Genomic DNA, 72,089 nt, shown 5'->3' with positions numbered 1-72,089 from the left:
TTTGATGGGACGGCCGCTGGGTGCAAGGGGTTCTTGCTCCAATTGGAACTATACCTGGCGACCGTCCGCCCCCCCCCCCCCCCCCTCCGACGAAGAGAGGGTGAGCGTCCTCATCTCGTGTCTCACGGGTCGAGCCCTGGAATGGGGCCAATGCGGTCTGGGATGGCCCAGACTCGGCTCGGGGCGACTACCCTGAGTTCACCCGCCGCTTCCGGGCGGTTTTCGATCATCCCCCGGAGGGCAGGGCGGCGGGTGAGCGGCTATTCCATTTGAGACAGGAGACGAGGAGCGCTCAGGATTTCGCCCTGGAATTCCAGACTCTCGCCGCTGGATCGGGGTGGAACGAGCGGGCCTTGATAGACCACTATAGGTGTAGCCTTCGCGAGGACGTCCGCCGGGAGCTGGCCTGTAGGGACAACGCCTCCACCCTAGACCAACTGGTGGATTTCTCCATTAGACTGGACAACCTGCTGGCTTCCCGGGGACGTTCCAGTCGGGGCCTGTTCGTTCCGCCTCCCAGTCCTCCCGCTCCACAGCCCATGGAGATAGGGGGGGCTGCGTCGAGGAGGACCGGAGGGGGGGGTCTCTCCTGCACCCGCTGTGGGCGCAGAGGACACACTGTGGACCGGTGCTGGAGAGGTCCCCCCGGGAGTTCGGAGGGCAGGCAGAGCACTACTTCGACCCCCCAGGTGAGTCCGCACCAGCCACACCCAGAGCCCCCTGTCGACCACATGTACACCTCCGTTTGTTTTCCTGATTTTTCCCCTCACTTCCAGTATAAGGCACTAGTCGATTCAGGTGCAGCTGGGAGTTTTATGGACCGTGGATTAGCGAAGAGGTTAGGGATTCCCCTGGTTCAGCTGGACCACCCCTTCCCCGTGCACGCCCTAGATAGTCGACCGCTAGGGTCAGGCCAAGTAGGGGAGGTCACAGTGCCACTGGTTATGCAGACGTGGGGGGGTCATGAGGAGCGTATCAGCCTGTTCCTCATTGACTCCCCAGCGTTTCCGGTGGTACTGGGAATCCCCTGGCTAGCCACGCACAACCCTCAGATTTCGTGGAGGCAGAGGGCTCTTACGGGGTGGTCGAGGGAGTGCTCAGGTAGGTGCATAGGAGTTTCCATCGGTGCGACTACGGTGGAGAGTCCAGACCAAGTCTCCACCGTGCACATTCCCTCAGAGTATGCCGATTTGGCTATCGCCTTCAGTAAGACGAAGGCGACTCTATTACCCCCCCATCGACGAGGGGATTGTGCGATAAACCTCCAGGCCGACGCGGTTCTTCCTAGGAGTCACGTGTATCCTCTGTCTCAGGAGGAGACAGTGGCTATGGATACATACGTCACTGAGTCCTTGAGACAGGGATACATTCGGCCATCTAAGTCCCCCGTCTCCTCAAGCTTTTTTTTGTGAAGAAGAAGGAGGGAGGTCTGCGCCCGTGCATTGACTATAGAGGTCTAAATGCTATCACAGTGGGTTTCAGTTACCCGCTACCTCTCATTGCTACGGCAGTGGAGTCATTTCACGGGGCGCGCTTCTTCACAAAATTTGATCTCAGGAGCGCGTATAACATGGTGCGTATCCGAGATGGAGACGAGTGGAAAACCGCATCTTGTACCACATCGGGCCATTATGAGTACCTCGTCATGCCGTATGGGTTAAAGAACGCTCCCGCTGTCTTCCAATCCTTTGTGGACGAGGTCCTTCGGGACATGCTCGGGCAGGGTGTGGTGGTGTACATCGATGACATCCTGATTTGCTCCGCCACAAGCGCCGAGCATGTGTCCCTGGTGCGGAAAGTGCTTGGGCGGCTGCTGGAGCATAACCTATACGTCAAGGCTGAGAAATGTGAGTTCTCCAAACGAGCCGTCTCATTTCTAGGATATCGCATTTCCACCTCGGGGGTGGAGGTGGAGTGTGACCGCGTGACGGCTGTGCGTAATTGGCCAACCCCAACCACTGTGAAGGAGGTGCAGCGGTTCTTGGGGTTCGCTAATTATTATCGGAGGTTTATCTGGGGTTTTGGCCAGGTGGCGGCTCCCATTACCTCACTGATGAAGGGGGGTCGGTGCGGCTACGATGGTCAGCAGAGGCGGACAGAGCCTGCCATCGTCTGAAGGTTCTGTTTACCAACGCACCCGTCCTGGCGCATCCGGACCCCTCTTTGCCATTCATAGTGGAGGTGGACGCGTCCGAGGCTGGGGTAGGAGCTGTGCTATCGCAGCGCTCGGGCGCTCCTCCGAAGCTCCGCCCATGTGCCTTCTTTTCTAAGAAGCTGAGCCCGGCGGAGCGCAACTATGATGTGGGGGACCGGGAGCTGTTAGCCGTGGTCAGGGCTTTGACGGTGTGGAGACATTGGCTTGAGGGGGCACGTCACCCTTTTCTCATCTGGACCGACCACCGTAACCTGGAGTATATTCGGGCAGCGAGGAGGCTTAATCCCCGTCAGGCAAGGTGGGCCATGTTTTTTACGAGGTTTCACTTTACCCTCTCGTACATTCCAGGTTCCCGGAACCGGAAGGCTGACGCACTGTCGCGTCTCTACGACACCGAGGAGCGGACCATCGATCCCACTCCCATACTCCCCGCCTCCTGTCTGGTGGCACCGGTGGAATGGGAGGTGGATGCGGACATCGAGCGGGCGGGTCGGTCAGAACCCACTCCACCGCAGTGTCCCGTGGGCCTGAAATACGTTCCGCTTGGTGTTCGCGATCGCCTGATCCGATGGTCCCACACTCTACCCTCCTCGGGTCATCCTGGGGTGGAACGGACAGTGCGGGGCCTGAAGGGAAGGTACTGGTGGCCCACCTTGGCTGAGGATGTTCGGCGTTATGTCTCTTCCTGTTCGGTATGCGCCCAGTGCAAGGCTCCTAGGCACCTGCCTCGAGGGAAATTACAGCCCCTCCCCGTTCCACAGCGGCCTTGGTCTCACCTCTCGGTGGATTTCCTCACGGATCTTCCGCCGTCCCAGGGGAATACGGCGATCCTGGTCGTTGTGGACAGGTTCTCTAAGTCCTGCCGTCTGCTCCCTTTGCCCGGTCTTCCTACGGCCCTGCAAACCGCGGAGGCCCTGTTCACCCATGTCTTCCGGCACTATGGGGTGCCCGAGGACATCGTATCTGATCGGGGTCCCCAGTTCACGTCCAGGGTGTGGAGATCGTTTATGGACAGGCTGGGGGTCTCGGTCAGCTTGACCTCGGGGTTCCACCCCGAGAGTAATGGGCAGGTAGAGCGCATTAACCAGGATGTGGGCAGGTTCCTGCGGTCGTATTGCCGTGACCGGCCAGGGGAGTGGGCGCAGTTCGTGCCATGGGCCGAGATGGCCCAGAACTCTCAGCGCCACTCCTCTACCAACCTGTCACCCTTCCAGGTGGTATTGGGGTATCAGCCGGTCCTGGTGCCATGGCAACAGAGCCAGACGGAGGCTCCTGCGGTGGAGGCATGGGTGAAGCGCTCTCAGGAGACCTGGAATGGTGTCCAGGAGTGCCTAAGGAGGGCTGGTGAACGACACAAGGAGAGCGCTGACCACCACCGCAGTGACGCCCCCGTGTATAATCCGGGGGACAGAGTCTGGCTCTCGACCCGGAACCTGCTTCTCCGCCTGCCCTGCCGGAAGCTGGGTCCGCGGTTTGTGGGGCCGTTCAAAGTCCTGAGGAGGATAAACGAGGTGTGTTACAGGTTACAACTCCCTTCATATTACCGCATTAACCCCTCGTTTCATGTGTCTCTCCTCAGGCCGGTGGTAGCTGGTCCACTGCAGGACGATGAGGTGCTGGAGGTCCCCCCGCCCCCCCTGGACATCGGGGGGGCCCCCCGCGTACACAGTCCGAGCCATCCTGGACTCCCGACGTCGGGTAGGGGGCCTGCAGTACCTCGTGGACTGGGAGGGGTACGGTCCGGAGGAGAGGTGCTGGGTTCCGGCGGCGGACATTCTAGATCCACCTATGCTACAAGAATTCCACCATCGCCCTCCGGGCAGTCCCCGAGGCCGTCAGGGGAGGGGTACTGTCACAGTATCTAACGAAGGTGGCGCCCCTCCTCGGTCGGGCGGCGCTCGGCGGTCATTGTCGCCGGCCTATTAGCTGCCACCGATCGTTGTTTCTGTGTCTTTTGGTTTTGTCTGTCTATCCCGCACCTGTTTTGTGTTTGTCATTAGTGGGGGGTTATTTAGTGTGTATTTTCAGTTGGGGTTCTCGTGCGGGATTGTTTATTGTCCACTCAGGACAGTTGCGAGTGTAAGCTGTTCTTTCGCTGTTATTGTCCATTATATTGCCGGGCTGCGCCCCGTGCGCTTTTTTTCAGTGCGCTTATTTTGGGAATGTGTTTTCCCCTGGCGGACTTCGCCACGCGCCCTGTGCCCTACGGCTATTGCGATTGCAATTATTATTATTAAAACACAGTTGCTCCGGCCCTCTGTCTCCTGCTCCTGATTTCACATCTCCACTGGTCCTAGACAGCCGTGACATTTAGTAACAAATAGCTATTAATTCATGAACAATTCTGAGCACTGACCAAAACAAAAAAAGTTACCTCATTTAAAAAGTTACCTCACATGAAGCGTTCAGTGCTTAGGTTTAAATGGAATGGTTTGCTGATCACTCCATTCCCTGCATTTGGTGGTTCCAACAACAAACCCCTCCCCTTTTATTGTGTCTGCTAGCCTCTGGGCTTCATAGCTTGACCAATGAGAGGAGACAAAGGGAAAGATACACTGGGGATTATGAGGAAGGGTGTGTCCGCATGGACACAAGGTGAAAACCTGAGGGACATGGTAATAAAGCTCGAGGATACCATACAACACAGGACGTTCTTTCCTTTTGCCTTGTGTCTCTATGATATGATGCTTCTGGATATCACAACAGCAATTACTCACCTCGAACTGGACAAAGATTTTTTATTTAATGAGTCTGACGTGAAGCATATACTGCTTCTCCGAGACCAGGCCCAAATCCATATCTTTCGTGTGAAGAAAAGACGGAGATACAGGGGTGCAGATCCAGGTGCCTTGTGAGAGTTCGTCGGCGAGTGGGTAACCCGTCTCTACCATCCGTTCTATTGGCCAACTTGCAATCACTGGAGAATAAACTGGACGAGCTCCATTTGAGAGTATCCTACCAACGGGACATTAAAAACTGTTTCACCGAGTCGTGGCTGAACGACGACACGGATAATATACAGTTGGCTGTTTTTTTCTATATGGCTGCCACAAACACAGACACACCACAGAGTTAGTAATACATTTTATGTATTTATTTAACCTTTATTTATCTGGGCATCACCCTATATCATCATACATCATACCCTATATGAGATGGAGGCAGGACCTGTACGCTCAGGCGTCAGGACGACCACACCACGCTGGCACCACCTCAAAGTGGAAGGGTCCAAACCACAACCTCAGAGGGAGGGATGAATGTCTCAAACGAGCCTCTATGACCAGTGACCACCTTGATGCAACATCCTACCAACCTTTAGGAAACCAAAGATTATGGATATACTGCCAAGATACATGTCTCTCCGCCCTACCAGTGGAAGTCGTTGTCCACAAAGCGGGCTGTCTAGCTCCAGTTCTGCTCACTTTTACAACTCCTATCAGAGGGCATTATAGGTAGGATATCCACCTTCTACCTTGACACTGGTTGGGTGTGGCTTGAAGTTGGACGTTTGAACCCCCTGGGCTGATACGCTGTGGCCTGGTCAGTGAAACCAACACCACCTCCTCTATAGGTACACTACACACACCTCTGAGGCTGTATAGGTGCCTCATGACAGGGTCATACTCATAGAGATACACCATATATATAGGTTCTATATCTAGGGTCCTACTCATAGAGATACACCATATATATATGTTCTATATCTAGGGTCCTACTCATAGAGATACACCACATATATAGGTTCTATATCTAGGGTCCTACTCATAGAGATACAACATATATATATGTTCTATATCTAAGGTCCTAATTAAGGCTCCGATAAAAGCCTCATATAAACTAAACCGTAAGCCTACCTGTTTGTCCCGTGTATAAACTAACGATCAATGCAAACACAGAATTCTCCTTTTTCTCTGTTTTTCATGGGATAGTCACCTGGGGAAGTGGACTGGGGTAAGGAAACTTTGGACCAGCTTTGGATACAGGTAGGCCCACATTTACTACAGTGTCTGAATGTCCACTAACCATGAGCTACATACAGCCTGTGGGTAGGCCCAAACATGTATTGCCTGTTGTCTAAAGACCTTATTATTGCAAGTGAGAACGTCTGATGAATATGTGACCACTGTGTGGCGTAAAATTGTAGTGAATTATCTGTTCCCAATAATTTCCTGCTTGTGAAGTGAAAACCTGCCTACATACGGACCCCCAGGAATTGAGTTTGACACACCAATATGTCAATGAGAGTTTCCTAATAATGTTGTCCCTTATTACACACACGCACAAGCACGGACACACACACACACAAATTCCCTTTATTTTATTTTGATAAAACTTACTATGAACATAATATCCAATTAACAGTGAAAGTGGAAAAGGTAAACAGCACAGGCAGTGCTGGTGCACAAATAGGAGACAACATAATCAGTTGGTCAGCAGCCAGAAACAGTTGAGTCTAAACCTGGAATGAGATGGTTGAGAAGATGTGATGACTAATATAACTGTTTTCTTAGACGTAAGTCACAAAGTCCCATCTATATTTTCTTGCACCCTTTTTGTTTTTATGCTGCGGTTTTATTTTTACACAAATTGAGTTTAGACACTCTTATTAAAAAACATGGCAAGAGTAGAAACCTTGAAAGGAAACAGACTGCAGTGTAGTTAATTAAACAAAACACCTTGAAGATATAATTTACTCAAAATACAAATGGTCGGGAAAGTGAGGATGGGGTTTATTTACACCCATTTGGGTCTTTGTGTGCTGTCATTCTGAATACAACATGCACCAATAACACAAAGAGAAAAATCTGCTTCGGTCAAATAATTACCTCAGTGGAAAAGTATGTATGTGAAGGTCTTTGTCTCGACAAGCACAGTGAAGTAAAAAAAACTGTCCCAGATAACATTTATCTGGCATGAAATCTGTATTTCTTTTCACAAAATGCTGAACATAAAAAAAAGACATGGAGGATCATGTTACCTGTAACTGCCTACGAATTCCTGAAAACCATGTGACTTCTTGTAAATCCCCATATCATTTGGTGAAACAAAACAGAGGTACTGTATGTAGAAGACAAGACTGTCAGACTGTTTTCTTTTTAATGTTTCATTAAATGAAATTCATAGTCACTAACTTCAGTTGAGTGTTCAACATGCAATGCAACATGGAAACATGGAAATCCCCTAAACATAGTATAATCTAAGGAATAGTCTACTACAGAGATACGAGGGGGAAATTAATGAAGCACCAAGTGTTCATTGATTACATTGATAATTGGCATTAGCATACTCTATTTTGTTTGCTAGTAATGATATGGATGCTCTTGTACTCTGATAAGAACACCTGGATAGTTGAAATGGAAGTATTTGACACAGATTGTATTCATCTCATGCTTTTTTTTCAGTCAGTCACCCTTTAAGTGGTTTATATGTTAATCCCAGTATTTATTTAATTAACCTTTATTGAACTAGGCAAGTCAGTTAAGAAAAAATCCTTATTTACAATGACGGCCTGCCGGGGAACAGTGGGTTAACTGCCTTGTTCAGGGGCAGATCAACCGATTTTTACCTTGTCGGCTCAGGGATTTGATCCAGCAATGTTTCGGTTACTTGCCCAATGCTCTAACCGCTAGGCGACCTGCTACCCAAAAACAGTAAACACATTACATTAGCATCTTGTTTACTTTAAGACATAATCGTTATAGAAATCTACTGAGACGATTTTCAAGTGGATGAAACAACTGTATTGGATAGGTTTTTGTCCCAAACAAGAATGTTATGCTGACATTTTTTTTAAAAGCCCTGACTTGCTTAGATGGAACAATTTGCCACAGTCTCAATTTATAAACAAACTTTAAAATTAGCATTATAATCAAACTTTAAAATTAGCATTGCGTTGGGACAAAATAAAGTATCACTGATTAGTTTATTACACTTTTATTAAATTAAAAAGTTAAGCTAGAATGTAAAGATGTAATGAAATATAAAATACTAAGAAATACTAAAAGATATTCACATGTAATTGAAATGACATCTGAACATTTCTTTGTTGTGACTGAATATGGTTAGGCGTTTGGCTGTGACCAGGAGCCCCATGGGGCGTCGCACAATTGGCCCAGTTTCGTCTGGGTTAGAGGGTTTGGCCGGGGGGATTTCCTTGGCTAATCATGCTCTAGCGACCCCTTGTGGCGGGCCGGTCGCCTCCAACACATTGCCACAGCTGGCTTCCGGGTTAAGCGATCAGTGTGTTAAGAAGCAGCGCTTGGCGGGTCATATTTCGGAGGATGAATGGCTCTCAACCGCCGCCTCTCCAGAGTCCATTGGGGAGTTGCAGCGATGAGACAAAAAAAGTTGCAACTCACTGCCTTCCTAAATACAAATAATGTATACAAAACACTCCATTATGAGTGAAAAACAATTACTTCTCAGCTTGCAGGCACTGGGCCAATTGTTCGCTTCCCCATGGGGCTCCTGGTCACGGTTGTGACAGAACCTTAGATCGAACCCAAGGCTGTAGTGGCGCTGCAGTGCCTTAGATTGTTGCCCCCCCCACTCGAGAGGCTATAGGTCCTGCTGAAGTGAAGGCGATCCTCTCTCTGGGAATGCTGTTTTTTTAATAATCTGCATCATTCTGACGTTTGCACATAATCTTTGTCGCCTGCACAGAGTCAGACAAGGGTTCTGCCTTGAGTTTCACCCGATTTAGCGAAAATGTAGTCCTACGTCACACATACCTTGTTAGTGTGATGTAGGCAATGCAATACCAAAATATATATTGTGTAGTGTAATAAAATACAGTCTTCATATAATTAAATAAGTAATTTATCTGAAAGTGGTAAAATTACAGGATTAGCCTTGGCTAGTGCTCGTTGATTGTTCAGTAGAACCGATGTTGGACTCAAACAAGAAGAAGCTTTTATAGAAACCTGTTGTCATGACTGTACGTGTGTTCATGATTGGCCTGTGACTGGGACTTTCCCATTTCCAAAGAATTAGACAAAAAAATGTAATGCAAACAAAGCCTTATTTCAACAAATAGACCTACCACTGGTCGGACCTGATTTTCTGTGTTCTAAGAAATTGTCACGATTGTCGTATGAAGGACTGGACCAAGGCGCAGCGTGTGTATCGTTCCAATAACAGCTAGAATATTTAAACTAGACAAAACCCCCTGTCACGCCCTGACCTACTCTACCATAGAAAATAAAAGCTTTCTATGGTCAGGACGTGACAGTATTCCCCCCCCCCCCCCCCCCCCCAAAGGTGCGGACTCCGAACGCAAAACTGAAAAACAAAAAAAAGTGAGGGTTAGGGTGAGGGTCTAATGTCGATGGCGGCTCTGGTGCAGGACGAAGAACCTTCTCATCCCGCGGATCCTCCTGCATCAAAGGCGGTCTCAGGAGGTTCTGGACTGTAGGCCGTCTCAGGAGGTTCCGGACTGTAGGCCGTCTCAGGAGGTTCCTGACTGTAAAACGTCGCCGGAAGCTTCGGACTGGGAACTGTCGCTGGAAGCTCCGGACTGGGAACTGTCGCCGGAAGCTCCGGACTGGGAACTGTCGCCGGAAGCTCCGGACTGGGAACTGTCGCCGGAAGCTCCGGACTGGGAACTGTCACCGGATGCTCTGGACTGGGAATGCCCTGAAGGCCAGATGCGTGAAACTGGTGCATATGACACCGGACTGGTGTCACGCTCCTCAGCACGCCCGCTCTGCAGCGCTCTCAATGCCAACACCTCTCTCCGGAATCTTGCATCGAGTTCCTCACTCGTCTCCCTGACTGGCTCTGGTTCACCCCTCGGCTCTCCACGGTAAGCACGAGCAGTTGGCTCAGGTCCCAAACCTGACTCCACCAAACTCCCCTTGTGCCCCCCCCCCCCCCCTCAATTTTGGGGGGGAGCTGCCTCTCGGGCTTCCGTCGTTGCCTTGCTAGTTCCTCGTATTGTCGCCGTTCCTCTCTCGCTGTCTCTGCCTGCTTCCATGGCAGGGTCTTGTCCCCTGCCAGTACCTCCTCCCAGGTCCAGGATATCCTCCATTCTCTTCTCTCCCGGGCCCAGGATCCCTGCTCCTCCTGGGCACGCTGCTTGGTCCTTTGGTGGTGGGAGATTCTGTCATGAGTGTCGTATGACGGAGGGACCAAGGCGCAGCGTGTGTATCTTTCCACATTTTACTATAACTGTGAAACTATGCAAGACATACAAATAGACTACTAAACAAAATAACAAACCGAGACAAAGAGGTGAAACATACACTACCTCAAAATAATCTCCCACAAAACCTAGTGTGAAACACAACATCTAAAATATGATACCCAATTAGAGACAATGATGACCAGCTGCCTCTAATTGGAGATCATCCTCCCCCCCAAAAAACATAGAAATACAGAGACTAGAACCACAAAACATAGAAAATGTCAACTAGACAAAAACCCCTGTCACGCCCTCACCTACTCTACCATAGAAAATAAAAGCATTCTATTGTCAGGACGTGACAGAAATGAAACCAAGAGAAAGTGACTTTTTCTCTGTGGTTGTTCAATGCTTCAAGCACTATTGAATAATTTCTGATTGCATGGGGAAATCCCAGGAAATATCCTAGTTGGAATATTAGCTGTTGGAATGTCTATTACTCTACTGGCTAATATATAATCTCATTATTTCAACAATGTTTGCATTCTCCTATGAATCAAGACCTTTTCTCCCCATTGTTAGTAATCAAGTTCGCAATACTGACGACATAATTAACTGGAGCTGCAAATGCATGGGAGTCAACCAAATGTATCAAAACATATCAAACACCATATTAAGGAAAGAAATGCTAAGTAGTATGCCTTTATGCTTAGCTATTTTTACGCCTTTTTCTGTAGTAAATCTCATTAACAAAATACTGTATATCTCGCTCCATCCAAATCCAAGAAAGTGACATTGTAGAGTTTGGGGAGGTCATGAACTACACCTGATCACCACCTCCTCTGTTCTCCTTCCTTAACCCATTGAAAGTCCCACCACGTTGAAAAATGTAAATTGGTAATAGGCCTCAATTGTGCTGCCCATGCTAATACATGTTTAGTGGCAAGTGTGCCCTCAATCCATCTCTACGTGTCAAACTTCCTTCAGGACATGGTCGTTCAAAATATCTACTGAGTTCATTGAAGGGGATGAAACTGTAATATACTGGATAATTTCTCACAACATTCCAAGAATGTTGTGTTGATGCAGGAAACTTCCCAGCTAGCACATTTGGTTTCTTGGAAGTTGTGGGAATGTATGTTTTTGTTTCCCATTGGTTCAGGAAAGACGCCATACATTTCCTGACCAGTAAAACTGTTTTATTTTTTTGTTGTTCTGATAACAGAAGAGAACATTTAGCCTTTTCTGGGAACATACATTTTTAGGTTGCAGGGAGGTTCCGATAACATTTTACTATGGTTCCCTGAAAGTTTTCCTCTGAGGTTTTATACTTTATTTTGAGGTTTTTGAATAACTTCCTTAAAACCTTCATTGAATGCCTCATTGAAAATCTTACTTACACTGCTAGTGTTACCGGCCTCAGTCTGTAGCTGAGGTGGCCTGTAGTAGTAGAAAGAACGGACACAAGTTAACATCTGTAAAGTTCTGGCGCTTTCTTTGATCTGAGGAATGCTTTTTTTTTCTCTTGTTCAGTTGTCTATTTTCTTGTTCGTACTTTTAAAACATTCACATCAAAAAAGTGCACACTTCAAATGACAAAACATAAATGCGCTTTACCTAAAGCAGAATTCAAAACTGTTCCACAAATAACCCTGTCCTGCTATATGATTTCACATGAAAACCAAAATGTATTTGACATTCATTTTACATTCATACAATGGAAACACATAACAAAAATTACTGAATGTTTTTCTGTATACCGCTACCAAAATAGAAAACGAACAACAATACATTCAGCTTTAAGATAGTGGCACCTCCGCAAAATTGTCTCTCTCTCATGCACCAGCACTGTGTGCACTAAAAGTCCATGCTCTAGACTGAGCGTGCTCGGCCAGTTTACTAGCTCGTGAGCACAATTTTATACAAAACCAATAACATGTAAAACAAACTAAAAAATCCCTAACAAATGGATTCTTTATAAAATCTCCTAGACAAAATCCAGTACAAGTAATCTACTCAGTAAACATAGTCTCTGTGACTTGTAAATTGTTTTACCTCAGCTAGAACCAAGCTAACATATACTCTCACTCACTGTAAATCACGTTCTTCTCTCACTCAGTTCAACACAAAACCTTTCCTAATGTGATAATACCTTAACAAAGTTGTTAAATAGCCTGTTATTACGTGTTCTTTCGATATTAGAAAGTTTGGAAGTTCTGTTACATGCCTGTAAAAGTATAAACAACGGACACAAGTTTACGTCTGCAAAGTTCTGCCGCTTTCTTTATTCTGAAGAATGGCTCGTGCGCTTGGCCAGACATTGCTGTTTCTGGGGTGGCAGGTAGCCTAGTGGTTAGAGCATTGGCCTTCTAACCGAAAGGTTGCAATATCGAGTCCCGGAGCTGACAAGGTAAAAATCTGTCATTCTGCCCCCGAACAAAGCAGTTAACCCACTTTTCCTAGGCCATCATTGAAAATAAGAATTTGTTCTTAACTGACTTGCCTAGTTAAATAAAGGTACAAAAATAATTTAAAATTCTGTCACGCCCTGATCTGTTTCACATGTTCCTGTGATTGTCTCCAGGTGTTGCTTATTTTCCCCAGTGTATTTATCTCTGTGTTTTCTGTCTCTCTCTGCCAGTTCATCTTGTATGTTTAGTCAAGTCAACCAGCGTGTTTTTCCCGTACTCCTTTTGCTATTCTCCTTTTTCTTGTCCTCCTGGTTTTGACCCTTGACTGTTTCTGAACTCTGTACACGCCTGCCTGACCATTCTGCCTGCCTTGACCACGAGCCTGTCTGCTACTCTGTACCTCCTGGACTCTGATCTGGTTTTGACCTTTTTGCCTGTCCACAACCATTCTCTTGCCTACCCCTTTGGATTATTAAACATTGTAAGACTCCAATCCTCTGCCTCCTGTGTCTGCATCTGGGTCTCGCCTTGTGCCTTTATAGTACGAACTGGCCATGACAGATCCAGCAGACTTGGACCAACTCCGCCACGCTGTCTCCCTGCAGGGAGCCACCATTACGAGACATGAGGAGTTGGTAGGCTAAAGGCTATTATGGAGCAAATCAGGGAGTTAGCTCAGAGGCTACCTGCCACCTCTGAAAAGCTCCAATCACCCAGTAATTTTTCCCCTATCTGTGGTGAGATTGTACAACCTATCCCGGTTATCGAGAACCCCGCTTACCTCCTCCGGAGCGATATTCGGGGAATTCTGGTACCTGCCAGGGTTTTCTTTCTCAGTTCTTGTTTATTTTTGAGCTACAGCCATCTTCGTTTCCTTCAGACAGATCGAAGATAGTGTATATTATTTTGCTAATGTTGGGAAGGGCACTCTCCTGGGCAACGGCAGTTTGGGAGCAACAATAACTGTTGTCTGTACTGTGGAGGGGCAGGACATTTTATAGCTACCTGCCCTATTAGGAAACCCTTGTCTCTAGTGGGTACCAGTACTATGGTGAGTCAGACTGGGAGTTCCCTAATTCCCATCACCCGCACACCCCTTTTTGCTCTTGTGCTGTGGGGAGACCAATCTAATTCTCTCCGAGTGCTCATTGACTCTGGGGCTGATGAATGTCTAATGGATGCCACGATAGCTTTGGAGCTTGGTATTCCCACTCAGCCTCTCTTTGTGCCCATGGATGCTAGGGCACTGGACGGCCGCTCTATAGGGGAAGTCACCCAGAATACTGTGCCCGTTCAATTACGGTCTTCTGGTAACCACAGTGAGACAATACAGTTCCTCCTCATTGCATCTCCCCATGTTCCGGTTGTTTTGGGATTTTCCTGGGTTGGAGCGCATTTTGCCAATCCCACTGCCTTCAAGCAGCGGCGTCCCATGTTTCCTCCGTGTGCCGGAACCAGTCGTCCACCACAGGAGTCTCGGTCTGACTCTGATGCCAAGGAGCCTGAACCGGCTGATACCCCAGTACGCACTGGAAGGGGGAGAGGTTAGTGGAGGACTGGCAGAGCGAGTTCTGGGCCATCTCTGCCCAGGGCACGAACGCTGCCCACTCCCCCGGCCGGTCCTGGCAATAAGACCTCAGAAACCTACCCACATCCTGGTTCTCTCTCCACCTGCCCGTTGATCTCGGAGTGAAAACCCGAGGTGAGGCTGATTGAGACCCCCAGACGTTCCATAGGGAGACCGGGCAGCGGGAGGAGACGGCAGGACTTAGAGAAACGATCCACAACGACCAGGATCATGGTGTTTCCCTGTGATGTTGGGAGATCGGTCAGGAAATCGATCGACAGGTGTGACCATGGACGCTGTGGAACGGTGTAAGGGGTGTAGCTTGCCTCTGGGCAGGTGCCTAGGAGCCTTACACTGGGCGCACACTGAGCAGGAGGAAACAAACCCTCACGTCCTTAGCCAAAGTGGGCCACCAGTACTTCCCACTCAGACAGCGCACCGTCCGACCGATGCCTGGATGACCAGAGGAGGGTGACGTGTGGGCCCAATAGATCAGCCGGTCATGGACAGCAGACGGAATGTACAGACGCCCAGCGGGACACTGGAGGGGAGCGGGCTCTGCACGCAACGCCTGCTCAATGTCCGCGTCCAGTTCCCACACTACCGGTGCCACCAGGCAGGAGGCCAGGAGTATGGGGTTTGGATCCATGGGCCGCTCCTCTGTGTCATACAGCTGGGACAGTGCGTCTACCTTCGCGTTCTGGGAACCTGGTCTGTAAGAAAGGGTGAAAACAAAATGGGTGAAAAACAAGGCCCACCTTGCCTGGCGAGGGTTCAGTCGCCGCCCGGATGTACTCCAGATTGCGGTGGTCAGTCCAGATGAGAAAAGGGTGTTTAGCCCCCTCAAGCCAATGTCTCCACGCCTTCAAAGCCTTGACGAGAGCCCACAGCTCCCGGTCCCCCACGTCATAGTTTCGCTCCGCCGGGCTGAGCTTCCTCGAGAAGAAGGCACAGGGGCGGAGCTTCGGTGGCGTTCCCGAGTGCTGAGAGAGCATGGCTCCTATCCCAGCCTCGGACGTGTCCACCTCCACTATGAATGCCAAAGAGGGATCCGGATGGGCCAGCACGGGAGCCGAGATAAACAGAGTCCTCAGGTGACCAAAGGCCCTGTCCGCCTCAACCGAGCACTGCAAACGTACCGGTCCCCCCTTCAGCAGTGAGGTAATGGGAGCCGCTACCTGACCAAAACCCTGGATAAACCTCCGGTAGTAATTGGAAAACCCTAGAAACCGCTGGACCTCCTTTCCCGTGGTTGGAGTCGTCCAATTATGCATGGCTGAGATGCGGTCATTCTCCATCTCCACCCCTGAGGTGGAAATGCGGTACCCTAGGAAGGAGACGGACTGTTGGAAGAACAGACATTTCTCAGCCTTGGCTGAGGTCATGCTCCAACAGTCGAACAAGCACCTTGCGCACCAGGGACACATGCTCGGCGAGTGTAGTGGAGTATATCAGAATGTCATCAATATACACCACTACACCCTGCCCGTGCAGGTCCCTGAAAATCTTGTCTACAAAGGCTTGGAAGACTGATGGAGCATTCATCAACCAGTACGGCATGACGAGGTACTCATAATGCCCTGAGGTCATACTGAACGCCGTCTTCCACTCGTCTCCCTCCCGGATACGCACCTGGTTGTAAGCACTCCTGAGATCAAGTTTGGTGAAGAAGCGTGCCCCGTACATTGACTCAATCGCCATGGCGATAAGAGGTAGCGGGTAACTGTACCTCACAGTTATCTGATTAAGGCCTCAATAGTCAATACACGGGCGCAGACCTCCCTCCTTTTTCTTCACAAAAAATAAACTTGAGGAGGCGGGGGAAGTGGAGGACCGAATGTACCCCTAACGCAGGGATTCAGAGACATATGTTTCCATAGCCACCGTCTCCGCCTGTGACAGAGGATACACGTGACTCCTGGGAAGTGCAGCGTCTACCAGGAGAGCCAAATCGGCATATTCAGGGGGAATGCGCACGGTGGAGACCTGGTCTGGACTTTCCACCGTAGTAGCACCTACGGAAACCCCTAAACACCTCCCCGAGCACTCTCGCGACCACCCCGTGAGAACCCTCCATTGCCATGAAACAGTGGGGTCATGACAAGCTAATCAGGGTAGGCCTAGCACCACGGGAAACGCAGGAGAGTCAATGAGAAAGAGACTGATTCTCTCCATGTGACCCCCCTGCGTCACCATGCCCAGAGGAGCGGTGGCCTCCCTAATCAACCCTGACCCTAATGGTCGACTATCTAAGGCGTGAACTGGGAAGGGCATAGCCACAGGAACGATGGGGATCCCTAAACTATGGGCAAATGATCAGTCAATAAAATTCCCAGCCGCGCCAGAATTGACGAGCGCTTTATGCTGGGAATGCGGACAAAAACATGTGTGCAACAGAGGGCTCTGGGTGAGAATGGTGCCTTCTCACCTGGGGTGACGCCAGAGTGCCCTGCCTGCTGCCTCGACCCCCAGAGGAACCAACCCGGCACTGACCGGCAGTGTGACCTCTGCGGCCACAGATGGTGCACGAGACGGAACCTCCTCCCGTCTCCCTGAGCGCAGCACCTCCCAACTCCATGGGCATCGGAGTGGCGTTGCTGGGGGATGGAACCAATAGACCCCGATCTGGACATCCGCGGGTAGCCAGCAGGTTATCCAGCCGAATGGACAGGTCCACCAGCTGGTCGAAGGTGAGGGTGGTGTCCCTGCAGGCCAACTCTCGACGAACGTCCTCGCGCAAACTGCAGCGATAGTGGTCGATCAGGGCCCTGTCATTCCATCCCGCTCCGGAGGCCAGGGTCCGAAAGTCCAAGTCTTTTCCCCTGCCGCAGGTGGAAAAGACGTTCACCTGCCGCTCTGCCCTCGGGCGGGTGGTCGAAGACCGCCCGGAAACGACGGGTGAACTCCTCAAAGAGGTCCAGCACCACATCTCCTTCCACCCACACGGCATTGGCCCACTCCAGGGCTTTCCCCGAGAGGCAGGAGACGAGGGCGGACACCCTCTCATGGCCCGAAGGAGCCGGGTGGACGGTTGCCAGGTATAACTCCAACTGCAGCAGGAAACCCTGGCAGCAGGCAGCCGTCCCATCGTACTCCCCAGGGAGGGTGAGGCGAATCCCACTGGAACCGGGTGCAGGGAGAGTGAGTAGTGGAGGCCCCTGTTGTGCTGGGGGAGGCGCTGGAGGAACTCCCTGCCTCTCCCAGCAGTCCATGGTTTGGACAACGCGGTCCTTGGCGGCGCCAAGATGGTGGATCATCGCCTCTTGCTCCAGGCCTCGCTCCTCGACCCCTATACCAGGAGCACCTGCTCCTGCTGACTCCATATGGGTGGTGTGGAATTCTGTAAGGGTTGCGGAACTGGAAGTGAAGTCAGACGCAGGAGAGCAGAAATAGGTAATAGCCGGAGCAGTTTAATTTCAAAACCAACAGCAAATAAAAATGTACCTACATGGGTACAAAACCCGACGCGCACCAGTAGCATAGTGCACAAGCACTTACAAACAAACAATTCCACACAAGGACATGGGGGGAACAGAGGGTTAAATACACAATACTTAATGAGAGAAACGGAAACCAGGTGTGTAGGAAAACAAGACAAAACAAATGGAAAATTAAAAGTGGATCGATGACGGCTAGAAGACCGGTGACGCCGACCGCCGAACACCGCCCGAACAAGGAGAGGAAACGACTTCGGTGGAAGTCGTGACAACTCCAGAAATTGTTGGCTTTGTTACCGGAAAAATAGGAGGTGGTTTGTTTGTGTAGCACCTGGTATGGTTATGCATCGTAAGGGACCAAAATTGTTTGGCACTCCAGTGAGTGTGAATCATTGCGGAAATAGGTACTAGTAAAGGTAGCTATCAATGATGTCTACGTGGATGCCCCGTCTAAGGAATAGATGATAAACTATTGTCCCTCCTCTGCAGGGTGAACCTGGCATTGGTCTACACTGCGTTGACAGAGGAGCTGGGTCGTGTGAGAGGTCTGGCTGTGAAACACACTGCGATCCTGAGGAAGGCATTCCACAAGCAGACGGGTCAGGATGTCCCAACACGTGATCCAAAAATTAAAGATTATATATGTATGTTTTCACTTCCTTATCCCATACATCCTGTATGCCAGCCTGCCTTCATTTTTGATTCATGACTCTCATCCTGTATGCCGGCCTGGGGAACTACACCCTGGACTACACCTCGTGCTTCATGTCTGCCAGTGCTGCCCGCCTGAGAAGGGCCCTGGGGGGAGAGGGGCCCCATGACTGTATGTTGTGTGTGATGTGCTTGTCGTTATATTGTGTCTTCATGGTGTGTACTCCTAAATATCTCCTCATATCCCCATCCCTCATACCTTCGCTATTACCCTCCATCTCACTGTCTTCTTTCAGGTGTACCTGGCAGAAAGCGGGATGTTGGACTCATGGGACCTCATGGACTGGATGGAATGGCTGGAGCAACTGGACTGGAAGGAGATAAAGGTAAGCTTGCCAATTGTCATATACAACTCTTAATAACCTCTAGGGGCTAGGGGGCAGTATTTTCATGGCCGGATGAAAAACGTACCCAATTTAAACAGGTTACTACTCTGGCCCAGAAAATAGAATATGCATATTATTAGTAGATTTGGATAGAAAACACTCTGAAGTTTCTAAAACTGTTTGAATGGTGTCTCTAAGTATAACAGAACTCATATGGCAGGCAAAAACCTGAGAAAAAATACAAGCAGGAAATGAAAATCTTGTGGCTGTACTATTTTCAAGTCATTGCCAATAAAACACACAGTGACAAAGGATTCATTTTGCACTTCCTATGGCTTCCACTAGATGTCAACAGTCTTTATAAAGTTGTTTGAAGCGTCTATGATGAACAGAGACCGGATGAGAAGGAAGGGATGTTGATGTCCCTGGGATGTCGTCACTTCATTATTGCACGTTCATGCGCGTTCATGTGAGATGAGACCTTTTTCAAAACGTTTTTCAAGACACAGGAAAGGTCCGGTTGAAATATTACTGATGTTTCACGTTAAAAATGGCCCTAAAGATTGATGCTAAACAACGTTTGACATGTTTGAACTAACATAAATATATATATTTTTTTACTTTTCGTCGTGACTTTTCCCTCCCGCGCCCTACATTTTGAGTAGCCTACCGAACGCGCTAACAACACGGAACAACATGGAGTTATTTGGACATAAATTATGAACTTCATCGAAAAAAAACTACATTTGTTGTGGACCTGGGATTTCTGGAAGTGCCTTCTGATGAAGATTATTAAAGGTAAGGGAATATTTCTAATGTTATTTATGATTTTAGATGATTCCAACATGGCGGTTATCTGTATTGCGTAGTGTATTTTTCTGAGCAGAGTACTCAGATTATTGCAAAGTGTGCTTTCCCAGTAAAGTTATTTTGAAATCTGTCAATGCGGTTGCATTCAGGAGATGTTAATCTATAATTCTTTGAATGACAGTTTAATACTTTAACCACGTTTTATAATGAGTATTTTTTGTAAATTCACTGGCAGTTTTGGGGGAGACACATTTTCTCAACAACACGCGCCGATGTAAAATGCTGTTTTTGGATATAAATATGAACTTGATAGAACAAAAAATGCATGTATTGTCTAACATAATGTCCTAGGAGTGTCATCTGATGAAGATTGTCAAAGGTTAGTGCATAATTTTAGCTGGTTTTCTGCTTTTGGTGATGCCTGTCCTTGAATTGAAAATGGATGTGTGTACTTTTTTGGCAATGTACTCTCCTAACATAATCTAACTTTATGCTTTCGCCGTAAAGCCTCTTTGAAATCGGACAATGTGGTTGAAACATCTAGACGTTGCGCTAGCGGAACACCTGCTCCAATATCCAATGATAGGCGTGGCGCGAATTACAAATTCCTCAAAAATACAAAAACTTCAATTTTTCAAACATATGACTATTTTACAGCATTTTAAAGACACGACTCTCCTTTATCTAACCACACTGTCCGATTTCAAAAAGGCTTTACAGCGAAAGCAAAACATTAGATTATGTCAGCAGAGTACCCAGCTAGAAATAATCAAACACCCATTTTTCAAGCTAGCATATAATGTCACAAAAAACAAAACCACAGCTAAATGCAGCACTAACCTTTGATGATCTTCATCAGATGACACACCTAGGACATTATGTTATACAATACATGCATGTTTTGTTCAATCAAGTTCATATTTATATCAAAAACCAGCTTTTTACATTAGCATGTGACGTTCAGAACTAGCAAACCTCCGGTGAATTTACTAAATTACTCACGATAAACGTTCACAAAAAACATAACAATTATTTTAAGAATTATAGATACAGAACTCCTCTGTGCAATCGAGGTGTTCGATTTTAAAATAGCTTTTCGGTGAAAGCACATTTTGCAATATTCTGAGTAGATAGCCCAGCCATCACGGCTAGCTATTTAGACACCCAGCAAGTTTAGCCCTGACCAAACTCCGATTTACTATTGGAAAAGTTTGATTACCTTTGATGTTCTTCGTCAGAATGCACTCCCAGGACTGCTACTTCAACAACAAATGTTGGTTTGGTTCAAAATAATCCATTGTTATATCCAAATAGCGATGTTTTGTTCGTGCGTTCAAGACACTATCCGAAGTGTAAATAAGGGTCACGAGCACGACGCATTTCGTGACAAAAGATTTCTAAATATTCCATTACCGTACTTCGAAGCATGTCAACAGCTGTTTAAAATCAATTTTTATGCCATTTTTCTCGTAAAAAAGCGATAATATTCCGACCGGGAAAGCGTGTATACGTACAAAGAGAGAGAAAATAAAAGCATGGGATCCCCTCTTGCACGAGCGTGAGTCTCACAGTACTGTGACCAGCCACTATCCAAACGCACTACTTTTTTTCAGCCAGAGCCTGCAAAGCCACGATTCAGCTTTTTGCCGCCTACTGAGAGCCCATGGGAGCCGTTGGAAGTGTCACGTAACAGCAGAGATCCCCTGTATTGGATAGAGATAATCAAGAAGGGCAAGAAATTGTCAGACAGGGCACTTCCTGCATGGAATCTTCTCAGATTTTGGCCTGCCAAATGAGTTCTGTTATACTCACAGACACCATTCAAACAGTTTTAGAAACTTTGGAGTGTTTTCTATCCAAAGCTAATAATTATATGCATATTCTAGTTTCTGGGCAGGAGTAATAATCTGATTAAATCGGGTACGTTTTTTTATCCGGCCGTGAAAATACTGCCCCCTAGCCATAACAGGTTAAGGAGATGTTTATCTTTCAAATGGTGTAAAATAGTTGATTGTTTGAGAAATTGAAATTATTCGATTTTTGCTGTTTTGAATTTCCCGCCATGCTAGCAATCCCGTCAGTGGGATTCTAACCCCAAGAGGTTTTAAAGAATGTAATCTGGGTTGTTACATTTACAGTCCAAAGTGTGAGCTACTATGACATCTGTTATCTCATTCCTGAATATGTCGCTATCTGGTGCTGTTTTTCATAAAATCGCTAATTTTGATCTAAAATATAGTATTCATGCTGGGGACTGATATCTATCCTCATGTGGTGACGCGTTTCAGATACCAATCCTTCTCTCTTTCTTATGATAGGTGAGAAAGGAAATCAAGGAAACATGGGGATGCCTGGTGCTCTGTGGCTACTTGGGAAACAGGAAGTGAAAGGTCTACAATACTCCCTAGATTTAATCACATTACATTCTCTGGCCACAGCTCAGATGGACATTCTTGATGTCAGCATGCCAATTGCACACTTCCTCAAAAGTTGAGACATCTGTGGCATTGTGTTATGTGACAAAACATCACGTTTTAGGGTGGCCTTTTATTGTCCCCAGTACAAGGGGCACCTGTGTAATGATCATGCTGTTTAATCATCTTCTTGATATGCCACACCTGTCAGGTGGATGGATTATCTTGGCAAAGGAGAAATGCTCACTAACAGAGATGTAACAAATTTGGGAGAAATAAGCTTTTTGTGCGTATGTAAGATTTCTGGGATATTTTATTTCAGCTCATGAAACATGAGACCAACACTTTACATGTTGTGTTTATATTTTTGTTCAGTATAAATGTAGGTGCTATGTGTCAATGACTAGAGAACATGAACTTTGTGAATAAAGTTACAGTGTGAGAAAAAGGGAACAGAAAGAACTGTATGTCTAAAGTCTGTTGAGAAACACAGACATAGTTTTACTAGTAAACATCATGAGGACCTGGTACAGAGGAACAGCTACCAGACTGCTGGACCACGAAGACCTCAGCGCAACAATTAGGCAGTTCTGGAAAACAGATGGACAGTTTTGAGAAGTCACACCCCTAATCTAGTCTTGACATTTAAACGCTTGTTTGGTTTTGTACAAGTCATGTTTGCAGCTGAAGCATCCAGTGGGTTGAATAAACTTGGTTTGAGCTTTCTCTGGTGTCCGTTTGAGTTCATACTCTCTTCAGAACCTAACACTGTTGAGTGTAAAAAACCCAGCAGCGTTACAGTTCTTGACACAAACCAGTGCGCCTGGCACGTACTAACATAACCCGTTCAAAGGGACTTCAATCGTTGTCTTGCCCATTCACTTTCTGAATGGCTCACAATCCATGTCTCAATTATCTCAAGGCTTAAAAATCCTTCTTTGACCTGTCACCTCCAATTCATCTACACTGATCGAAGTGGATTTAACAAGTGACATCAATAAGGGATCAGCTTTCACCTGGATTCACCTGGTCAGTTAGTCATGGAAAGAGCAGGTGTTCATAATATTCACTTTTTCCACATATTGTTACATAATAGACATTCTTATTCTAATAGAACATTTTCCTCAATACCCCATAATGACAAAGCGAAAACAGGTTTTTAGAAATGTTTGCAAATGTATTAAATATTAAAAAATGAAAAAATTAATTTACATAAGTATTCAGACCCTTTGCAATGAGACTCGAAATTGAGCTTAGGTGCATCCTGTTTCCATTGATCAGCCTTGAGATGTTTCTACTTCTACTTGATTGGAGTCCACCTGTGGTAAATTCAATTGATTGGAGATAATTTGGAAAGGGACACACCTGTCTATATAATGTCCCACAGTTAACAGTGCATGTCAGAGCAAAACCCAAGCGATGAGGTCGAAGGAATTGTCTGCAGAGCTCAGAGAAATAATTGTGTCGAGGCACAGATCTGGGGAAAACATTTCTGCAGCATTGAAGGTCCCCAAGAACACAGTGGCATCCATCATTCTTAAATGGAAGAAGTTTAGAACAACAAGACTCTTGCTTGAGCTGGCCACCTGGCCAAACTGAGCAATCAGGGGAGAAGGGCATTGGTCAGGGAGGTGACCAAGAACCTGATGGTCATTCTGACTGAGCTCCAGAGTTCCTCTGTGGAGATGGGAGAACCTTCCCGAAGGACAACCATCTTTGCAGCACTCCATCAATCAGGCCTTTATGGTAGAGTGGCCAGACGGAATCCACTCCTCAGTAAAAGGCAAGACAGCCCGCTTGGAGTTTGCCAAAAGGAATCTAAAGGAATCTCAGACCATGAGAAACGAGATTCTCTGGTCTGATGAAACCAACATTGAACACTTTGGCCTGAATGCCAAGCGTCACATCTGGAGGAAACCTGGCCAATACCGTCCCTACTTTGAAGCATGGTGGTGGCAACATAATGCTGTGGGGATGTTTTTCAGCGGCAGGGACTGAGAGACTAGTCAGGATGAGGGAAAGATGAACGGAGCAAAGTACAGAGAGAGATCCTTGATGAAAACCTGTTCCAGAACGCTGAAGACCTCAGACTGGGGCAAAGGTTCACCTTCCAACAGGACAACGACCCGAAGCTCAAAGCCAAGACAACACAGCTGTTTTTACACTGCTGCTACTAGATGTTTATTATCTATGCATAGTCATTATCGTAACTCTATTTCTTGAACTGCATGGCTGGTTAAGAAGTAACATTTACATTTACGTCATTTAGCAGACGCTCTTATCCAGAGCCACTTACAAATTGGTGCAAGTAAGAATTTCCCGGTAAGGTCTACACCTGTTGTATTCAGCGCCTGTGACAAATAAAATGTGATTTGACTTGAAAGGGTCTGAATACTTATGTAAATGTCATATTTCCATTTTTTATTTTTAATACATTTGCTAAATTGTCTAAAAACCTGTTTTTGCTTTGTCATTGTGGGTTATTCTGTGTAGAGGGGGAAAAACGATTTAATCCATTTTAGAATAAGACTCTCCCAATAGACTGTATATTTAGGGATGTGAACACACAGTCCATTTGACCCCATTGGTTTGACCTGACAAAGATCCTTGTGGATTGAATCATTGTCAATAATTCAGTGTGCGGGCCGTTCTGTTTTTCCCACAATTGATGCGACATGGGAATCATACACACACTGCCTCCCGAGGTCTCCAGGATCCCAAAATAATTAATTGCTATTGGGTGCACTCACGTACTAGTCGTTAGAAGGATAGTTGCCATAAAACAATACAGTTAGTAAAGCACATCCGATAAGGTCATCATAGGCATAACCATTACGCACAGATTTACTCCTCCCTATTCTAAACGTTCCTTTCATCATATAAAAATGTGTGTGTATGTGTAATGCTCGGGCGTAGTGGGAGTGGAATCAAACGCAGGAAGCAGCGATACAGGGTAGTGACTTTTAATGGGCCGAATGGCGAAAACACAAGCCACCCCAAACAGCGATGAGAGCGCACACAAAACAAAGTGCCCCAAACACAGGGGAAAACACAGACGGCGCAAAAACCACGCACTAGCGCAAAAACACAATCAGCATGTACACAAGCAAAGAACAGAGAAACAATCCCGCACAAAGAGCAGGCGGGCCAGCTAGCTATTATAGCCCCGCTAATCAACCCAACTAAGGACGGGTGCAAACAGTAACAGAAAGTGGGAAAACAAAAAAGGAATCAGTGGCAGCTAGTAGGCCGGTGACGACGACCGCCGAGCGCCACCCGAGCAGGAGGGGGCGCCACCTTCGGTGGGAGTCGTGACAGTTCCCCTCCCCCCGACACGCGGCTCCTGCAGCGTGCCGACACCGGCCTCGAGGACGACCCGGAGGGCGAGGCGCAGGGCGATCCGGACGGAGGCCATGGAATTCCTTCAACATGGATGGGTCCAAGACGTCCTCCGCCGGCACCCAGCACCTCTCCTCCGGACCGTACTCCTCCCAGTCCACGAGGTACTGCAGGCCCCTCACCCGGCGTCTCGAGTCCAGAATGGCCCGTATGCTGTACGCCGGGGACCTCCGATGTCCAGAGGGGACGGAGGGACCTCCGGCACCTCATCTTCCTGTAGGGGACCAGCTACCACCGGCCTGAGGAGAGACACATGAAATGAGGGGTTAATACGGTAATAGGAAGGGAGTTGTAACCGATAACACACCTCGTTTATCCTCCTCAGGACTTTGAAGGGCCCCACACACTGCGGCCCCAGCTTCCGGCAGGGCACGCGGAGGGGCAGGTTCCGGGTCGAGAGCCAGGCCCTGTCCCCCGGTATGAACACGGGTGCCTCACTGCGGTGGCAGTCAGCACTTCTCTTCTGCAGACAGGCAGGTGCGACCATGGCCGTTGTGGAACGTGGAGGGGCTGTAACTTCTCTCTCGGGAGATGCCTAGGAGCCTTACTCTGGGCGCACACCGAACAGGAAGAGACATAGAACCTCACGTCCCTAGCCAAGGTGGGCCACCAGTACTTCCCCCTGAGACTCCGCACTGTCCTCGCCACACCAGGATGACCCGAAGAGGGTAGAGTGTGCGCCCACCGAATCAATTGATCACGGACACCGAGCGACACGTACATGCGACCCACGGGACACTGTGAAGGCGCAGGTTCCAATACTAATGCTCGATGTCCGCGTCCACCTCCCATACCACCGGTGCCACCAGCCTAGACGCTGGAATGATGGGAGTCGGATCGATGGGCCGGTCCTCAGTGTCATAAAGACGGGACAGCGCGTCGGCCCTCGTGTTCAGGGAGCCTGGTCTATAGGAAATCGTGACCCTAAACCGGGCGAAGAACATGGCCCACCTTGCCTGACGCGGATTCAGTCTCCTAGCTGCCCGGATATACTACAGATTCCGATGGTCGGTCCAGATGAGAAAGGGGTGCTTAGCCCCCTCAAGCCAGTGTCGCCACACCCTCAAGGCTTTTACCACCGCTAACAACTCCCTGTCCCCCACATCATAGTTACGCTCCGCCGAACTGAGCTTCTTCGAAAAGAAAGCGCAGGGGCGGAGTTTCAGTGGCATACCCAAGCGCTGTGATAGCACGGCACCCACCCCAGCCACCCCACCTCCACTACGAATGCTAGAGACGGGTCCGGGTGCGCCAACACGGGTGCTTCGGTGAACAGCACCTTCAACCTCTTGAAGGCTCCGTCCGCCTCAGTCGACCACCGCAAACGCACCGGCCCCCCGTTCAGCAGTGAGGTAATGGAAGCCGCTACCTGGCCAAAACCCCGGATAAACCTTCGGTAGTAATTGGCAAACCCTAAGAACCTCTGCACCTCCTTCACCGTGGTTGGAGTCAGCCAATTACGCACGGCCTTAACGCGGTCACACTCCATCCACACCCCCGTGGTGGAAATGCGATAACCCAGGAAGGAAACGGCTCGTTTGGAAAACACACATTTCTCAGCCTTAACGTATAGGTCATGCTCCAGCAGTCTCCCAAGCACCTTGCGTACCAGGGACACATGCGCGGCACGGGTGGCGGAATATATCAGAATATCATCGATATAGACAATCACGCCCTGCCCATGCAGGTCCCTGAGAATCTCGTCTACAAAGGATTAAAAGACGGCTGGACCATTCTTCAACCCATACGGCATGACGAGGTACTCATAATGGCCCGCTGTGGTACTAAATGCGGTTTTCCACTCATCTCCATCCTTAATACGCGACCAGGTTATACGCGCTCCTGAGATCCAGTTTTGTGAAGAACTTTGCTCAGTGAAATGATTCCACCGCTGTAGCGTTGAGAGGTAGCGGGTAACTAAACCCCACCGTGATACCATTTAGACCTCTGTAATCAATGCACGGATGCAGACCTCCCTCCTTTTTCTTCACAAAAAAGAAACGCGAGGAGGCGGGTGAGATGGAGGGCTGAATGTACACCTGTCCCAGAGATTCCATGACATATGTCTCCATAGCCACCGTCTCCTCCTGTGACAAGGGGTACACGTGACTCTTGGGAAGCGCAGCGTTAACCTGGAGATCTATCGCACAATCCCCCTGTCGATGAGGTGGTAATTTGGTCGCCCTCTTTTTACAAAAACACCGGTAATAAGAGAAAAACGACAAATAACCCATGAAAATATAATAATTCGCTTTCAGGAGCACTTCATAGTTCCAGGACGTTATCCATCATGGAGACAGGGATTGTGTCAAAGGGTGTATAGTTCATATTTGTAACATGTTAATCAGTTCAGTCACAAACACATACAAGGCAACATGTAAAGAAGCGCTGTAATAGGGGTGAAGGCAGCAGCGGCATGGAAAAACAAACACACACACTTATCATCCTCTATTTAGATGTTCACTGTTGAAAAAAGGAAGAGGAGTGCCCTTCACTGCACTGAATCAAGCAACAGAGTATTACATTTGATGTAAGCATCCTCAGGAAACCAGTGGAGGAGTGGTATGACATAGGAGGACATGGAAAGGTTGTAACACCAGATATTGCTACGTTCTGGATCATTTGCAGAGGGAGGGAACTGGACTAGCAGTGAGTTGCATGCAGTAGGGTCCAATTGCAGCAAGGTTGACTCAGAATGGACAGATCTATGGAACCTGTGGAAAGAGCATTACAATATTGAGTGAGATGTCAACTGGGTCACACACACCACTTGCTACTCAGAACAAGACAAATGTAATACCCTGTTACTAACCAATATTATCATGTTTTAAGGGCATCTCCATAATTACGTTGAGAATCAGTTTCACTTTAAAATCTATGCCAAACAAAAAACATTGATTTCAAAGTTTAACAAACCATACAACTATGCACAGGAACTACATTTAACAATTTCAAACGAACATTTTTCAAAAACTAATTTAGTGGAAGAACTAATTAAACTTTGGTAACAGATTTATGGCAAAATTTCCCTCAGGTTTTTATCCACGTTTACCAAAAACTCTTATACTGTATATCTGCTCCGAATTACGAGTGAAGTGGATTTACACACAGTAACAGAATTACATCATGGGATCTGTACTACACATAAATGCATAATTGTGTATATAAATGTCATTCTCCTGATATTTCACAAGTTTGAACATCACAGTGCAGCACAGCAGAGCACAGTAGTGTACAATGCAGTAGAGCAGAGTAGGGTAGAGTAGAGTACAGTACAGTGCAGTAGAGTGGAGTTCAGTAAAGTACAGTAGAGTATAGTTCAGTACATCAGATTACTTAAGTTTGAAAACATCTAATAAACTTGGATTTTGAAGTGAACTTTCCCTTTCACATTCCTTTTAAAAAGCAGGGAATTTTAGGGAATGCACATCGAAAGATATGGTATAGAAATCAGAGAACAATCACCTATTTCTCTAGGAAGTGGTGTGGGGGACAGTGAGGAATGTCTGGCTTTTGGGGTAGAGCTGCTTAGTTGAGGTCAGCTAAGAGGAAGACACACAGAGCAATACAAACTCAAAGCATGAAGGGACACTCACAAATGAAAATGATACAATATTACAATTCAAAACCTGATACGGCATCTTGACCTTTTCCTCATCCCAATTTCCCTCGACTGTGCTGATCTTCAGCAATTGAGACAGAAATATATATATTTTTAAACGATGTACAGTACAGTACGTATATTTCTATTATAACAAGGAATGAGCAATTTATTATTATTATTATCAATTTACCTGTCAGGTTCCAAAGACTGCATGTGCATTGGATTGTGCTGCAGTAGGTAGCATCTGAGCTCTGATTGGATATGTGGCAAAGAAGGACGTTTCCTTTTGAAATGCAGACCTAAATTCTGTGACGAGCAGTGACAGGTTGGCCAGCACCTGACAAACAAAAGGTAGACGCATTTCTAACAAACTATGAAAGTAGATTGCTCATGGTGCTGCAGTACTATCCTTCTTCAATGCCACTCCATTCAACCCATGCATGCTCACACACTTGGAGCGATAAACACAGACACAAACACACACTTCTACACACTACTCTATAACTTTCCTCAAATTCTAATAATAAAAAACACAACATTCACCAAGCACTATCAAAAAAAATAAGAAAACCATGTGGTAGCCCTGTCGTCTACTTACGGTCTTCCAGGTGGTGAAGCAGTCGAGGATCCCTTGCCTCCACATATGGACACCTGGGGTTGATCATCAAGGAGACAGAAGGACACACGTTGCCCCGCGTCAGGCTCTGGGGGTGGGTCTGGTGGAGCCAGATGCACACTACAATATTGTATGTGCTACTTGCTTGGACAACAAATTTTTTTCATGGGTCACTTCAATAAGAGGGAGGGAGAGAGTAGTGAACATATTCTCAAAGTGGCAAGTTAGCATAATAAACAAACTATACTGAACAAAAATATAAACGCAACATGTGAAGTGTTGGTCCCATGTTTCATGAGCTGAAATAAAAGATCCCAGAAATGTTCCAAAAGCTGATAAAAACAGCATGATCATTACACAGGTGCACCTTGTGCTGGGGACAATAAAAGGCCACTCGAAAATGTGAAGTTTTGTCAAACACCACAATGTCACAGATGTCTCAAGTTTTGAGAGAGCGTGCAATTGCCATGCTGACTGCAGGAATGTCCACCAGAGCTGTTGACAGATAATTTAATGTTAATTTCTGTACCATAAGCTGCCTCCAACATCATTTTAGAGAATTTGGCAGTACGTCCAACCAGCCTCACAACCGCAGAGCACATGTATGGACTCGTATGGGTGAGCGGTTTACTGATATCAACATTTTGAACAGAGAGCCCCATGGTGGCAGTGGGGTTATGCTATGGATAGGCATAAACTACGGAAAATGAACCCAATTGCATTTTATTGATGTCAATTTGAATGCACTGAGATACAGTGACGAGATCCTGAGGCCCATTGTCGAGCCATTCATCAGCCGCCATCACTTCATGTTTCAGCATGATAATGCACGGCCCCATGTCACAAGGATCCGTTAACAATTCCTGGAAGCTGAAAATGTCCCAGTTCTTCAATGGCCTGCATTCTCACCAGACCTGTCACCCATTGAGCATGTTTGGGATGCTCTGGATTGACATGTACGACAGTGTGTTCCAGTTCCCGCTTATATCCAGCAACTTCGCACAGCCATTGAACAGGAGTGCGACAACATTCAACAGGCCACAATCAACAGCCTGATCAACTCTATGCGAAGGAGATGCGTTCGTTAGGCAAATAGTGGTCACACCAGATACTGACTGGTTTTCTAATCCTTCCTTTTTGTAAGGCATCTGTGACCAACAGGTGCATATCTGTATTCCAGTCACGTGAAACCCATAGATTAGGGCCTAATTTATTTATTTCAATTAATCGATTTCCTTATATGAACTGCAACTCAGTAAAATCTTTGAAATTGTTGAATGCTGCATTTATATTTTTGTTCACTATATTTATTTTCTCACCCATCTACACACAAGAGCTTTGCACACCTGGATTGTACAATATTTGCCAATTATTCTTAAAAAATATATATTCAAGCTCTGTCAAGTTGATTACTGCTAGACAACAGTGGCGGTCAGTGCCGTTAAAGATGAGGGAGGACAATTTTTACAGCATATTGGATGACTGTTCTTCATATTCCATTCACCCAGTTCAAAGTAACATCGACAGCTTTAGGCTACTACATGATACAACATGTTCCCTATACCCATCATGAGGTTGCTACAACCTAGCCTATGAATGAAAGATTACAATGTAGGTTGAGGCTATAGACAGTGACACATTTAATACCACCTTGCACACTCTTGCCTACATCTAGCTGATTTGTGGTGTAATCATTAGTCCAACAGTTGCAAACGAGAGTTTCTATTTGACAAATTCAGGTATGTAAAGTATATTACCGTTTTATTCCGTTTGCTTCTGTTTAAGAAACACTTTTCAACAGAATCTGTGAAATGAATACACCCCTGGTAAACAGTTCACATTCATAGCAGCCACGTTGTATTCCTTCTCGCATCTATGCGCTATCCTCCTCTCACCTTTTCCCTTCATTTGCGGACTTCAATGCACAACACATTAGCTGTAGGTGACCAGGTGAAAAAACCTTTCCAAACCAAACCATATCATAACTGCTACACACAGCCTACATTGTTGTCACCATGTTAGCTAAAGTAACATCATAGTCAACATGGCTAATAGAACTAACGCGTTAGTAAACCCGCTACAATCATGCAGTAACTTTACAATGTATAGTCAGTAAGCAATTTAGCAGTTACACCGGCTGGCCCCGGTGGCAATAAATTAGTAAAACCAAAAGCTTACCTTGACTTGGAAGAGTTCCAGTGTTGGTTTGGATAGTCATAGCCAGCTAGCTAACATAGCATCCCTCTGTTTGAGTAGGCTAAACTAGCAAGCTGCATTTGCTAGTTAAGTGAAACTGAAACTGAAGAAAAAAAAATTACAAAACCTCTCTCTCTCTCTCTCTCTCTTGCTTCTCCTTCATTTAAGAAATGAATTTGTTTCAAACTGTTGAACTATTGTTTTTGTCTCTCTTTAAGTCAACTACTCACCACATTTTATCCACTGCAGTGCTAGCTAGCTGTAGTTTATGCTTTCAGTTCATGCTGCAAGAGCTCTGATAGGTTGGAGGACATCCTCCGGAAGTTGTCATAATTACTGTGTAAATCTATGGAAGGGGGTGAGAACCATGAGCATCCTAGGTTTTGTATTGAAGTCAATGTACCCAGAGGAGGATGGAAACTAGCTTTCCTCTGGCTACACCATGGCGCTACCCTACAGAGTGCTGTTGGGGCTACTGTAGACCTTTAATGCAAAACAGTGTGTTTTAAATCAATTATTTGGGGACTTGAATATATACAATGTATATGCAAATTAGCCATTGTGACTGATTATGATAGAGCGCGTCACATATACACTGAACCAAAATATAAATGCAACATGCAATACATTTCTAAGATTTTACTGAGTTACACTTCATAAGGAAATCAGTCAATTTAAATTAATTAATTTGGCCCTAATGATTTCACATGACGGGAATACAGATATGCATCTGTTGGTCACAGATACCTTAAAAAAAAGTAGGGGCAGGGATCAGAAAATCAGTCTGTATCTGGTGTGGCCTCATGCAGCAAGACACATCTCCTGCGTTGATTGTGGTCTGTGGAATTTTGCCCAACTCCTCTTAACAAGAATTGAAGCTTTCTGCCAATATCAGATATGTGTATGTCCTGGGAAATGTTCTTGTTACTTAAAACCTCATGCTAATCACATTAACCTACATTAACCTACATTAGCTCAGAGGTTAATGTGTGGTCCTCAAACTCCACATGGGTAAATATATGCATACCAGTGGAGGAAGGGGAGGACCATCCTCACAGAATTGTATATTTCTTTCTTCCTTTTAGATAAACTATCCTTCACTGAACAAATATATAAACGCAACATGTAAAGTGTTGGTCCCATGTTTCATGACCTGAAATAAAATAAATGTTCCATACACACAAAAACCTTATTTCTCTCAAATGTGGTGCACAAATTTGTTTACATCCCTGTTAGTGAGCATTTCTCCTTTGCCTAGAAAATCCATCCACTGGACAGGTGTGGTTTATCAAGAAGCGGATTAAACGGCATGATCATTACACAGGTGCACCTTGTGCTGGGGACAATAAAAGGCCACTCTAAAATGTGCAGTTTTGTCACACAACACAATGCCACCGATGTCTCAAGTTTTGAGGGAGTGTGCAATTGGCATGCTGACTGCAGAAATGTGCACCAGAGCTGTTAACAGGGAATTGAATGTTCATTTCTCTACCATAAACCACCTTCAATGTGGTTTTAGAGAATTTGGCAGTACGTACAGCCGGCCTCAAAAACGCAGACCACGTGTATAGCGTTGTGTGGGCGAGCGGTTTACTGATGTTAACACTGAACAGAACGCCCCATGGTGGGGTTATGGTATGGGCAGGCATAAGCTACGGACAACAAACACAATTGCATTTTGTCGATGCCAATTTGAATGCTGTGACGAGATCCTAAGGCCCATTGTCCTGCCATTCATCCCCCGCCATCATCTCATGTTTCAGTATGATCATCCACGGCCCCATGTCGCAAGGATCTGTACACAATTCCTGAAAGCTTAATTAATATGTCCTAGTTGTTCCATGTCACCCATTGAGCATGTTTGGGATACTCTGGATTGACGTGTATGACAGTGTGTTCCAGTTCCTGCCAATATCGTACAACTTCACACAGCTATTTAAACAGGTGTGGACTAACAGTGAAATACTTTCTTACAGGTCTTTTTCCAACAATGTAGAGTTATGTTAAAGATACAACATTTAATATAACAATTGAAATAGTGGCGCAAGGAATAAATGCACAGTGAATAACGATACAAAAGTGAGAATAAAGTGACTAGGCAAGAGGCTAGATAGACTGTAGAGGCCGGGCAGGAAGCTTAGCGGTTAAAATGGAAAAAATCTGCCGTTCTTCCCTTGAGCAAGGCAGTTAACCCATAATCGAATGTCAGGGCAAATCCCATTCTGCTTCCTATTTTAGACAGCAACAACAAAAAAAAAACGAATAACCTCTCAATATTTGAATCCCAGTCTGAAAGCCATAGTGGCTCATTAATCTATCAACCTTGATTATTTGTGCCATTTTATGATCGTCGTCAACCGGCTCGAGTCATTAAAAAACGAAGAAACATAGACCATTCATAAACTGAAAACACATGTTTTTTTGTTTGTATTATCTTTTACCAGATCTAATGTGTTATATTCTCCTACATTTATTTCACATTTCCACAAACTTCAAAGTGTTTCCTTTCAAATGGTATCAAGAATATGCATATCCTTGGGTATGCCATTTTAGGCAAAACATTTATTTTTTATGGTCAGATCCTTATTAAACCAAAAAAGTTCAATTACAACAATTTCATAAAATGGATATATAGCATTGAAACTCTCTGAATGAAACTCTTCAAATGTTAATTGATAATTGGCAGTTCTCTTTCCAAGTTTTTTGCTAGTAATGATATGGGTCCTTTTGTCCTCTGAATAGCACACCTGTATAATGGAACTGTTAACATACACTGAGTGGACAAAACATGAACAACTTTCTAATATTGAGTTGCACCCTTTTGCCCTCAGAACAGACTCAATTCGTCGGGGCATGGACTCTACAAGGTGTCGAAAGCGTTCCACAGGGATGCTGGTGGCCCATGTTGACACCAATGCTTCCTACTTCCCTGTGGCTCAGTTGGTAGAGCATGGTGTTTGCAACGCCAACATGGTGTGTGCAACGCCGGGGTTGTGGGTTCGATTCCCACGGGGGGCCGGTACAACAACAACAAAAAAGAAAATGCATGAAATTAAATGTATGAACTTTTACTACTGTAAGTCGCTCTGGATAAGAGCGTCTGCTAAATGACTAAAATGTAAATGTAAAATGTCAAGTTGGCTAGATGTCTTTTGGGTGATGGACCATTCTTAATACACACAGGAAAATGTTGAGGCTGAAAAACCCAGCAGTGTTGCAGTTCTTGATACAAACCGGTGCACCTGGCACCTACTAACATACCCCATTCAAAGGCACTTCAATCTTTTGTCTTGCCCATTCACCCTCTGAATGGCACACATACACAATCCATGTCTCAATTGTCCTAAGGCTTACAATTATTATTTAACCTGTCTCATCCACTTCATCTACACTGATTGAAGTGAATTTAACAAGTGACATCAATAAAATATCATAGCTTTCACCTGGATTCACCTGTTCAGTCAGTCTATAGTATGTCATGGAAGAACAGGTGTCCATCATGTTTTGTACACTCAGTGTAGTTCCTGAATGTTTTAAACAGTAAGTATTTGACAGATTGTAAACTCTGATCTGACTTATTCATCTCATTGTCCAGTGACAGTTATTTTTCCAGTCAGTCATACATTTCGTGGTTTAGATGTTAATCCCAGTAAATGTTGTTTCTTAGTGTCAACCTTATTTTAAGACATGATCATCCCAGTACATTTCCTGAGAGCCTTTCTAAGAGGATTCAAAAAGTGTTCTACATTGGATAGGTTTTTGTCCCAATATAACAAGGTTGTGCTAATGATACAGGAAATGTGTATTTTGTTCTAAAACAATTAATCAGTCTTAATTTACTCAGTTTAAAATTAGGACTGCATGGGGACAAAAATAAAATAGCAGATTTTTATTAACATATTAAAAATACAAACGATATCTATATTTAAAACACAGAAGGAGCAATCATCGATGTTAGTATGACAGTAGTTTAACCTTATACTGTATCAAGGGTGACAAACAGTTTTTGATGTAGGGCACATTTTCTACAGAGCAATGAAGCTCAAATGGTTAATATGCCGTCCTTCTGTCTACCTCCTTCGAGTATAACTCATGCTCCATGCAATGTTAATTGTGATCTGACAGTCACTTGAATTCAAGTAAGCCATATATACATGCAAATTACATCAAACAAATATAAATATATATAAAAATATATAAATAATCTGTTGAAGGGACAGTTCTTACTTATCTAGGGTGTTGTTAATTCATCTAAACAATTAACAAACAGTTTGTTAGCTGGTTCAAAAGCAATGTTGCGCCATGATTTTGAATAATACATTGGTACATTTTCAATGCTTTCCAGGATTTTCTGAACAATGTTAAAGAGCAATTCCGCTATTTCTCAACCTTATATTCATCAACTCCAAGACAAAACCAGTGTCTAAATATGTGAAAACAGGGCGTTTCTGTGATCTGGGGTTTAAAAGACAAGGTCCTTAAAAATGCAGAGGTTAGGATTAAAAGTAAGTGTTTTTCAAAACCTTCAACAAGTTTCTGGCCCAATGGAGGATATTATCTTGCTCCCCAGGTTACCGTGAAAATCACAGATTTTTAAATGTTTTAACTTTTGATGTCTTTTAATATAATTTTTCTACAAAACGCACAAATGTGCCGTGTTCACATATGTTGACACTGGTATTGTGCTGGACATAATGAGAATGAGGTTAAAAAGTGGTGGAGATGCCCTTTAAGCTAATATACTTAAAAACACCTTAGGTGAGTCAGAAATAGACCAAAACAACTGTCTCTTTCAGGCCTAAGACCTGATGTAACATTTGCATCATTGGCAACTTAGAACATGTTGTCTCAACCTTTTTGGGGTTAGGCGTTATACATTTGGGGAGGGACCATAACAAAGGACCTGTTATATCACCTTTTCTTGCAGCATGACATTTCAAATGATTTATGTAGCCTCTATGTAGGACATTATGAAGGTGTCATGAAGGCTTTATTAGATAGAGTATACCTGGTTTAAAGTGTGACTATGTATCTCTGAAGTATACATAAAGCATGTATATGTTGCAGTGTGCATGTTACAGCTCTGCTCAAAAATTTGGTGGAATATGTAAGCCATTCCTACGTTTGCGTTGAGAAGAGTCTATGCCATTGTTTTTCACTCTCAATGTCTGATAATCTGCATCTTTACTTATGTAGATCTCAGTTTCTGAGCTAAAAAATATAGGCTCCTCCATGCTTTCCCGACGTTTGCGTCTGTATAGAATCTTTGTCGCCTGCTCAGAGTCAGAAAAAGCTTCTGCCTCAAGTTCCACTCCAAAGGACATATTTACGTCACGCACAATATCAATATTACAAATCTTTTTTAATTTAACCATATATATCTAAAATTACTGACACAGGATAGTACCGGGTTACAGGGTCACCAGTAGCAATCAAAAATAGACTGACCTGACAGGAGTAGAGGTTCTGAACTACAATACAATATTTTTACAAAATAGCATGGTCACACTTTAAACTCAGCCTGTTTCATTCCAGGAAGATGGTCTCTCCTGCCCTTGTTCACTCCCCTTCATGGATCTGATAGCGGATGTCAAAGCAAAGCTGAATTGTGTAACGTTAGTAAGTGGGCGCTTGTTAAGTCTTGGATCCATGAAGGGGAGTAAACAAAGACTCTTTTATCAGTCTTCATCGCTTCACCTCACATCAAAATGAAGGTAATCCGCAAGAGAGAGAAAGAACCACAGAGAGATATGGAGAAAGGGAAAGAGACGACAGAGTGAACTTGAATTTTATTAAGATCTCCATTAGTTGACGCCATGATGTCAGCTAATCTCCCTTGGGGGTTGGTGCTATCGCTCGTCACCAGTTACCACAGCCACAAAGTCATAAACCCCGCCTATTTCTACAGTTTATCTTCTTAAAATGTGATTTTAAACCTAACCCTAACCTTAATCACACTGCTAACCTGTTGCCTAACCCTAACTTTAAATTAAAACTAAAAAGCTAATTTTTGTCTTGATTAATGTTTACAATTTAGCCAATGTTGACTTTGTGTGGCTATGTTAACCTGTTGGGGATAGGGGGCACTATTTGCACGGCCGGATAAAAAACGTACCCGATTTAATCTGGTTACTACTCCTGCCCAGTAACTAGAATATGCATATAATTGTTTGATTTGGATAGAAAAACCCTAAAGTTTCTAAAACTGTTTGAATGGTGTCTGTGAGTATAACAGAACTCATTTGGCAGGCCAAAACCTGAGAAGATTCCAAACAGGAAGCGCTCTCTCTGACTATATCTTGGCCTTCTTGATCATCTCTAACCAAAACAGGGGATCTCTGGCATAACGTGACATTTTCTAACGCTCCCATAGGCTCTCAGAAGGCGCCAGAACGATGAATGGTGGCTTTGCATGCCATGGCTGAAAAACATTAGCGCATTTAGTAAGTGGTCGATCTGAGGACAATGAGACTGGAGGCGCGTGCACGAGCCGACACCATGTTTACTTTCTCTCTCTTTGAACAAAAACAACGACTCCCGGTCGGAATATTATCACTTTTTTACGAGAAAAATGGCATAAAAATTGATTTTAAACAGCGTTTGACATGCTTCGAAGTACGGTAATGGAATATTTTGAAATCTTTTGTCACGAAACGCGTCGGGCGCGTCACCCTTCTTTACCCTTCGGATAGTGTCTTGAACGCACAAACAAAACGCCGCTATTTGGATATAACTATGGATTATTTGGAACCAAACCAACATTTGTTATTGAAGTAGAAGTCCTGGGAGTGCATTCTGACGAAGAACAGCAAAGGTAATCAAACTTTTCTAATAGTAAATCGGAGTTTGGTGAGTACCACACTTGGTGGGTGTCAAAATAGCTAGCCTGTGATGGCCGGGCTATCTACTCAGAATATTGCAAAATGTGCTTTCACCGAAAAGCTATTTTAAAATCGGACATAGCGAGTGCATAAAGGAGTTCTGTATCTATAATTCTTAAAATAATTGTTATGTTTTTTGTGAACGTTTATCGTGAGTAATTTAGTAAATTCACCGGAAGTGTTCGGTGGGAATGCTAGTCACATGCTAGTCATATGCTAATGTAAAAGCTGGTTTTTGATATAAATATGAACTTGATTGAACAAAACATGCATATATTGTATAACATAATGTCCTAGGATTGTCATCTGATGAAGAGAATAAAAAGGTTAGTGCTGCATTTAGCTGTGGTTTGGGTTTATGTGACATTATATGCTAGCTTGAAAAATGGGTGTCTGATTATTTCTGGCTGGGTACTCTGCTGACATAATCTAATGTTTTGCTTTCGTTGTAAAGCCTTTTTGAAATCGGACAGTGTGGTTAGATTAACGAGTGTCTTGTCTTTAAAATGGTGTAAAATAGTCATATGTTTGAGAAATTGAAGTAATAGCATTTCTAAGGTATTTGAATATCGCGCCACGGGATGACACTGGCTGTTGAGTAGGTGGGACGCAAGCGTCCCACTGGCCCAGAGAGGTTAACTACTGACAACCCAGAAACAGGAGGGCAGCGATGTCACATAGGTCTCCATGTCGTCCATGTGTTCTCCATCCGTTACCTTGGCCCTGGTCCTGGTCCTTGTTATAGTCCTGCTCCTGGTCCTTGTTATAGTCCTGGCCCTGGTCCTTGCTATAGTCCTGGCCCTGGTCCTTGTTATAGTCCTGGCCCTGGTCCTTGTTATAGTCCTGGCCCTGGTCCTTGTTATAGTCCTTCTCCATCCGTTACCTTGGCCCTTATCCTGGTCCTTGTTATAGTCCTGGCCTTGGTCCTTGTTATAGTCCTGGCCTTGGTCCTTGTTATAGTCCTGGCCTTGGTCCTTGTTATAGTCCTGGCCCTGGTCCTTGTTATAGTCCTGGCCCTGGTCCTTGTTATAGTCCTGGCCCTGGTCCTTGTTATAGTCCTTCTCCATCCGTTACCTTGGCCCTGGTCCTGGTCCTTGTTATAGTCCTGCTCCTGGTCCTTGTTATAGTCCTGGCCCTGGTCCTTGTTATAGTCCTGGCCCTGGTCCTTGTTATAGTCCTGGCCCTGGTCCTTGATATAGTCCTCGCCCTGCAGTGGAAAGAAAGATTCTCTGTTCAAAAACATGTTCTGTCTCTCAAACAATCAATAATTAGGTCTGAACAGTATGTTATGGATAATGAATTCGCTGATGATAACGATAATAAATGTTAAGGTGATGATACTGAGGAGGATTGACATAACAATTGACAATATTTCATCCATGCAACAGAATGGAACCTTGGAAAATGAAAAACATTACATATTGAATAAACATATTGGAAATTCATATCTTAGGCATTAATAATGAAAACACATCTTAATTTTTTGGACAGTGGACCAGCAAGATTTGAATCTATTGTCTTCCATTCTCTATTAGAGATAACCTGCCATGTTTTTTTTTTACACATACAAAGCTGTTAATTGTATTCTATTCAAACAGACCCCATTTCAAAGTAAACAAGCATTCATTAACATCAGGTGTGGCCATGGCCAACACACCTGAACACACTTTGATGAGGATAGAGAGTTTTGTTGATGCTGAGAACGGAATGTATATGTTTTTAAATAACATTCTTAGAATGTTCTCTGAACATCACTAAAGTTCTCTTGTGGCTTTTATGGAAAGTTTTCTTAATGTTCTCTGAACAAATTTGCAACATTACTTTAAATAGAACGATGAGGAACCCTGTAGGAAACGTTGTGATTAAGTACTGAAATTCCCACAGATGAACATTGATTCTTAAAGTTCTCTGAACTATCTGAGAACATTTCCAAAATTGAAATTAAATGTAACCATGTGTGTGACATGTGCTTGTCTTAATTCTTCTTCTATGGTATCAAGGCGGTCCGTAAACAAATGTTTAAGGTGCATGCCGCCACCTACTGTGCTGGAGTGTGTGAGCAATCTTGGTCTGCCTAATAATGTACGACGAAGAAGAAAAAACATCCCAAACCCCCCAAGCCCATTAAACCTGATTTACATCATGCAGAGACAATCCACCCTTATTCAGCATGTCAACAACAATTTGGACAGTCACATCTGTTACCCTCAATAACTCTTTTGCCATATACAAAATAACCTTCAACCTGGCATTTCTGCTTTCCACAATTTCCATGATAAGCTTACCAATGAAAGCTACATAGTCAACTTTATTCACTATCAAAGTGTCCTTTGACAAAACACATTCATGAGCGCAAGTTTTCTGAACAGGCCTCGAAACCATACCAGGACCAGCAGAAGTACCAGCCCCGACAGTAGGTCCACTTACTACAGGAGCAGCCATGGAAGCTACATCAGGCCATCCTTTAGTTCTACCAATCTGTTTCACAGCCTCTGCATGACACATCATGACTGATTTTAGATCTCTGCGCTTCTCTAGCCTCTCTCTGCACCTGACATCCACCAAATGCCAGGTGCAATTACAACACTTCACATTGCTCCCACATGGCATCTAAAACACTGCAATTGGGGTGGGACACGTTCTCTGACATTGAAACTAAGGAATCCTATCTGTACTTTTCCAGGCAAAACCTTCTGAAACCTCAGCAGCACTGATAAGCTTCTTTGACCCGCTTTCCTACTGATTAACCTTTTGTCCTCAATCACTCTGCCTCCCATCACATTTTCATTAATATCATCTATGGACATAGATATTGGGACACCAGTGATGACTCCCCTCAACCTAGAATAATCACCAGGGACATGGCTTTTAAAGTCTCTGAATGTCCTTGAGTGGCTCAGCCAGAGCCCGGACTTGAACCCAATCGAACTTCTCTGGAGAGACCTGAAAATAGCTGTGCAGCAACACTCCTCATCCAACCTGACAGAGCTTGAGCAAAGCTGCAGAGAAAAATGGGAGAAACTCCCCAAATACAGGTGTGCCAAGCTTGTAGCTTCACACCCAAGACGACTCGAGGCCAAAGGTGCTTCAACAAAGTACTGTGTAAAGGGTCTGAATACTTACGTAAATGTGATATTTCATATGTTGTTATTTTTATAAATGTGCAAAAATTCTAAAAACCTGTTTTTGCTTTGTCATTCTGGGGTATTGTGTGTTTACTGATGATGGGAAAAAAAACAATGTAATCAATTTTAGAATAAGGCTGTAACCTAAAAATGTGGAAGAAGTCTAGGCTTCTCCAAAACTGCTTCCTGATGCCACTGATGGTCATTAGTAGCCAGCTACCAAACTGCCAGTTTCTAATGGCCTGGTACTCAGCGCTCTATTGTCCATAGACACTCTGACAGCAATGCAATCCAAAATCAAATCAAAACCTTCATGAGAGCCCCTGAGCTCATGTTACGCAACATTTCCAAAGGCTCAGGCCTCGAATTTCCTGCCGGCATTGACAGCCTAATGCTAAATGTGTTTATGTTCATTAATGGTCAGTTACCCTGAGATTGGCAATTATTTGCATGACAATCACCAGCTGACAACATTTTGTGACTGGAACAGTCCTAGGCATGACTCCCTGAGATTGCTGGTATGGATGTTTTTAATGTAACTATATCATGTATCTACATTATGATGAGCACTTAATCTCAATGGAATGAGCTGTGAACTCTGTGAGAATGGAAACCCTTAGCTAAGAAATTAAAATAGCGTTTCAATTGCAATCATGTCGTCATTTCCATGCTCTACCCCTAATGTGAAGAACCTGTTTTGTTAATGTTTAGTTGTAATTCGTTATTTATTAGAGGACCTCACCTCGTATGAAAAGGTGCTGTAGCGGCTACAACCTTAACCTATTACACATTTGAACTTTTAGGTAAGGTCCTGTTAAAGTAAAGTGATTTGTCAAGTTCCTTAAATGTGCTGAGAATGTTCCAAAGCCAAGCAACTATCCTGCACCATTCCCAGAAAGTTGTGGGAAGGTTGTATACAAAATAACCATGGACAACCACTCTCTCACCAAGCTCTAAGAAACATATGGCACTCAGAACGTTGTGTGCTAGCTGGGAAGTGTTCAGTGACCATTACAGTAGAGAAATATGTATAATTAGTATACTTACCCAAGGGGAGGCTGAAGACCACACATCCGGAGGAGGAGTAGTAGTAGCTTGGTCTTTTTGTGGTCGCTCCGAGCATCTGCCCTTGTCTACCCATTGCTTCTGGCCTGGATCGGTTGTCATGGCGGAGAAGAAGAGCTGAAGAGGATTTCTGCGTTGCTGATAGAAGATAGGAAGGCTCTCAATCAGGGGGTCCCTCAGCAGACGGGTAAAAGTATGGATCGGAGCAGGGATCCAAGCATTGAACCAAACACTGATCGGAGCTTCGATACGAAAAATGATCAGAGCTTCGATCAGAGTATGCATCAGATCATCAGTCTGAAAATTGATCAGAGCATCGATCAGATCATCGATCAGAGCATGTTTCCCAAAATCGATTCCGAACATTGCTCTGAACATTGAGCCCAGCATGGATCAGAGCATGGGTCAGAGCTTCGGTCTGAACATCCATCCGATCATCGAGCAGAGCATCGATCAGATCATCGATGAAATCGAACATCTCCAGAAGAGCAAGTGAAGCCCATGTGTTGCTGGTGAAGTTATCCATCTGAAGCCAGTGGAAGAGCAACAGTGCTTTTAGTTAATTATATTTATTTCCATTTTATAATTGCTGAATCTTTTGAACAATTGCTAGAGAATGCAGAGCAACCAATTTTCTCAGATCAAACTATCGTATACTTATAGCTGTTTTACATATACTGTAGAATAGACATTGATAAACATCAAGCACTGAGGTTGTTGCTCAATCAACATGTAGATGCAAACAATATCTAACAATATCTAACAATATCTAAAATCGTTGCTTTGAGGTTGCATGTCTATAGTGTAAACAATGTAATATTGTACAGTGTAATAACGTTCAGTCTTAAATCAAATAAAACAAATTACCTCAAAACTGGTCAAATCACAGGTTTTAGCCTCAGCAAAGCAAGTTGACAGTGTCACCCAAATGACAGATAAAAAATAAGATGCTTCCCTCAAACGAAAATAAGCTTTTTAGAGACCTGTTCCATGAGTCAGTGGTGTTCATGATTGGTTTCTGAAAGAGCCTGATTGTACGTGTATGTTCATGATTGGCCCTTGACTGGGTAAAAAAAAAAAAGAAAAACACCCCGATTTTCTTTGAAGAGAAAACGATAGAAACAAAGGACCTACCAGTGGGCGGAGGTAGGGATGTGGCGGTCATGAAATGTTGTCAGCAGGTTATTGTCACGAAAAAGCCTGCAGGTCTCATGGTAATTGACCGTTAATTATCGTAAACATGTTTAGCATCTTCAGGCCTCCACGCTCACAAGCCGCTGATGCGTGCCTTTGGAATATCTACTTTTTGAAAAGTCTAATAAATAAATTGAATATACACCATCACAATACAACCAGTATTTGATTTTGTCAGCTCTAAAGAAACATTATGATATCATGAACATGTACCTGTATTATAGAAGAACAGAATATAAGCGTGATGCAGAATTTAAAAAAATGCCCGCGCTGAAGACGTCTATAGTGGTCCGCTAATAAAGGATTAGTAAAGGCCCAGTGCGCTACTTTTCTGAAAACATTTAAACTAAATGTATTTGAGTGTTTATCAGCATTTGTAACTTGAGTCTGGTAATCATCTGTACAAAAAAGTTAATCTGATAATACTAGTGGAATATAAAAGTTTATTGATATGCTTGATATGTTTTCCAGTTTCTTGAAATACTTTGCAAATGCAACTTATTTCTCTGTGAAAACTGAAATGGTCTATTCATTCCTTTTCAGCAGCAGGGGTGTAATGTACTTAGTAAAAAATACTTTAAAGTACTACTTAGGTAGTTTTTTTAGTATCTGTACTTTACTATTTATATTTTTTAACAACTTTTAGTTTTTCTTCACTGCATTCCTAAAGAAAATGATGTACTTTTTACTCCATACATTTTGAATGCTTAGCAGCACATGAAAATTGTCAAATTCACACATTTATCAAGAGAACACCCCTGGTCGTCCCTACTGCCTCTGATCTGGCGGATTCACTAAACACAAACGCTTTATTTGTCAATTGGGTGATTATGCAACTTCGGGCACTTTGGCCGTGCAAACTTTCAGAAATTAAAACTTATTCTAACACCATTTTACCAGTATTGTACTTGTCTTTGATTTATCTAGAAACTATATCTGATAATGGCTACGATCGTACTATTCAGGAATGTATATATTTTTGTCATTTTTCCCAGACAGCCATAGACAAATGTAAGTTCCATCACGTCAGTAAACATTAATTTTAGTTGAAAATGAAATATCATACAATTAATTTATAACGGATTTCTTATACATTTGTACATGAACTTGTATTGAATATTATTTGAAGTGATTTTTAAGGTTTTCCTAATATTAATAATTCAACACGACGCCTGAATGTATAAACTTGCCTTGGTGACAGCTGAAAACATTTATTTATCATGAAAAATAAGATATTTCCATCCAACCTTTCTTGTGAGATTATGATAACAACCATATGATTTCCCTATCTAAAACAAATCAATCAATGTAAATTATACATAATATACTCATTTACCTCAAAATATGTGTTGTGATGGAAATGACAAGGTGTGGTGGAAATGACAAGGTGTGGTGGAAATGACATCTATGTAAAAAAAAAAAACGTATGAAAACAATATTTTATTGCAAACATTTTGAACAACAACTGTTGTTAAACATTTCAGACCTATACTGGGTTGTAAGGCCCATCACTCACAAAATGTACAGCAGTAGCCGATGGGCAGAGCTCAAGGAAGTAGGCCAGTGTTTTTGAGAGATGGGCCCAGATAGAAGAGCTCAGTGAGCGAAGTGAAACTGTATCATTTGTAGTATATCCAACACAGGTATGGAGGGTCACCAGCTTGTGAGAATCACCAAAGTGAACTGCCTGGATTTCACTGGTATATTTACCCAGGTAGTTCTCTGCAAAGTCAATATGCACAATGATCTCCTCTTTCCCCAGATTCTCTTAATTCTCTCAATTTAGAGTATTAGTGTGGAATGTTGTACATGTGTTTCCCTAACTTCTTTCAATCCGTTGGAGAAGTCCTCCAGTTGAATATGCAGTGTGCCACATAGCTTTTCTTTTACTGTCAAATGTATAGTGAACTTCTCCATGTTTCCCTCTTTGTTTTTCCTTCTCTCTCTCTCTCTTCAGCTTAGTTTTTCCACTCAAACCACCATGTCTGCTCACCAGCATCAAAGTCAGATGTTTTAAGCTCTTTGGCTTGGCAAAGGGAGCACTCTTTATACATGCACTCTTTCTTCAGGTTCTCACAGCACAAACACTCAATAACTTTCTCAATGTTGCTGCAGCGGATCACTTTGTGATACTGTAGTTTGTCCGCAATGAACTGGAGGTTGGCGTGGGTTTTGCAGAGACATGTGTCCCTATCCTGGACTGTTGGCTTGACAAACCAAAAAGGACGTATTTTGCAGAATTCACAGTAGGAAATTTGAATTTCTGAATATTCTCTCTTAAACTTCTGATAAAGGTCCTGAATTGTGCCATTCAAGAAGCGCTTCTGCTTTTTCTTCTTGTTCCTCGTTAGTTTGTCCTTTTTCCCTGTTGGTGCTCTGCTGTTGTCATCACATTCATAGAATCTCGTGATTTTCTCTTCTGTGGCTGTGCTAATTCTGTTACACTGATTTTTCCTGGAGTAATGAAGACTTGATGGCCTGTTTTTATTTGCCCTCATTGCTTTTGCTGCAAATCCAAATTCTCTGTTTGCGGCTTTGACAAGGCCATCATGTCTCAGGATGTTGCCACTTGTTTGTCCTTGTGTACTGCACATTTTTTTTATACTTTTGTTTTAACTCTGCAATGATCGCATTTTGAAACAATAAAATCCTTCTCAAATTCTTCGGAGTTCCCTTCATTTGCTGTTTTGTCTTAGGGGAATCTTGTCTCTTAATTTTGTTCATCAGTCGATCATACCTTTTTTGTATTTCTAAGCTTTCCGTAAAAAAGCATTATCAAGTTTGACATTTGTCATACTAAGATCTCTGTGTGCTTTTGAGCGACCTCTTCCAACCTTTTTCCTTCCAGCAAGTATTCGCCTTCTCTTTCATGTTGCAGACAATGAGGAAGGGGTATCAGGGTGTGCATAAGGGCAGATAAGTTAATGGCAGGTATGATGGCCTCATGTTCTGGCTGCAGGTCATCTGGTGACTGAGGTGTTGTGTTGCCTGATAGGTAGGTCTCCACTGTTCTCTTTAAAGTCTGTCTTCTATTCAGTTTGTTACATTTCCACTGCCATCTCTTGTTTCTTTGTTCTCACTTTGTAAACTCATAGATATCACTTCTCCCTTCTCTTTTTTCTTCCAGTATCTCTCCCTGTCTTTTAGCAGATGTTCCTGGTATCGTATAGGATCATTTTTTATTTTGTTTCTATATGTCTGTGACCTCTGTGCTGTTTTATGTGGCATCTTCTAAAATATAAAGACAAAAACTACTTACCTTGGAGCATTTTCTAGATTCTATTCATTTAAAAAAGGATTAAATAAGCCTAAAGTCAAAAATAAAAAAAATAAAAAAGTAAAGTAAAAACTAGTAAGATAATGGATTAGTGTCATTTCCACCACTTTCTGTCATTTCCACCACACTTAAGTTTGTGATGGAAATGACTGATGGAAATGACATTTCTACAGTTTCTGGAGAAAATTGACAGACAGCTTATCATGCTTTGATTAGTATTACAGCTAGCATATCGTTTACACAAAATACATAAAATATAAAAACAATTTAAAAAAAGTTCTACCACAAATTAAATAAATTATAGCCTGTTTGCTGAAATATATATAATTATTAAAATATATATTTTTCATATGTTTAAAAAAGACAAACTGTTTTAGTGTGTGGAAAACAACCTGGTTCTATTTTGTATATGACAATTAAAATATTATCTACACAAGCAATATTTACCTTGATTTTTCTTCAACTTCTGGACATCACATCTGAAACAACTGTCCACTGCAGCCATGTGCTTCAGTGTCACAATATATTTCCATGGTAACTAAATTAACATTCTCTTGAAAAAACTTTATTTATGAGGAATTTGCCCTCAGTGGTGGAAATGATACCACTCCCAAAGGACAGGTATATTTTGTGTAAATAACAATATAAAGGGCATACTCACAGTAAATATTGATATAGATTTTATTTAATTGACTCTTTCTGTAGTACATGACCTTATATAATGTGTAATTATTAATGTTTTCTCATAGAAAAACATAGTAGAAGCTTAAAAGTCTGGGTTAGGGACAAGGGCAAAACAGTGAAATTGAGGTTTAAAATGCATCTGAAAAGTGGCTAAAATACTTGATAGAGAGGTGATTCCAGTGTGAACTTAACATACAAATATTTGTATTTGTTTTATTTTTTATAAAATCCCTAAAATTGACCGGAGGACATGGAAGTGCCCGTAGTTGCAGATTCACCCGATTATGTGTTGTGTTGGAGTGTGCCCCTGGCTATCCATACATTTAAAAAACAAGACATTTGTGCAGTCTGGTTGGCTTAATATAAGGTATAAGAAATTATTTATACTTTTGATACATAAGTATATTTTAGCAATTATATTTACTTTTGATACTTAAGTATATTTAAAACCAAATACTTACATAGTATTTTACTGGGTGAATTTCAATTAGGTATTTTCACTTAAGTATGACAATTCAGTAGGTTTTCCAACTCCGTTCGGTAGACACACGTATCTATAGCAACTTACAGCTGTGAGTGCATATGTGTTCGGTATTGGTCCACCGTGGGAGTCAAACAGACAACCTGAGCATTACAAGCCACATGCTCTACCAGCTGAGCCACGCTGAAGACAGGCTTCTGTTCTTTCAGAATTCCATTTGAATGACAACCCCAGAGAAAGGGACAGGGCAAATACTTTTACAATTCCAACTATTGAATCTTGCACGATACTGTTCTTAATAATACAACTAACTTTTTTTGCCAAATGTAGGTTCGGAAGAAAACAAAATTGCCCACGCTGCAGACCTCTATATCGGTCTGATAATATTAGTAAAGGTCCAGTGCACTACGTTTGTTTAAAAAATATATTATTTTCAAAACATTATTCATGTTGTTTTTTATTCTGATTTTGCAGGGGGTGCACCCTCAGTACCCTTACTTCCCGCTGCAACTTCTATGTTGACCATAAAAGTGATAATTTGAAACAGGTCCTATATGATACATTTTGAGTTATTTGCCAACTTTCTTTGTGAATAATACAAACCTTTGACTGTCTGAAAAATCTAAACATATATGGGCTGCATGGTACGACTATAGGCTATTGATGATTTGACAAGTAGCAAAAATAGCTTGTGCTCTGTTCTTTCCCTCAGGCTGCACAGCTGTTCTCTCATCAAGTGATCATATTTTTACCCATCAGACTCTTCTCAGTTTGATCTCGTCTTTATTAATATGTCAAATTAGTTTCGATTTAGAATTGCCTATTATCAAATAGTCAGAAACAGGGGCAGGGGGGAAAAGACACGTCATCTGTATGCACTCGAAAAGCGAATGGAGGCGCGCGCCTTCCTGCCGGTCCGTTTTCTTGGATACTTCGGTTTTATAGCAGAGCATGCTTAATATGAGCAGCTGACAAAAATACATATAACACTTATTTCACTCCATGTATCAAACACTGTTTGAGGAGCATGCTCTCGATGATGACAGGTGATTTTCCGCACTGTATGCCATGGGCTCTCCAACCTTGTTCATGCAGCTTTCCAGTGCTTCATTTGGGAAACCAGATGACATTGTTTCGGGATCATCGATAGTAACATGCACAATCAATGAACCCACAGCATCGCCTAGGCGCTGTACGTTCTCTCCAAGACTCATTGATATACAATTTGGAGCGTAACATAAGGTAACCAGTCCATCCAGTATGCACAGCGGCGGTTCAAGCTTGTAACAGATATTTTTTTAACAAGAGAAATAAATAATCATAACATTTAAAACTATATAAATATACAAAAATAAGACTCATAAATATAAAAAGAAGTAACAAAGACAAATAGAAACAAATTGTAGTATATAAATACAAATTTAAAAAAGAATCGATTACCCTATTGCTAACAAAAAACACAAATAAAACTAAATTGCACAAATCCTATATCACACAAATACACTCATAGAATAACACACGTATAAAGAAGAGAACCTGATTATTACACTATTGCACTTCAAACAAGAAACACAAACTAAATTCCACAACTGCCATCTAAACCCTGACTTTTCTTGCCTTCCTTGATGCAAAGTCATCAATTGCATCACCTCAGTGGTGTGCAGACTGGTTTTATATTATTCTTAACGATTTCGCACACACCAGAAATAAATGCAACAATATGAATGAATAAAAAACAATGGTTGCCTTTATTTAACTAGGCAAGTCAGTGAAAAACTAATTCTTATTTACAATGCAACAATATGTCTGTGAAAGTATATACACACTATTATGAATATTTTTTTAAACATTTTTGTATTTTTTATTTAACCTTTATTTAACTAGGCAAGTCAGTTAAAACTTCATTGGGATAGGGGGCAGCATTGGGAAGTTTGGATGAAAAGCGTGCCCAGAGTAAATTGCCTGTTACTCAGGCCCAGAAGCTATGATATGCATATAATTGGTAGATTTGGATAGAAAATGTTTCCAAAACTGTTAATATAATGTCTGTGAGTATAACAGAACTTATATGGCAGGCAAAACCCTAAGAGAAATCAAACCAGGAACTGGGAAATCTGAGGTTTGTAGTTTTTTAAAGTGATTGCCTATCCAATATCCTGTGTCTGTGGGGTCAGATTGCACTTCCTAAGGCTTCCAGTAGATGTCAATAGTCTTTAGAAGTTGTTTAAGGCTTGTATTGTGAAAGGGGATCGAATAAGAGCTGTTTCAACAAGTGGTCAAGATGAAAGACATTAGTTTAGTCTCGCGCTTGGCCGTGAGCGCGACGCTCATTCTCTTTCCTTTTTAATGACAACGGAATTGTCCGGTTGGAATATTATTGAAGATTTATGATAAAAACATGTTTCTACGAACTTTAATGGAACTTTTTTGACTTTTCGTCTGGACTTTGTGCCCGCGCTTTGTGCATTTAGATTACTGGACTAAACGCGCGAACAAAAAGGAGGAATTTGGACATAAAGATGACCTTTATCGAACAAAACGAACATTTATTGTCTAACATGGAGACCTGGGAGTGCCATCAGATGAAGCTCATCAAAGGTAAGTGATTCATTTTAACACTATTTCTGACTTTTGTGACACCTCTCCTTGGTTGGAAAATGGCTGTATGGTTTTCTGTGGCTAGGCGCTGACCTAACATAATCGCATGGTGTGCTTTCGCCGTAAAGCCTTTTTGAAATTGGACACTGTGGCTGGATTAACAAGACGTTTTTCTTTAAAATGATGTATAATACTTGTATGTTTGAGGTATTTTAATTATGAGATTTCTGTTGTTTGAATTTGGCGCCCTGCAATTTCACTGGCTATTAGCAAGGTGGGACGCTCCCGTGCCGAACGATCTCAGAGAGGTTTTAAGAACAAATTCTTATTTACAATGACGGCCTAATAAGGTTTATTTGCTAGCATTTCATAGTGTGACTGATTTTACGAATTACATTAGTACTGTGCAAAGTTAGAGATGCGCTATTTGATAGATTCTCCCGCTCCCCCTACCTCGGGCTTCCAGTGGGGAGACCTGAGGTCAACCTACCTCCGCCCCCCTCCCCATCTCGTACTTCTGAGTGGGAAAAACCTTCCCAGGCAGTAGCATGCCCTAGCTCACAAACTAGAATCAGGGCGCCCACTCTGACAAGGTTAACTTTTTAAGGTATAGGGGGCAGTATTTTCATTTTCGGATGAAAAGCGTGCCCAGCGTAAACTGCCTAATACTCAGGCCCAGAGGCAAATATTTGCATAGTATTAGTAGATTTGGATAGAAAACACTCTGAAGTTTCTAAAACTGTTTGAATGATGTCTGTGAGTATAACACAATTCGTATGGCAGGCAAAACCCTGAGAAAAATCCAACCAGGAAGTGGGAAATCTGAGAATTGTAGTTCTTCTTTTGAATCCCTATCCAAACTACAGTGTCTGTGGGGTCACGTTGCACTTCCTAAGGATTCCATTGGCTGTCAACAGCCTTTAGAAACATGTTTCATACTTCTCCTGTTATTGGGCAGAAAATAGGAGCTTAGTCAATGAGTGGACTGCCTGGGACCAGTGAGTTGTTTACTGCGCGGGCACTTTTGGCGCGCCGCTCCTTCTTTTTCCTCTGTAATGAATACACTATTGTCCGGTTGGAATATTAACATTTTATGTTAAAAAGACCCTAAGGATTGATTGTAAACAACGTTTGACATGTTTCTATGAACGGTAATGAAACTATTTGACTTTTCTTGTCTGGATTTACGCTTGCACGTTATGCCTTTGGATAGTGATCTGAACGCATGAACAAAACGGAGGTATTTGGACATAAATATGGAGTATTTCAAACAAAAATAACATTTCTTGTGGAAGTAGGAGTCCTGGGAGTGCATTCTGACGAAGATCAGCAAAGGTAAGAGATATTTATAATACTAATTCTGAGTTTAGTTGACCCCAGAACTTGGCAGGTAGCTGTATAGCTTGCTTTGATGGCTGAGCTATGTACTCAGAATATTGAAAAATGTGCTTTCTCCGTAAAGCTATTTTAAAATCTGACACAGCGGTTGCATTAAGAAGTATATCTATAATTCTTTCAATAACTGTTGTAAATTTGATCAACGTTTATGATGAGTATTTTTGTAAATTGATGTGCTCAATTCACCGGGAGTTTTGGTGGGAATACATTTTCTGAACATCACGCGCCAATGTAAAATGGGTTTTTTGGATATAAATATGAACTTTATCGAGCAAAACATACATGTATTGTGTAACATGAAGTCCTATGAGTGCCATCTGATGAAGATCATCAAAGGTTAGTGAATATTTTAGCTGTATTTTTGGGTTTTGTGATGCATGTCCTTGCTTGGAAAATGGCTATGTGGTTTTCCTTGTGAAGTTTATGTCCTAACATAATCTAATTTTATGCTTTCGCTGTAAAGCCAGAAGTCAGATTAACGAGAAGTTTATCTTTAAAATTGTGTAAAATAGTTGATTGTTTGAGAAAATGAAATTATGAGATTTTTGCTGTTTTGTATTTCGCGCCATGCTATTTCACTGGCTGTTGAATAGTGTGTCCCGCATAAAAGTTAGCCCATAGCAGTTAATTGACCCACAGTCCCACACGGTGACATGACATCATTGAAGTGACGTGCAAATGAGCGATAGAAAACCGATCACGCAAATGTCACCATTCCGAACGGTAGTATATATATACTACCATTCAAAAGTTTGAGGTCACTTAGAAATGTCCTAGTTTTTTAAATGAAAGCAATTTTTTGTCCATTAAAATAACATAAAATTGATCCGAAATACAGTGTAGACATTGTTAATGTTGTAAATGTGTCATGGCTGTCTGAAGGATCGGACCAAGGTGCAACGTGTGCGTAGTTCCACATATTTTATTTACCGTGAAACTAAATGCAATACACTAAATACTTGAATACACAAAAACAACAAACCGTGACGCAGAGAGGAAAACACACTACTCAAAATATAATAACCCACAAACATGAAGACACACCCCTACTTAAATATGGTCTCCAATTAGAGGCAACGAGGACCAGCTGCGAGATCAACCCAATAAACTCCAACATAGAAATAGAAAACTAGAACTAAACATAGAAATAGAAAACATAGAACAAAACACCCCCTGTCACGCCCTGACCTGCTCTACTATAGAAAATGACATTTTACTAGGGTCAGGACGTGACAGTACCCCCCCCCCCAAAGGTGCAGACTCCGAATGCAAACACAACAACAAACAACCCCAAACACCCACCCCCCCCCCCAAAAAAAACTGCAGGCCATCTCAGTCGGTTCCGGACGCAGGCCGTCTCAGTAGGTTCCGGACTGCAGGCCATCTCAGTAGGTTCCGGACGCAGGCCGTCTCAGTAGGTTCCGGACTGCAGGCCGTCTCAGTAGGTTCCGGACTGCAGGCCGTCTCAGTAGGTTCCGGACTGCAGGCCGTCTCAGTAGGTTCCGGACTGCAGGCCGTCTCAGTAGGTTCCGGACTGTAGATCATCACCGGAAGCTCTGGACTGGGAACTGTCGCTGGAAGCTCTGGACTGGGAACTGTCGCCGGAAGCTCTGGACTGGGAACTGTCGCCGGAAGCTCTGGACTGGGAACTGTCGCCGGAAGCTCTGGACTGGGAATGCGCACTGGAGGCCTGATGCGTGGGGCTGGCATAGGTGGCGCCAGACTAGTAACACGCACCTCAGGGCGAGTGCGGGGAGCAGGAACAGGACGTACTGGGCTGTGCAAGCGCACTGGAGGAAGAGTGCGAGGAGCAGGCACAGGACACCCCGGACTGGGCAGGCACACTGGAGGTCTGATGCGTGGGGCTGGCATTGGAGGCGCCAGACTAGTAACACGCACCTCAGGTCGATTGCGGGGAGCAGGAACAGGAGTCCCCGGACTGGGAATGCGCACTGGAGGCCTGATGCGTGGGGCTGGCATAGGTGGCGCCAGACTAGTAACATGCACCTCAGGGCGAGTGCGGGGAGCAAGAACAGGACGTACTGGGCTGTGGAGGCGCACTGGAGGGAGAGTGCGGGGAGCAGGAACAGGACGTACCGGGCTGTTTAGACTCACTGGAGGCCGGGTACATTGGGCAGGCACAGGATATACTGGGCCGTGGAGGCGCACTGGAGATCTCGAGCGTACAGCTGGCATAACCCGTTCTGGCTGGATGCTCAACCTAGCGTGACAAAAGCGAGGCGCGGGCACAGATCGCACCGGCCTGTGAATGCTCACTGGCGATACAGTGCGCATCACCGCATAGCTCGGTGCTTGCCTCGTCACCCGCTCCCCACGGTAAGCACGGAGAGTTGGCTCAGGTCTCCACCCTGACTCTGCCAAACTCCCCGTGTGCCCCCCCCCCCCCCCCATTTTTTTGGGGGGGGGGGCCCTCTCGTGCTTCCTTCGTTGGGCTAGCTCCTCGTAATGTCGCCGTTCCTGTTCCTCATAGTATTGTCGCTCCGCCTTCACTGCCTCTAGTTCCTCCTTCGGTCGGCGATACTCCCCAAAGCATTGAGTAAAGGGTCTGAATACATACATAAATGTGATATTTCATTTTTTTTTAAATATAAATTAGCAAACATTTCTCAAAAACTGTTTTTGCTTTGTCATTATTGGGTATTGTGTGTAGATTGATGTGGGGAGAAAACAATTTAATCAATTTTAGTATAAGACTCTAACCTAACAAAATGTATAAAAAGTCAAGGGGTCTGAATACCTTTCGAAGGCACTGTATATTGTGCAGTGTAATAACATAGAGTCTCCATATAATGAAAGAAATTATTTACCTGAAATTGGTCAAATCACGGGATTAGCCTTGGTTAATGCTCTGTTCAGTAGACACAATGCTGGACTCAAACAAGAAGAAGCTTTTATAGAAACCTGTTGTCATGACTGTACGTGTGTTCATGATTGGCCTGTGACTGGGACTTTCCATGAGTTTGGTAATCATTTAATAAACGCCCCAATTTCCTATGAAGACAAAAAAAAAATGCAAACAAAGTCTATTCGATGAAATAAGGCCTAACATTGGTCGTACCTTATTTTCTGTGTTCTTTGAAATGAAACCAAGAGAAAGTGGCCCAACCAGAACCTGGACTTGAACCCGATCGAACATCTCTGGAGAGACCTGAAAATAGCTGTGCAGCGACGGTCCCCATCCAACCTGACAGAGCTTAAGAGAATCTACAGAGAGGAATGGGGAAACTCCCAAAACATAGGTGTGCAAAGCTTGTAGTGTCATACTTCAACAAAGTACTGAATAAATGGTCTGAATACTTACGTAAATGTGATATTTCAGTTTTTAATTTTGTATAAATTAGCACAAATTTCTAAACCTGTTTTTATTTTGTCATTATGGGGTAGTGTGTGTAGTTTGAGGGGGGGGAAAAACAATTGTTCCGTTTTCGAATAAGGCTGTAACGTAACAAAATGTGGACCAAGTCAAGGGGTTTGAATTGGCGCTGTTCGTAATTATCATGAGGGCCAAAAACAATAACTAGTAATGCTGCATACGTAAAGGTTAAAATCTCATCTTTCTGGTAAAAATAGTTATAAATTGCTGAGGTGTAGTCATTTTTGAGGACACAAGCTCAAGTACACAGTACAAGTATGAAATATTTGATGATGTATTTCCTAAATTAAATATGCTTTCTATATATAATATAATCAAATTCTAAAAACAACTAACTAAGATTTCACCTTCCTTACAACTGTAAAAGACATATTTGTATGATTAGTGTTAGAGAAAATGTACATATTTTCTAAACGTCTTCCCCCATCACTGTTACCGTCTCTGAGCTCTAGCTTGGCTTCCTGAACTTGTTTGGAAGCAGTAGCAGTGCGTGGGTAATATCCCTGAGGAAGCCAAGCCGGTAAAAGGCCATATTACAATCTATGTTGTGATAACTGCATTGTTTGCTCTAACAATTTTTTTCAAACATCCGTGATATACAATAAGGCAGTGACAAAAAAAGTCATTCTAATTGGGTGGGCCTGGCACCCAAGTGAGTGGGCCTATGCCCTCACAGGCCGACCAATGGCTACGCTTCTGCATACTCATGTGAAATCCATAGATTAGGGCCTAATGAATTTATTTCAATTGACTGATTTCCTTATACGAAGTGTGCTTTTTAGTTAGCTTTGCGACAGTATCAAAAAGACATTTCGGATTGTTCTTATTTTCCTCAATTAAGTTGGAAAAATAGGATGATCGAGCAGCAGTGAGGGCTCTTCGATACTGCACGGTACTGTCTTTCCAAGCTAGTCGGAAGACTTCCAGTTTGGTGTGGCGCCATTTCCGTTCCAATTTTCTGGAAGCTTGCTTCAGAGCTCGTGTATTTTCTGTATACCAGGGAGCTAGTTTCTTATGACAAATGTTTTTAGTTTTTAGGGGTGCAACTGCATCTAGGGTATTGCGCAAGGTTAAATTGAGTTCCTCGGTTAGGTGGTTAACTGATTTTTGTCCTCGGACGTCCTTGGGTAGGCAGAGGGAGTCTGGAAGGGCATCAAGGAATCTTTGGGTAGTCTGAGAATTTATAGCACGACTTTTAATGCTTCTTGGTTGGGGTCTGAGCAGATTATTTGTTGCGATTGCGAACATAATAAAATGGTGGTCTGATAGTCCATGCTTATGAGGAAAAACATTAAGATCCACAACATTTATTCCATGGGACAAAACTAGGTCCAGAGTATGACTGTGGCAGTGAGTAGGTCCAGAGACATGTTGGACAAAACCCACTGAGTCGATGATGGCTCCGAAAGCCTTTTGGAGTGGGTCTGTGGACTTTTCCATGTGAATGTTAAAGTCACCAAAAATTTGAATATTATCTGCTATGACTACAAGATCCGATAGGAATTCAGGGAACTCAGTGAGGAACACTGCATATGGCCCAGGAGGCCTGTAAACAGTAGCTATAAAAAGTGAGTGAGTAGGCTGCATAGATTTCATGACTAGAAGCTCAAAAGACGAAAACGTCATTGTTTTTTTTTTTGTAAATTGAAATTTGCTATCGTAAATGTTAGCAACACCTCCGCCTTTGCCGGATGCACGGGGGGTATGGTCACTAGTGTAACCAGGGGGTGAGGCATCATTAAACACAGTAAATTCATCAGGCTTAAGCCATGTTTCAGTCAGGCCAATCACATCAAGATTATGATCAGTGATTAGTTCATTGACTATAACTGCCTTGGAAGTGAGGGATCTAACATTAAGTAACCCAATTTTGAGATGTGAAGTATCACAATCTCTTTCAATAATGGCAGGAATGGAGGAGGTCTTTATACTAGTGAGATTACTAAAGCGAACACCGCCATTTTTAATTTTGCCCAACCTAGGTCGAGGCACAGACACGGTCTCAATGGGGAAAGCTGAGCTGACTACGCTGACTGTGCTAGTGGCAGACTCCACTAAGCTGGCAGGCTGGCTAACAGCCTGCTGCCTGGCCTGCAGCCTATTTCATTGTGGAGCTAGAGGAGTTAGAGCCCTGTCTATGTTCGTAGATAAGATGAGAGCACCCCTCCAGCTAGGATGGAGTCCGTCACTCCTCAACAGGCCAGGCTTGGTCCTGTTTGTGGGTGAGTCCCAGAAAGAGGGCCAATTATCTACAAATTCTATCTTTTGGGAGGGGCAGAACACAGTTTTCAACCAGCGATTGAGTTGTGAGACTCTGCTGTAGAGCTCATCACTCCCCCTAACTGGGAGGGGGCCAGAGACAATTAATCGATGCCGACACATCTTTCTAGCTGATTTACACGCTGAAGCTATGTTGCGCTTGGTGACCTCTGACTGTTTCATCCTAACATCGTTGGTGCCGACGTGGATAATATCATACATCACCTTAAATATTCAGAACAAAAATACTTAACTGACATTAAGTTATTCTGAATGAGATAGCACAACACTATTATCAACATTATCATAGGTTCAGAACTTTTGTGAAATAGCACAGTTACAAACTGGACGGACATCAGAAATAGAGGAAGGAGTAAAAACAAACAAAATATAACTATTGTAAAATAGATTGTGTCTGATAAGATATATAAACTAAAGGTAGAAGCCAAAGTGTTTATTGGTTTACTCCAATTGGGGCAAGGGTGGTAGGGTTTGCAGGGAATAATAAAGGTATATCGTTCTTGCTTCTGGAGTAGACCTTTCTCTCCTTGTCTCCCAAGTAGCCCCGGAGCACCAGGCATCCCCATGTTTCCTTGATTTCCTTTGTCACCTATCATAAGAAAGAGAGAAGGATTGGTATCTGAAACATGTCAACATATGAAGATAGATATCAGTCTCAAGCATGAATATTCTATTTTAGATCAAAATTAGCGATTTGATTAAAAACAGCACCAGATAACGACGTATTCAGGAATGAGATAACAGATGTCATAGTAGCTCACACTTTGGACTGTAAATGTAGAGAGATCAGATTACAGCCTTTAACAGATGTATATGGGAATTGGCACGTTTACCATTATCTCCTTCCAGTCCAGTAGCTCCAGACATTCCATCCAGTCCAGGAGGTCTCATGAGTCCAACATCCCCCATCACTCCAGGTACACCTGAAAGAAGACAGGGGAAAGGAGGGGAAGGAAGGGAAGAGCAAAGGTATGAGGGATGTGGATATGAGGAGATATTTAGGAGTACACACCATGAAGACAATATAACTGCAAGAACACCACACATAACCTACAGTCATGGTCACAAGCCACTACAGTACTATGTATACTTTTAGTCAATCTATACTGAAATCAACACAATGAATATTCTTTAGTCTACCTGGAAGTCTCCTCTCTCCTCCCGGCCCTGGGGTCCCCTCTCCCCTGTGGCCCTTCCCGGGGGGCACCATGGCGTCTGGTTGGAACTCTGTCGTGGTGGTCTGTCTGAAGCCCAGACGGGCCGGCAGTGAACCACCTCCTCCCACTCCACCACCTCCTCCTCCAGTGCCACCTCCGCGACGGGACTTCTTGGTATTCTGCGGCTTGGGCCAGCAGGTGTGTCTGGCTGCAGACAACTAGGTTTCCGTCAAGACCACCACCAGCAGGGTCATTAGAATGGCGAGGAAACAAAGAGAGTGCATGTCAGCGGATTTTGGTGTGCGATGATGTAAGAGAGGAAGAGAGAGAGAGCATAGATGGAGGTAGTAAATCACATTTAGTAACAAATAGCTATTAATTCATGAACAATTCTGAGCACTGACCAAAACAAAAAAAGTTACCTCATTTAAAAAGTTACCTCAAATGTAGCGTTCAGTGCTTAGCTTTAAATGAAATGGTTTGCTGATCACTCCATTCCCTGCATTGGGTGGTTCCAACAACAAACCCCTCCCCTTTTATTGTGTCTGCTAGCCTCTGGGCTTCATAGCTTGACCAATGAGAGGAGACAAAGGGACAGATACACTGGGGATTATGAGGAAGGGTGTGTCCGCATGGACACAAGGTGAAAACCTGAGGGACATGGTAATAAAGCTCTAGGATACCATACAACACAGGACATTCTTTCCTTTTGCCTTGTGTCTCTGTGATATGATGCTTCTGGATATCACAACAGCAATTACTCACCTCGAACTGGACAAAGATTTTTTATTTAATGAGTCTGACGTGAAGCATATACTGCTTCTCCGAGACCAGGCCCAAATCCCTATCTTTCGTGTGAAGAAAAGACGGAGATACAGGGGTGCAGATCCAGGTGCCTTGTGAGAGTTCGTCGGCGAGTGGGTAACCCGTCTCTACCATCCGTTCTATTGGCCAACTTGCAATCACTGGAGAATAAACTGGACGAGCTCCATTTGAGAGTATCCTACCAACGGGACATTAAAAACTGTTTCACCGAGTCGTGGCTGAACGACGACACGGATAATATACAGTTGGCTGTTTTTTTCTATATGGCTGCCACAAACACAGACACACCACAGAGTTAGTAATACATTTTATGTATTTATTTAACCTTTATTTATCTGGGCATCACCCTATATCATCATACATCATACCCTATATGAGATGGAGGCAGGACCTGTACGCTCAGGCGTCAGGACGACCACACCACGCTGGCACCACCTCAAAGTGGAAGGGTCCAAACCACAACCTCAGAGGGAGGGATGAATGTCTCAAACGAGCCTCTATGACCAGTGACCACCTTGATGCAACATCCTACCAACCTTTAGGAAACCAAAGATTATGGATATATTGCCAAGATACATGTCTCTCCGCCCTACCAGTGGGAGTCGTTGTCCACAAAGCGGGCTGTCTAGCTCCAGTACTGCTGACTTTTACAACTCCTCTCAGAGGGCATTATGGGTAGGATGTCCACCTTCTACCTTGACACTGGTTGGGTGTGGCTTGAAGTTGGACGTTTGAACCCCCTGGGCTGATACGCTGTGGCCTGGTCAGTGAAACCAACACCACCTCCTCTATAGGTACACTACACACACTTCTGAGGCTGTATAGGTGCCTCATGACAGGGTCATACTCATAGAGATACACCATATATATAGGTTCTATATCTAGGGTCCTACTCATAGAGATACACCATATATATATATGTTCTATATCTAGGGTCCTACTCATAGAGATACACCACATATATAGGTTCTATATCTAGGGTCCTACTCATAGAGATACAACATATATATATGTTCTATATCTAAGGTCCTAATTAAGGCTCCGATAAAAGCCTCATATAAACTAAACCGTAAGCCTACCTGTTTGTCCCGTGTATAAACTAACGATCAATGCAAACACAGAATGCTCCTTTTTCTCTGTTTTTCATGGGATAGTCACCTGGGGAAGTGGACTGGGGTAAGGAAACTTTGGACCAGCTTTGGATGCAGGTAGGCCCACATTTACTACAGTGTCTGAATGTCCACTAGCCATGAGCTACATACAGCCTGTGGGTAGGCCCAAACATGTATTGCCTGTTGTCTAAAGACCTTATTATTGCAAGTGAGAACGTCTGATGAATATGTGACCACTGTGTGGCGTAAAATTGTAGTGAATTATCTGTTCCCAATAATTTCCTGCTTGTGAAGTGAAAACCTGCCTACATACGGACCCCCAGGAATTGAGTTTGACACACCAATATGTCAATGAGAGTTTCCTAATAATGTTGTCCCTTATTACACACACGCACAAGCACAGACACACACACACACACAAATTCCCTTTATTTTATTTTGATAAAACTTACTATGAACATAATATCCAATTAACAGTGAAAGTGGAAAAGGTAAACAGCACAGGCAGTGCTGGTGCACAAATAGGAGACAACATAATCAGTTGGTCAGCAGCCAGAAACAGTTGAGTCTAAACCTGACATGAGATGGTTGAGAAGATGTGATGACTAATATAACTGTTTTCTTAGACGTAAGTCACAAAGTCCCATCTATATTTTCTTGCACCCTTTTTGTTTTTATGCTGCGGTTTTATTTTTACACAAATTGAGTTTAGACACTCTTATTAAAAAACATGGCAAGAGTAGAAACCTTGAAAGGAAACAGACTGCAGTGTAGTTAATTAAACAAAACACCTTGAAGATATAATTTACTCAAAATACAAATGGTCGGGAAAGTGAGGATGGGGTTTATTTACACCCATTTGGGTCTTTGTGTGCTGTCATTCTGAATACAACATGCACCAATAACACAAAGAGAAAAATCTGCTTCGGTCAAATAATTACCTCAGTGGAAAAGTATGTATGTGAAGGTCTTTGTCTCGACAAGCACAGTGAAGTAAAAAAAACTGTCCCAGATAACATTTATCTGGCATGAAATCTGTATTTCTTTTCACAAAATGCTGAACATAAAAAAAAGACATGGAGGATCATGTTACCTGTAACTGCCTACGAATTCCTGAAAACCATGTGACTTCTTGTAAATCCCCATATCATTTGGTGAAACAAAACAGAGGTACTGTATTTAGAAGACAAGACTGTCAGACTGTTTTCTTTTTAATGTTTCATTAAATGAAATTCATAGTCACTAACTTCAGTTGAGTGTTCAACATGCAATGCAACATGGAAACATGGAAATCCCCTAAACATAGTATAATCTAAGGAATAGTCTACTACAGAGATACGAGGGGGAAATTAATGAAGCACCAAGTGTTCATTGATTACATTGATAATTGGCATTAGCATACTCTATTTTGTTTGCTAGTAATGATATGGATGCTCTTGTACTCTGATAAGAACACCTGGATAGTTGAAATGGAAGTATTTGACACAGATTGTATTCATCTCATGCTTTTTTTTCAGTCAGTCACCCTTTCAGTGGTTTATATGTTAATCCCAGTATTTATTTAATTAACCTTTATTGAACTAGGCAAGTCAGTTAAGAAAAAATCCTTATTTACAATGACGGCCTGCCGGGGAACAGTGGGTTAACTGCCTTGTTCAGGGGCAGATCAACCGATTTTTACCTTGTCGGCTCAGGGATTTGATCCAGCAATGTTTCGGTTACTTGCCCAATGCTCTAACCGCTAGGCGACCTGCTACCCAAAAACAGTAAACACATTACATTAGCATCTTGTTTACTTTAAGACATAATCGTTATAGAAATCTACTGAGACGATTTTCAAGTGGATGAAACAACTGTATTGGATAGGTTTTTGTCCCAAACAAGAATGTTATGCTGACATTTTTTTTAAAAGCCCTGACTTGCTTAGATGGAACAATTTGCCACAGTCTCAATTTATAAACAAATTTTAAAATTAGCATTATAATCAAACTTTAAAATTAGCATTGCGTTGGGACAAAATAAAGTATCACTGATTAGTTTATTACACTTTTATTAAATTAAAAAGTTAAGCTAGAATGTAAAGATGTAATGAAATATAAAATACTAAGAAATACTAAAAGATATTCACATGTAATTGAAATGACATCTGAACATTTCTTTGTTGTGACTGAATATGGTTAGGCGTTTGGCCGTGACCAGGAGCCCCATGGGGCGTCGCACAATTGGCCCAGTGTCGTCTGGGTTAGAGGGTTTGGCCGGGGGGATTTCCTTGGCTAATCATGCTCTAGCGACCCCTTGTGGCGGGCCGGTCGCCTCCAACACATTGCCACAGCTGGCTTCCGGGTTAAGCGATCAGTGTGTTAAGAAGCAGCGCTTGGCGGGTCATATTTCGGAGGATGAATGGCTCTCAACCGCCGCCTCTCCAGAGTCCATTGGGGAGTTGCAGCGATGAGACAAAGAAAGTTGCAACTCACTGCCTTCCTAAATACAAATAATGTATACAAAACACTCCATTATGAGTGAAAAACAATTACTTCTCAGCTTGCAGGCACTGGGCCAATTGTTCGCTTCCCCATGGGGCTCCTGGTCACGGTTGTGACAGAACCTTAGATCGAACCCAAGGCTGTAGTGGCGCTGCAGTGCCTTAGATTGTTGCCCCCCCCACTCGAGAGGCTATAGGTCCTGCTGAAGTGAAGGCGATCCTCTCTCTGGGAATGCTGCTTTTTTTATAATCTGCATCATTCTGACGTTTGCACATAATCTTTGTCGCCTGCACAGAGTCAGACAAGGGTTCTGCCTTGAGTTTCACCCGATTTAGCGAAAATGTAGTCCTACGTCACACATACCTTGTTAGTGTGATGTAGGCAATGCAATACCAAAATATATATTGTGTAGTGTAATAAAATACAGTCTTCATATAATTAAATAAGTAATTTATCTGAAAGTGGTAAAATTACAGGATTAGCCTTGGCTAGTGCTCGTTGATTGTTCAGTAGAACCGATGTTGGACTCAAACAAGAAGAAGCTTTTATAGAAACCTGTTGTCATGACTGTACGTGTGTTCATGATTGGCCTGTGACTGGGACTTTCCCATTTCCAAAGAATTAGACAAAAAAATGTAATGCAAACAAAGCCTTATTTCAACAAATAGACCTACCACTGGTCGGACCTGATTTTCTGTGTTCTAAGAAATTGTCACGATTGTCGTATGAAGGACTGGACCAAGGCGCAGCGTGTGTATCGTTCCAATAACAGCTAGAATATTTAAACTAGACAAAATCCCCTGTCACGCCCTGACCTACTCTACCATAGAAAATAAAAGCTTTCTATGGTCAGGACGTGACAGTATTTCCCCCCCCCCCCCCCAACGGTGCGGACTCCGAACGCAAAACTGAAAAAAAAAAAAAGAAAAAAAAAAGTGAGGGTTAGGGTGAGGGTCTAATGTCGATGGCGGCTCTGGTGCAGGACGAAGAACCTTCTCATCCCGCGGATCCTCCTGCATCAAAGGCGGTCTCAGGAGGTTCTGGACTGTAGGCCGTCTCAGGAGGTTCCGGACTGTAGGCCGTCTCAGGAGGTTCCTGACTGTAAAACGTCGCCGGAAGCTTCGGACTGGGAACTGTCGCTGGAAGCTCCGGACTGGGAACTGTCGCCGGAAGCTCCGGACTGGGAACTGTCGCCGGAAGCTCCGGACTGGGAACTGTCGCCGGAAGCTCCGGACTGGGAACTGTCACCGGATGCTCTGGACTGGGAATGCACTGAAGGCCAGATGCGTGAAACTGGTGCATATGACACCGGACTGGTGTCACGCTCCTCAGCACGCCCGCTCTGCAGCGCTCTCAATGCCAACACCTCTCTCCGGAATCTTGCATCGAGTTCCTCACTCGTCTCCCTGACTGGCTCTGGTTCACCCCTCGGCTCTCCACGGTAAGCACGAGCAGTTGGCTCAGGTCCCAAACCTGACTCCACCAAACTCCCCTTGTGCCCCCCCCCCCCCCCCCTCAATTTTGGGGGGGAGCTGCCTCTCGGGCTTCCGTCGTTGCCTTGCTAGTTCCTCGTATTGTCGCCGTTCCTCTCTCGCTGTCTCTGCCTGCTTCCATGGCAGGGTCTTGTCCCCTGCCAGTACCTCCTCCCAGGTCCAGGATATCCTCCATTCTCTTCTCTCCCGGGCCCAGGATCCCTGCTCCTCCTGGGCACGCTGCTTGGTCCTTTGGTGGTGGGAGATTCTGTCATGAGTGTCGTATGACGGAGGGACCAAGGCGCAGCGTGTGTATCTTTCCACATTTTACTATAACTGTGAAACTATGCAAGACATACAAATAGACTACTAAACAAAATAACAAACCGAGACAAAGAGGTGAAACATACACTACCTCAAAATAATCTCCCACAAAACCTAGTGTGAAACACAACATCTAAAATATGATACCCAATTAGAGACAATGATGACCAGCTGCCTCTAATTGGAGATCATCCTCCCCCCCAAAAAACATAGAAATACAGAGACTAGAACCACAAAACATAGAAAATGTCAACTAGACAAAAACCCCTGTCACGCCCTCACCTACTCTACCATAGAAAATAAAAGCATTCTATTGTCAGGACGTGACAGAAATGAAACCAAGAGAAAGTGACTTTTTCTCTGTGGTTGTTCAATGCTTCAAGCACTATTGAATAATTTCTGATTGCATGGGGAAATCCCAGGAAATATCCTAGTTGGAATATTAGCTGTTGGAATGTCTATTACTCTACTGGCTAATATATAATCTCATTATTTCAACAATGTTTGCATTCTCCTATGAATCAAGACCTTTTCTCCCCATTGTTAGTAATCAAGTTCGCAATACTGACGACATAATTAACTGGAGCTGCAAATGCATGGGAGTCAACCAAATGTATCAAAACATATCAAACACCATATTAAGGAAAGAAATGCTAAGTAGTATGCCTTTATGCTTAGCTATTTTTACGCCTTTTTCTGTAGTAAATCTCATTAACAAAATACTGTATATCTCGCTCCATCCAAATCCAAGAAAGTGACATTGTAGAGTTTGGGGAGGTCATGAACTACACCTGATCACCACCTCCTCTGTTCTCCTTCCTTAACCCATTGAAAGTCCCACCACGTTGAAAAATGTAAATTGGTAATAGGCCTCAATTGTGCTGCCCATGCTAATACATGTTTAGTGGCAAGTGTGCCCTCAATCCATCTCTACGTGTCAAACTTCCTTCAGGACATGGTCGTTCAAAATATCTACTGAGTTCATTGAAGGGGATGAAACTGTAATATACTGGATAATTTCTCACAACATGCCAAGAATGTTGTGTTGATGCAGGAAACTTCCCAGCTAGCACATTTGGTTTCTTGGAAGTTGTGGGAATGTATGTTTTTGTTTCCCATTGGTTCAGGAAAGACGCCATACATTTCCTGACCAGTAAAACTGTTTTATTTTTTTGTTGTTCTGATAACAGAAGAGAACATTTAGCCTTTTCTGGGAACATACATTTTTAGGTTGCAGGGAGGTTCCGATAACATTTTACTATGGTTCCCTGAAAGTTTTCCTCTGAGGTTTTATACTTTATTTTGAGGTTTTTGAATAACTTCCTTAAAACCTTCATTGAATGCCTCATTGAAAATCTTACTTACACTGCTAGTGTTACCGGCCTCAGTCTGTAGCTGAGGTGGCCTGTAGTAGTAGAAAGAACGGACACAAGTTAACATCTGTAAAGTTCTGGCGCTTTCTTTGATCTGAGGAATGCTTTTTTTTCTCTTGTTCAGTTGTCTATTTTCTTGTTTGTACTTTTAAAACATTCACATCAAAAAAGTGCACACTTCAAATGACAAAACATAAATGCGCTTTACCTAAAGCAGAATTCAAAACTGTTCCACAAATAACCCTGTCCTGCTATATGATTTCACATGAAAACCAAAATGTATTTGACATTCATTTTACATTCATACAATGGAAACACATAACAAAAATTACTGAATGTTTTTCTGTATACCGCTACCAAAATAGAAAACGAACAACAATACATTCAGCTTTAAGATAGTGGCACCTCCGCAAAATCGTCTCTCTCTCATGCACCAGCACTGTGTGCACTAAAAGTCCAGGCTCTAGACTGAGCGTGCTCGGCCAGTTTACTAGCTCGTGAGCACAATTTTATACAAAACCAATAACATGTAAAACAAACTAAAAAATCCCTAACAAATGGATTCTTTATAAAATCTCCTAGACAAAATCCAGTACAAGTAATCTACTCAGTAAACATAGTCTCTGTGACTTGTAAATTGTTTTACCTCAGCTAGAACCAAGCTAACATATACTCTCACTCACTGTAAATCACGTTCTTCTCTCACTCAGTTCAACACAAAACCTTTCCTAATGTGATAATACCTTAACAAAGTTGTTAAATAGCCTGTTATTACATGTTCTTTCGATATTAGAAAGTTTGGAAGTTCTGTTACATGCCTGTAAAAGTATAAACAACGGACACAAGTTTACTTCTGCAAAGTTCTGCCGCTTTCTTTATTCTGAAGAATGGCTCGTGCGCTTGGCCAGACATTGCTGTTTCTGGGGTGGCAGGTAGCCTAGTGGTTAGAGCATTGGCCTTCTAACCGAAAGGTTGCAATATCGAGTCCCGGAGCTGACAAGGTAAAAATCTGTCATTCTGCCCCCGAACAAAGCAGTTAACCCACTTTTCCTAGGCCATCATTGAAAATAAGAATTTGTTCTTAACTGACTTGCGTAGTTAAATAAAGGTACAAAAATAATTTAAAATTCTGTCACGCCCTGATCTGTTTCACATGTTCCTGTGATTGTCTCCAGGTGTTGCTTATTTTCCCCAGTGTATTTATCTCTGTGTTTTCTGTCTCTCTGTGCCAGTTCGTCTTGTATGTTTAGTCAAGTCAACCAGCGTGTTTTTCCCGTACTCCTTTTGCTATTCTCCTTTTTCTAGTCCTCCTGGTTTTGACCCTTGACTGTTTCTGAACTCTGTACCCGCCTGCCTGACCATTCTGCCTGCCTTGACCACGAGCCTGTCTGCTACTCTGTACCTCCTGGACTCTGATCTGGTTTTGACCTTTTTGCCTGTCCACAACCATTCTCTTGCCTACCCCTTTGGATTATTAAACTTTGTAAGACTCCAATCCTCTGCCTCCTGTGTCTGCATCTGGGTCTCGCCTTGTGCCTTTATAGTACGAACTGGCCATGACAGATCCAGCAGACTTGGACCAACTCCGCCACGCTGTCTCCCTGCAGGGAGCCACCATTACGAGACATGAGGAGTTGGTAGGCTAAAGGCTATTATGGAGCAAATCAGGGAGTTAGCTCAGAGGCTACCTGCCACCTCTGAAAAGCTCCAATCACCCAGTAATTTTTCCCCTATCTGTGGTGAGATTGTACAACCTATCCCGGTTATCGAGAACCCCGCTTACCTCCTCCGGAGCGATATTCGGGGAATTCTGGTACCTGCCAGGGTTTTCTTTCTCAGTTCTTGTTTATTTTTGAGCTACAGCCATCTTCGTTTCCTTCAGACAGATCGAAGATAGCGTATATTATTTTGCTAATGTTGGGAAGGGCACTCTCCTGGGCAACGGCAGTTTGGGAGCAACAATAACTGTTGTCTGTACTGTGGAGGGGCAGGACATTTTATAGCTACCTGCCCTATTAGGAAACCCTTGTCTCTAGTGGGTACCAGTACTATGGTGAGTCAGACTGGGAGTTCCCTAATTCCCATCACCCGCACACCCCTTTTTGCTCTTGTGCTGTGGGGAGACCAATCTAATTCTCTCCGAGTGCTCATTGACTCTGGGGCTGATGAATGTCTAATGGATGCCACGATAGCTTTGGAGCTTGGTATTCCCACTCAGCCTCTCTTTGTGCCCATGGATGCTAGGGCACTGGACGGCCGCTCTATAGGGGAAGTCACCCAGAATACTGTGCCCGTTCAATTACGGTCTTCTGGTAACCACAGTGAGACAATACAGTTCCTCCTCATTGCATCTCCCCATGTTCCGGTTGTTTTGGGATTTTCCTGGGTTGGAGCGCATTTTGCCAATCCCACTGCCTTCAAGCAGCGGTGTCCCATGTTTCCTCCGTGTGCCGGAACCAGTCGTCCACCACAGGAGTCTCAGTCTGACTCTGATGCCAAGGAGCCAGAACCGGCTGATACCCCAGTACGCACTGGAAGGGGGAGAGGTTAGTGGAGGACTGGCAGAGCGAGTTCTGGGCCATCTCTGCCCAGGGCACGAACGCTGCCCACTCCCCCGGCCGGTCCTGGCAATAAGACCTCAGAAACCTACCCACATCCTGGTTCTCTCTCCACCTGCCCGTTGATCTCGGAGTGAAAACCCGAGGTGAGGCTGATTGAGACCCCCAGACGTTCCATAGGGAGACCGGGCAGCGGGAGGAGACGGCAGGACTTAGAGAAACGATCCACAACGACCAGGATCATGGTGTTTCCCTGTGATGTTGGGAGATCGGTCAGGAAATCGATCGACAGGTGTGACCATGGACGCTGTGGAACGGGTAAGGGGTGTAGCTTGCCTCTGGGCAGGTGCCTAGGAGCCTTACACTGGGCGCACACTGAGCAGGAGGAAACAAACCCTCACGTCCTTAGCCAAAGTGGGCCACCAGTACTTCCCACTCAGACAGCGCACCGTCCGACCGATGCCTGGATGACCAGAGGAGGGTGACGTGTGGGCCCAATAGATCAGCCGGTCATGGACAGCAGACGGAATGTACAGACGCCCAGCGGGACACTGGAGGGGAGCGGGCTCTGCACGCAACGCCTGCTCAATGTCCGCGTCCAGTTCCCACACTACCGGTGCCACCAGGCAGGAGGCCAGGAGTATGGGGTTTGGATCCATGGGCCGCTCCTCTGTGTCATACAGCTGGGACAGTGCGTCTACCTTCGCGTTCTGGGAACCTGGTCTGTAAGAAAGGGTGAAAACAAAATGGGTGAAAAACAAGGCCCACCTTGCCTGGCGAGGGTTCAGTCGCCGCCCGGATGTACTCCAGATTGCGGTGGTCAGTCCAGATGAGAAAAGGGTGTTTAGCCCCCTCAAGCCAATGTCTCCACGCCTTCAAAGCCTTGACGAGAGCCCACAGCTCCCGGTCCCCCACGTCATAGTTTCGCTCCGCCGGGCTGAGCTTCCTCGAGAAGAAGGCACAGGGGCGGAGCTTCGGTGGCGTTCCCGAGTGCTGAGAGAGCATGGCTCCTATCCCAGCCTCGGAAGTGTCCACCTCCACTATGAATGCCAAAGAGGGATCCGGATGGGCCAGCACGGGAGCCGAGATAAACAGAGTCCTCAGGTGACCAAAGGCCCTGTCCGCCTCAACCGAGCACTGCAAACGTACCGGTCCCCCCTTCAGCAGTGAGGTAATGGGAGCCGCTACCTGACCAAAACCCTGGATAAACCTCCGGTAGTAATTGGAAAACCCTAGAAACCGCTGGACCTCCTTTCCCGTGGTTGGAGTCGTCCAATTACGCATGGCTGAGATGCGGTCATTCTCCATCTCCACCCCTGAGGTGGAAATGCGGTACCCTAGGAAGGAGACGGACTGTTGGAAGAACAGACATTTCTCAGCCTTGGCTGAGGTCATGCTCCAACAGTCGAACAAGCACCTTGCGCACCAGGGACACATGCTCGGCGAGTGTAGTGGAGTATATCAGAATGTCATCAATATACACCACTACACCCTGCCCGTGCAGGTCCCTGAAAATCTTGTCTACAAAGGCTTGGAAGACTGATGGAGCATTCATCAACCAGTACGGCATGACGAGGTACTCATAATGCCCTGAGGTCATACTGAACGCCGTCTTCCACTCGTCTCCCTCCCGGATACGCACCTGGTTGTAAGCACTCCTGAGATCAAGTTTGGTGAAGAAGCGTGCCCCGTACATTGACTCAATCGCCATGGCGATAAGAGGTAGCGGGTAACTGTACCTCACAGTTATCTGATTAAGGCCTCAATAGTCAATACACGGGCGCAGACCTCCCTCCTTTTTCTTCACAAAAAATAAACTTGAGGAGGCGGGGGAAGTGGAGGACCGAATGTACCCCTAACGCAGGGATTCAGAGACATATGTTTCCATAGCCACCGTCTCCGCCTGTGACAGAGGATACACGTGACTCCTGGGAAGTGCAGCGTCTACCAGGAGAGCCAAATCGGCATATTCAGGGGGAATGCGCACGGTGGAGACCTGGTCTGGACTTTCCACCGTAGTAGCACCTACGGAAACCCCTAAACACCTCCCCGAGCACTCTCGCGACCACCCCGTGAGAACCCTCCATTGCCATGAAACAGTGGGGTCATGACAAGCTAATCAGGATAGGCCTAGCACCACGGGAAACGCAGGAGAGTCAATGAGAAAGAGACTGATTCTCTCCATGTGACCCCCCTGCGTCACCATGCCCAGAGGAGCGGTGGCCTCCCTAATCAACCCTGACCCTAATGGTCGACTATCTAAGGCGTGAACTGGGAAGGGCATAGCCACAGGAACGATGGGGATCCCTAAACTATGGGCAAATGATCAGTCAATAAAATTCCCAGCCGCGCCAGAATTGACGAGCGCTTTATGCTGGGAATGCGGGGAAAACTCAGGAAAAATAACGGACAAAAACATGTGTGCAACAGAGGGCTCTGGGTGAGAATGGTGCCTTCTCACCTGGGGTGACGCCAGAGTGCCCTGCCTGCTGCCTCGACCCCCAGAGGAACCAACCCGGCACTGACCGGCAGTGTGACCTCTGCGGCCACAGATGGTGCACGAGACGGAACCTCCTCCCGTCTCCCTGAGCGCAGCACCTCCCAACTCCATGGGCATCGGAGTGGCGTTGCTGGGGGATG

General features: G+C 44.2%; 1 long non-coding RNA gene across 1 annotated transcript; it reads right to left on the bottom strand.

Moving 5' to 3' along the window:
• Positions 1–35,642: 35,642 nt before the first annotated feature.
• Positions 35,643–43,831, bottom strand: LOC106599076 (uncharacterized). The gene is made up of 3 exons (XR_014391851.1): positions 43,707–43,831; positions 42,822–43,365; positions 35,643–39,856 (listed from the first exon to the last, which is right to left on the bottom strand). It is a non-coding gene; the product is annotated as an uncharacterized LOC106599076 (long non-coding RNA).
• Positions 43,832–72,089: the final 28,258 nt, after the last annotated feature.

The sequence above is a fragment of the Salmo salar genome, chromosome 03 (assembly GCF_965601325.2).
Source record: "Salmo salar chromosome 03, fSalSal1, whole genome shotgun sequence".
Classification (NCBI taxonomy): Eukaryota; Metazoa; Chordata; class Actinopteri; order Salmoniformes; family Salmonidae; genus Salmo; species Salmo salar.
The sequence above is the reverse complement of the archived record's forward strand: the minus strand, read 5'-3'. Positions and strand labels throughout refer to the sequence as shown.